Here is a 69,456-nt window from a genome sequence, read left to right on the forward strand (position 1 = left end):
CTGGGTCGTTGAGGGCTCTAGAAATTGGGCACAAAGGGAATAACTGACTTCCAGTGAGGAAAGGCAGCTTTCCTTTTGACTGCTACCCAATGCTACACCCCTGCTTCTACTGTCACTCCTCACCACGCACCTGGCTACCGAGCAGATTGCAAGGTGGAGGGCTTAGCGGAGAGGTGGATGTAATTCGGGTCAGGGAACGAGGCTCCTGGGAACCTGGAGGGGGAGAAGGGCTTTTTCTCATTTTCCTGAAAACAACACTTCCATCACAAAAAGCCACTTGGTTTGCTGCGAGTGGCAGAATTGATGCTCTTTGACATTTCTGTTTCCCCAGGACATTTCTCTTTTACATTCTGTATATTAAAATATATTTTAAATGATTGTTATGTCACGGGGAAATGGCATAGCTATTTTAGTAATTATCCATTTTATAGATTCATAAGCTTTAGGGCCAGAAGGGACTATTACAATCTGCAGAGCCACGGCCAGAGAAGCTCGCCCGACGATTCCTCCCTCAAGCCTGACGTTTCTGGCTGAGTGACAATCCGTCTTCACACAGAGAGAAACCCAGTCATAAGTAGAAAGCATCAAATGCAGGAGTATTCACATCACCTGCAGGTGCCCTGTACCTGCACGGGGTGCTTGGCAGTTCCCCTCCCCAGCCGTCCCAAAAGCAGCAGGGGGGCAGCCCACATCACCCCATTGAGACAGAGCTCTGTTTATAGCAGAAAAAAAAACACCTCATTGCTTCAACTCTTTCCTTCCAAATGTCTGGAGCAATTGCAGAGGGAGGACGAGCTCAGGCTGGGCTGGCAGCACCCATCCAGCCACTGCTGCCATCTGCGGTGGGAGCGTGCATGGGTCAGGGCCGTGCCAGCCCCAGAGAGCCCAGCCAGGTGCATGGCACAGGTACCCACCTCCTCACCCCGTCCATCTCCTCCCTTGTCTGCATGGGTGCCAGCGTCGGTAACATCCAGGGCAGCACAACCGGACATCACAGACTCTGCCAGAGCCCCCGAGCCTTGCCTTGATTGTTATAGAAGTATAGAATGGTTTGGGTTGGAAGGGACCTTAAAGATTATGGCATCCTATTATTATTATCCAGCTGGCTTGAATTGAATTGAATATGTAATTAACTAATTAACTAAGGTTGAGACCCTGCCTACAAAAGGCGGGCCATTTCCTCCTGGCTGTGGAAGATGTGATGGCATCCTTGGAGCTGCAGCCCAGGCTGGTGAGTAACAAAAGATGATCTAGTTCCAACTCCCCTGCCATGGGCAGGGACACCTTCCCCTGGATAAGGTTGCTCAAAGCCTCATCCAATGTCTTGAATGCCTCCAGGGATGGGGCATCCACAGCTTCTCTGGGCAAGCTGTTCCAGTGCCTCATCGCTCTTATTGTAAAAAATTTCTTCCTAATATCCAATCTAAATCTCCCCTCTTTCAGTTTAAAACCATTAGCCCTTGTCCTGTTGCTACATGCCCTTGTAAAATGTCCCTCTCCAGCTTGCTTGTAGCCCCTTTAGGTACTGGAAGGCTGCTAGAAGGTCTGCCTGAAGCCTTCTCTTCTCCAGGCTGAACAGCCCCAACTTTCTTAGCCTGTCTCCATAGGAGAAGTGCTCCAGCTCTCAGACCATCTTTGTAGCCCTCCTCTGGACCCACATTATCCTTTCCTTTCCTATGAGGAGCAATTCCTAGAGGTGGGACCTGGGGTCCACTGCAGAAGCAGCAGGTGCTCCAGCCCCTGGGATGTGATGACCAGTTAATTGCTCCCATGTGAATCATCAGTCTGTTATCTCCAATCCTCTCTTTTGGGGCTGTGCAGACTCTCATAAGTGCAGTGAGCAGAGACTGATTTGTTCCCCCCATCCCGGGGCTGCACAGGAGCCCCCAGCAACCACCACAAAGCGCTGCAGGTTGTTGTGGCACCATGAGCTGTTTCACCTGCACGCCATGGTGGGGGACTGGGAATTAAGTGGACTCTAATTTTATTGTCAGGATTCATTAGGTTAATTAAATACTGTGGACACACTCAGTTAATCAGCTTTGCAATGGAGAGTGGTTTCAGCAGGAGTTGAGGAGCTGCTCAGAAGATGCTCAACTAATGATGTTAAATCCAATTCTACGCAACAGTGCAGTGCTGGGGAGATGATTAATGACTTTCGTGTCTCCTCATCCACGGGGCTGTCCCCAGCTCCCCCTGGAACCAGAGGGAGCAGGTGCTGGGCGAGCCCGGAGGTGGCTGGTTGCTGGCTCATGGTGCGATACAGCCCGACAGAGCTCCTTGCTCCTTTAAACAATTTTGGGATCTGAGCAAGGGAGAGAAGAAGCTTTTCAGGGCTGATGTCACCAGCCTGATTCCAGGCAAGGCCAGCCCAGCTGCTCAGCTGGGCCCATCCGGGCACCCCGGCAGCGCCAGCGTCCCATACCCAACAAGGTTTCAGTCAGCAGGGAGATGCCAATTCAGAGCTGTCACAGCAGAGAGCACCCAGTGCTGTGCTGAGGCAGGGCAATGATTTCAGGGACTGACAACAAATTGACCGTACATATACATTGCTGGATTCAATGATCTAATGCCGTTTGAAAAGGATTTGCACTTTCATATGTCTGAGAGAAAGATTGAGACAGCTCCTTCAAAAAAGCGCTCATGGGCTATTCCCTCCTCACTCCTTGGTATGCAAGAAGTGACTTTGAAATATGAAGTGGTGTTGGCTGCAAATTAGTTGAAATAAAAGTACTCATTTTGTGATCCAAAGGTTTTCTTGGTGGAGAAAATTATCTCCTGAGTGAGGAGGGGGACAGGGCTGGTGGTGGCTCGAAGTCTAGACTCCACACAGAGCAGTGGCACGGGCATCCCTGTGCCAGGGGCTTCCCCAGGTTGCTGAGCACAAGCAGGAGAGGGGTGATCAGCAATAAGTGTATTTTCCCACATGGCATGAGAGGGAGGAGAGCAGAGGTGGGCATCAGCACAGGCTCCAGCTCGGCACGTTGACTGAAGGGCCATAAATGAGGTGGTGGAGGGCTGGGCTGGGCCAGTGCTGGGGGTAGCATCCCTCAGAACTTCACAGCAGCAGGTAATGGGCAAGTTTACTGGGATTCTGTGTTTTCAGAGTCAGCGATAGGAAGAAAATTCATCCCCATCCTTTGGCTTTTACAAGGACTCTGTGCTGATCAGGTAATTCTGATTTTGCCCTTTGAGATTATGACTTTGGCTGGTAAAGGTAACTGCACAGACATGAAATACTTGGGCTTTGCCAGCATTTGAGTCCCGACAGCACAACAGGTTGATTTTAAAAGTTCTTGGGAAAAGACATATTACGTGAATTAAAAATGTAGCTGACAAGCTCATTTTAAGAAGCCAGCATGAGCCAGAAGCCCTCGGCCAGTGGGCATGGCTGGGGTCTGGGGGGCCAGGGTTTGGCACCTCTGCCAGTAGCATCACTGCCAGCAGCGTTGGCTGCTTGGCTCGTCCTGGCACGGCAGTGAACACGGAGCTGAGCTTTCCAGCCTGTGCCAAATGCAGAGCGCAGGGGCGGAGGCTTTTCGGATGGCCCCACTTCACCGGGCTGAGCTCACGTAGCTCTCGGCTTCTCCTCGTACAGCCCGTGCTCCTGTCCCGGCCACCGCAGTGGCCTTGCTGGGCTCACTCCAGGATGTCACTGTCCTTGTACCGGGGAGTCCAAGGCAGCCCCAGCTCCACAGCTGCAAACAGGCATTTTTTTCCCCCATCACCACACAAGCTCAGGTGATGCTATTTTAAAGGCATAAATACATCTGTGTGCGATTTTCTTATGGACAGTAATTTCAGCCTCTGCTCAGGCTGCTGAAGCACCTTGTAGCACTGGAACCGTGTGCTCCGATATTTGTTAAAGGACAGGATTATTTTCTGTTGATTTCAGGCTAATCGCACAAAGAAAAGCAACATCTGCAGCATGAATGGGCTCCCAAGGAGAATTAACCACTCTCACACAGAAAAGAATGGGAAAGAGTTGAACCAGCAAGATTCTCTTTCTGAAGAAGAACATTTATTTTTAGCCCCTTGTGTGGCCCCATCCATCCCCCCCTCTTTTCTGCCAGCACCCATCGGAGGCAGGCAAATACTACTGGCATCAGCTTTTCTCCTTCCTCCCCACCATCTCCATTCCCACATTGTGACCCCCCCAGTGACTGAGCCACTCAGAAAAAAACACAGTTTCTAGCGCATCATCCATCTATGGTGCAAATGAGCTTATTTGCCAGCGAAACGAGTGCCACAGAGATTATTTGAATCCATGCCAAGGTCACCCATAAAGCACAATTCAGCTGCACAAAGGTGGAGCGGGGAGCCCCGGTAATAAGATGGAAGCAATATAGGAAACTATCCTAACAAGAGTGCGGTAATTAGAATTGGGCTGTTTGTTTCCCGTCGCATGAAGAGGCAAGCCATAAATCAGGAAGGCATCTGCCGTGCGGGATCCAAGGGCTCTCAAAGCGGTAGGAAAAAGCCATCCATCACTGTTAACAGAAGGAGGATTGGAGGTAAAATTACAGATTCTCAAATTGTGCATTTGCGATTGTTTGGAAACAAAGTCCTCTTTAATTTCTCCCTCGGCACTGGGAGGGGGCTGAGCCGGCTACAGCAGGGTTCAGCTGGTGTCTAATTAGTCCCCAAAAGGAGCAGAAAGAGAAAATCGAGGGGGGACCCAAGGGCTCCAGTGAGTAGCTGCTGCACTCCCACTGAGCACCTGCACCCACCACCTCACCCCCCTGTGTTTTCTGTACTTTGTGGGCATTTTCCCGCTTACAGCATGTTTCCAAAATAACCTGGTCCTTGAAACTGAGATACACTCCCCATCCCCGTCACGCAGCCGCAGCCCCATGTCCCCTTCTTGCCCATCTACTGTCACCCCGCTGGCACGCTCCATGCGTTGCCACGTCTCCAGTGGCCCTGTCCCCAGCACAGGGACACCAGCCCAGCCAGGGTGGCCTGTCTCATCCCTCTGGTGGCACTGGCCATCCTGAGAATCAGCCACGCTCTGGCCCCAGCAGGTGGGCGCAGGGGGCTCTGAGCATTCCCCAGCCCTCTCCCCAATACCCCAACCGAGGAGCCGGCTGGGGCTCAGGGCACGCTGCTCCCTGCATCTCCTTCCGTCTGTCTGTCCATACGTCCTGGCAGCAGCAAGATGCTGAGCACCCAGGCACCCACCTAAGCTGCTCGTCTGTCCTTCCACCAGCATCTGACCACGGTGAAATTGCATCAAATCCCTAACGATGGCAGCCAGGGCTATTAACTGTGCTGCTTTAATTCTTCCCCGGGCATTTGCAGTCGCTGGGATTTGGGGGCTGACATATATATTATTTTTTCATACGAATACATCTCCAGGCAAGAAAGTTGGCCAGATACGAGAGGTCCCTTAGGAGAATATATCAGAATTATGGCATTAGCACAGAAAATATGTGGGAGTGAGAGTGAAATATTGCCTTCGCAGGCTGTCGCCTATCGACAGGCTGTGGAGAGGGGCAGAGCTGGGGGAGAGAGGTTTTCCAGGTGTGGGTAGGGACCAGCAAGTATCTCCGAGGGTGTACTTGAGCGCCAAGGGAGACGTTTACTGTGGACCTTGCCTCAGCGGTGGCGTGTTTCTGGGAATGCTGCACCCCTCAGCAAGCACCGGCTTGCTAGCACAGGTTCTGCACAGGCATGGCTGTGGTTTGGGCACCATGGGATTTCCACGTCCCCTTGCACAGGGAAAGGGGTGCACACCCACAGGATTACGAAGGGTGAGGAGCAACCACTGGCACCTAGCAGGAGAGACACTGGCAGTGTCACTTGGATGGGGGTGTTCCAGCCCTCACCTCACCACCCTCTGAACTCACCGCATGTCGTTCCCCAGATAAACACAGGCTTGTGTCAGAATCAATCATTCTGGCGCTTTACAAGGCAATTAAAGGAAGGGGCCATGCGTCTGATTATACAGCAAATAAGCCTTGTCAAATTACAAACATCCCAAAGGTAGTTCCAATTAGCTGCAGTGATTCACGGGGCAGAGCACCCAGGATAACGGCTCCTCCTCAGATCAGTGTCTTGCACCCGGGAACAGAGCAGTAACACGTCTGAAGATCACAAGCTGCATTCCCAAAGGAAGAGTGCCAGGTATTGTATTTATTTATCAGCCACAGGTGATTGCTACAAGAAGCTTGACAGCTAGATGTGGCAATTAAAATATCATTTGAATACGGCTACTTGCTTGTCACACAAATGAAGAAGATGCTTTTCTTCCTTGCTCCTCAGTGTAGAAGCTGAAAAAAGCCTTATTCCTTCAGATTCTTTCTTGTCTCTGGTGCCAAATAAAAGTTATGGGCAAAATCATGCCCTCTGACCTGGGGGCACAGGGACAAGTCTAGCCTGGAATCCCAGGGCTCTTCCTGCAGAGAGAGGAGTTCTTATTGTATTGATTCCCCTACATCCAGACAAAATCACCCTCAGGACCTTTCCTCCTGCAGTCATTCTGTCTTGGGAACAGCATCATGATACACCCTGAATGAATTTCAGACGGGCAGCTTGCCGAGCCAGCACCCTGTGGGGTCACGCACCCGGAGCCATGGCTTGCTGCTACGGGATCACCAGCCCGGCTCCCTCTCACTTCAGGTCCTCACCCTCCTTCTTCCAGGCATCTGCCCTCAGCAGTTGCCCTCCCCATTGCTGTGAGCAGCCCAGGCCTCGTGTGAGCCAGGAAACCTGCCAGCCACCCCAGAACAAGCCCATTTGTTGGCTTCTTCCACTTTGGCATGACTTTTTTCCCCTCCGTGGTCCGGCGGGCAGCGTGGGGCAGCCTCTCACTCATGGGGAGGTGGTGATTTAAGGGGATGTGACTTGCCTTGCAGTGAGGTGGTTTGGTTGGATAGTGGTGGGGAAAGTTGTGTTTTCTGCAACTTGCTGCAGATGTTTTCCAGCTGTAGCCAGGTACAGCCTAAGTGTTCTGGGAGCTGGAGAAGGAGCTGAGTCCTGGGGCTGTATGCTGTGCTTGCTGTGGGGATGAGAAACACTCTACATTGAGGAGGTAAGTACTGATTCTTACAATAATTAGCTGTTAATACATTTATTAATAAGTTTACTGGCAACTATTACAGTCTGTCATGCTGAAGATAGTTAAGAATGATGTTAATGCAGTGTGTGTTTCTTATAATGCCATTTAGGCATGTTTATTGTTAATGGGCCAGTGAGATTAGAATAGGATGAATGTTGCATGGGATGGCTCCTGTGTGCTGTGAAGCATTCAGGGGATGTAAGCATTGCTTCAGGCTGCTGTGAGAGTGCTCCTGCTCCTGGGTAGCTCCCACGTGTGGAGTCCTGTGGGAGGCTCCCAGGGTTGGGTTTCTGCTGCCACCAGCCCTCTGCTGTGGCAATGGGTCCCTGGGTGCCCCAAACCTTCCAGGCTCTCATGGCTTACTTGCAGACCATGATAAGGCTGGCTGAGGCTGGCAGGGAGTAGTGTTAATTTTAGCCGGCACCTGCTCCACTCCAGGGAGTGTATTTATTTCAGAAGTGCCATGTGTTTGTCTTTCCGAAACAAAAATGTTTCGAGACTTGGGGTTTGTGGAGAGCTTCCAAAAACCTGGTATAATTGCAAATTGATATGAAATTGTGGTGCAAAGAATCAAAATGCTTATGAAGGCAGAATCTGGGTTTTCAGGTGGTTCCAATAACAACCTGTCCACACCCCAGCGGATATCAAAGATAAGCCTGTGTTTTTAAAAACAGCTCTGAAATTGTTCCCAGTCCCACCTCTAAAATAAATAAATACATACACATGTGTGTGCCTGATGAGAATGAGCTCTGCCAGCTCATCAGAATAAAATGTCAGCAAATGCCAGCAAGTTCCTGACCTTAATTCTAGCAGATTTGCCTTCCTCCCCTCTCTGAAGTTTTTTCTTCCTTTCCAGCCCTTGCTATTTAGATGCTAATCACCAGGTTTTATTAGGTAGAAAAGGCAACTACACACCTTGCTTAGTTCTTCCCCCGGGACTGTGCAGGTGACTGGAGGGACAAGGTGAGTCCCTGCCCAAGCCTACCATGGGTTCAGAGGCAGCGAGCTGTGGGGTGCTCTGTGCCACCTGGGCATTGATGTCACATAAGGTGTGTGCTCTAGTGCACTCTTCAATTGCAGGACAGCGACCCTAAAGCATATGCTGCTATAGGATTTCATGGAAGGACATTAAAGCGAACTAGAGCACCAGACTATGAGCTGGATCCTACCTTTCCCATCTGAGCGCCTGCCTAAGAGGCAATTTGTTTTACAATTTATTGCTTAGAGCTGCAAAATCTGCCATCTGCTCTTTTCCTCTCATAGCTGCACTCAGCGATGTTTCTCGTTCTCACCCACATCCAGCACAATAAAAAAAAAAAGTATTTGCATCCCTGGCCAAAAGCCCTTTTCGTATCACTCCCTGGAGGAGGAGCCTGCTGAGCACCAGTGCAGCGTATTTTCCCCAAACCCACTGTGCTGCACCATCGCTGTGGGAGCAATGTGTGCCACGACGGCTGTGGAGTAATCAGCCACGGGTACATGGAATCACTGGCTCTGAGAGTGCTGGCAGCAGGTGGAGGGGGATGCTGGCTGCCAGGGAGGTGGTGTGTCTTGCCATGGCCTATCCTCCCACAGCAGCACGACACAACAGGTGCAGGGAAAGTTGCAGCTCTGCCACGCTGGCACGAACTGTGTTTGATGTACACAGCACTCTGCAAACACTATGTTCCCCCATGTCTTCCCCAGTCTAGATAAAGGACCACAGGTGGTGGCTGTGGATGTTGCAGTTACAAACACATCTTTCCACTGGCGATACTGCAGTATTTTCATAGTAGGGTTGTTCCTGGTTTTCTTTTTTTTTTTTTTTAGGGGCAAGACTAGACAACGCATGCTGATGTTTGCAGGCCAGACTATATTTATAAAACATTTGCACAATATCAGCTCTCTTCTAGTCCTGAAAAAAGCTTTGTGATGCTTTGAAAACCGCTATGGGCAAACCTAAAACACTTCTGGCCCGCTCTTTCAGGTCCCTTGCTTTTGGGTCCGTTGCTCAATGCAAACCAAAGCAGAAGTGTGCTGCGGGCAGGGGTGATGGTCAGCTCTCCCCGCTGCGCCCCATGGCACCCAGCAGCCGCTGTCGGGGGACGGAGCGGAGCCGCGGGGCTCTGCTGCTGGCCCTGTCTGGGGGGGGTCTTCACATCAGGCACACAGCGATGTGATTTTTTTTGCATAAGCATTGCATTAACGTCTTCTCGACTTCACGGGTTGAAAAAAGAAGCCTGTGAACGGCAGGTGGGGCGTGGGACCGGTTTCCCTGGGGTGCTGAGGCAGGACCCCCCGAAAGGCCCGGACTGCGGGGCAGGGGAGCTGGGGCACGGCCGGGGAAGCCGATCGCTTCTCTGGTCCGCTCTGGGCGTTCTGTGCTGCACTTCAGGGCCTTCCCAGGAGATGGCAGCCCAGCTTTAGAAATCTGCAACACGCCGGTGGCAGCGAGCGGCTGCAACGCGTGCCGGGCAAGACCCCCGGGTACCCGGGGAGGAGCGGGACCGACCCACATCCCCCGGCACGGCCGCAGCCGGCGGGGCTGCACCGCTGCTCCCCTCCTTCGTACCCCTTGGGGGCTGCCCGAAACTCCCTCGTTAATGGAAGGGTCTTTCAAAATATTCTTGCGGTTTGCTCAGGATCTCACGGGCCATGTCTCCCTGGCTTTGGTGAGGTCCCCTCCTGCTCGGGTGGCACCTGGGACCTTTGTCCCAAGCCGTTGTGCAAACGTGGGCGAGCTGCCACGTCCTCGCGCAGGGCGGAAACGGACGGGGCTGCAAAACCAAGCAAACCGGTTACACAACTTCAACGTGCGATTCCAGAGCTTCTAATTATTGATTTTGAAAGGGAGGAAACAGGTTCTAGACTTGCAGGACAAACACGAATGTGGCAGTTTAATCCTCTCCCTATTCTTCAGGGATTTCCTGTATCTTCTGGTTGTGGTGGTGGACTAAGCTCGACGGTCTGGGATCAAAAACCTGGGAAGGCTCTCTCAAGAAGAGGTGGTGGTTTGTCTGGCATAGCACAAGGACAGAGAGACTTGTTAATCACCTCTTTCTTTTTTTAGATGGAATAATATGAAATACCATGGGCATCCTAAACTCCCCACAGAGCCTGTGTGACTTTGTCTGAAGTGCTGCCTGATGCTGCAGGTAGCACCCAAATCACACTCAGGGGCAACAGGTGGTTGGGGGTTTGGGACAGACCAGTTGCAGGAAGAGCTGCTGCCTCTCCAAGCTGATGTTTCCATGCTGCAGCAGTACTGAGTGATTCATGAGTCTCACGAGCTGAGAGTCCAGAAGAAACTGCGGAGTGAGGCTCATGCCCAGTATTTTAAGAGCAGTCTCCAGGTTTGCCCGAGGCACTGCAGCAGTCAGTGGGAACAGCTGCCACAACTGCGGAAGAGGCTGGAGGAGCAGGCTAGGGACTGCCCAGGGCATCCACCGCCTGCCGGGGTCTGCGAGCAGCCCCAGTGCTGTCAGGCAAACCCAGTGGGACTGCCTGCGGGGAGTTGGCTTGCTGGCCAGGCTCTGAAAGCTTTGTATCAAACACCCGTGTCTGTGCCTGGGGGAAAACCTCCCCGAAGGCTCCGTTCACTGAAGAGATGCTCCCAAGCCTTCCCACATGGGAATTCAGTTCTTCACCAAATCCACAGGGCTTTGCTAGCTGTGGAAAGCCAGCAGTTGGCAAGACTGCGTGTTTTTAATCAAGCTCAGCACAGGAACAGGGCTCCAGAAAAGCTGTGGGATATCTGTCCCTGGGGATACTTGCAACTTGCCAAGGTACAGCCCTGAGCTGCTGCTCTCATCTCAAAGCTTCCCCTGCTTGGAGCAGGTGATGGACTAGAGACCTCCAGGGGACTTCTCCAGTGGCTGTACCATTCCCAGCGCATGGGACTTCAGTGCTGTCAGCTAAACCTTTGCTAGAAGTAAACAGAAACCTTCAGCAAGAATCCAGAACATCAAACACCATGGAGCAGATCCAAGTTCGAGACTGTCCCGCCACCAGTTTCTGACTGTCCCAGACTTAAGTGAGCTCAAGTGCCTCATGGGTGTTCAGTTCTCAGCACCCTTTTTGCCCAGGGGATCTCTGCCAGTGCTGCCACAGCTGCAACACACAGCACTGATCCTCTGTCCCTTTCCAAAATGAGGAGTAAAGGTTTTCAAGAGCCCAGGGCTTGCTGGTATCTTGCCTTCAGTGGGAAATCATCTCTTGATCCATGTGTCCAAGTGCTGGCAGCTCTGCATGATCCCTCCCCAAGCCCTGTGCAGGGAAGCTGTCAGCACAGGAGTTGTTCCCATGTACCTCTTATGGGTATGACAGCGCAGGGATTTCTCAGCTTGTCATGTAATTGTGCCCAGCCCGTTACCTGAGCCTCTGCGGCTGGGAATGGTGGAAAGCTCACCCCACTTTGGAAGGGAAACAGCAATTTTTTGGATGCGTCTGGCTTTGAACTCAAAGGAAGTTTCACCACATTGATTCAGTCTGAAAAATCAATGGCCCTGAACCAATTATGCTAAGGGAGGGGTCAGCAGCCAGCGCTGCTGTTTGCATTGCGGTCACTGAGAAACCTGGAGCACACAAGGGAAACGTGCTTTGGCATGTAGGACCCTGCCAGCAGAGGAAGGCAAGGGCTTTGGGAATTGTGGGTGTCCTGTGGAATGGGGGAGACACGTCTGCCCTGGGAAAGGCTTGTCCCAGGTGGTGTCTCTGGCATGTGTGAAGGCCAGTGTAAGCTCTTAGCTGTGCTGTGGTGAAATGAGCTTTGCAGGTGTCATGCAGTATCTGGGAGTGTTAAAACACAGAGGGATGGACCCCTGCCTGGGATAAGGGGTGCAACACCTGAGCTTGCAGTCAGAGCTGTGTGAGTGGGTCCCTGTGCACCTGGAAAACAACTCTGGGGTGCTTCCAGTGGGTAGGGAGTGCATTCACAGCTTTCAGGGCTTTTATAAAGTAAGGCACAGTGGGGTCAGGTGTGGTCATGGCTGGCCTTTCGTTAAGCACAAGATGGAGATTTTTCACCTCCAGCTCACTTGATTTCAATCACGTCTGGTGTTGATATAAGGATTTGGATACAGCGTTCGTTGGTTTGAGTGTCTGCAGCAGCCGGGGCTCCCCCACTGAGCGGGGATGCGTTTCTCGGGTCCCGCTCCCAGCCCGGGGAGGCGGCACGGCGCTCCCCCGCGGCTCAGCGCACTCCTGGCCTGAGCTGGGACCCCACAGCATTACAGCTTTTTTACATTACACTTGCAAGGCTTTTTAAAATTTTATTTTAATTTTTTTTTTTTTTAAAACTTTGGCGGGGCTGGGGTGCAGACCCGGCACCGCGCACTAGATGTCAGCGGTGCTTTCCCCAGCGCCCCTTTCGGGTCCTCATTTTTTAACGCTTCTCTGCCCCTCCCTCCCCTCGGGAAGAGGGGGGGTTGCGCACCCCTCACAGACCACCCCCCCCCCGCCCGCCCGCCCTTCCTCCGCGCTCCGCGGCGGCGCGTCCCCGCCCCGGGGCCGGCCGGCGGCGAGGGGCGGAGGTTCCGCGGCGGCGGCGCCGGGCGCGCTGCAGGGGCAGCCCGGCCGCCGCGGGGCCGCCATGCCCGCCAAGTCCAAGTACAACCTGGTGGACGACCGGCACGACCTCCGCATCCCCCTGCACAACGAGGACGCCTTCCAGCACGGCATCTGCTTCGAGGCCAAGGTGGGCAGCGGGCGCGGAGGGGGTCTGCGGGGGTCCCTGCGCAGCGCTCGCATCCCGACCGACCCCGGCATTCCCTGGTTTCCAGCTCCCTTTTCGCATAGCCTTGGGTTTTCGAGCCTTCCCCGTTGCCTGCTGTCCCCCAAAGTCAGGTGCAAGGAGTTCGGGGAGGCTTCCAGCCGTCCCGTAAGGATGTCGAAGCGGTGGGATGGGTCAAGCTGGAGCGAAGTCACCTTCTGCTTCACCCCAGCGTCCCTCCCTGGCCCTGCATCTCTCCTTGGCTCTGCGTGGTGTTACCTGGGGATGTTGACCCCGGAGAACTGGGGCCTGTGTGCATCTTCCCAGGCAGGAGAGGAGGGTTTGGGCCATGTGCTGTGTGTCCAGTGCTGTGGGCAACGCTGGAGTACTGGTGTGATGGGGGACGGCTGGTGTCTGCGGGGTGCCTCGTGCCCAGTGCTCCTCTAATGGGATAAACTCATGGTGGGAGCAGGGGAAGGAGCTGCGTGCCGTTTGCGGTGCAGTGCAAGAGGTCAGGGCCACCCGCCCAAAATAAAAGCTTGCTATTTCTCCTTGCATACATAAACTATTCTTGCTAGTGCGTTTGGCAGGAATCACTCTTTTTTTCTTCTTTTTTTTTCTGTTGGGACCTCTCAGTCTTTTACTCCACTTAGGCTGCAGCTTCTCACAGGCTGAGGGCTTGCGATCTCGCAGCAGGCTGGGAAGAAGCCCAGCTACCCATCTGTGTTGCCCAGCCCGGAGCAGGTAGCGTTGGCTGGCAGCACGCCGGGAAGTAGCTGGCCATGGAATTCGAAAAGGAGAAACATAAATCGTGCCCCCTTTGCTCTTCCTGGGGATACAGTTATCACACTGACCAGATACTTGAGTGAGATTGCCTTGGAAAAAAACCCAGTGTAAAACAGTTTTGAGTGGCAGGGAGGCAGATGTCTGTCATACGCCGTTGTCCTTGGAGCACGTGTGCTGACAGGGGAAAAAAAATCACAGATTTGGCATCTAATCGTGTTAAGTGCCGAGCAGGCGAGGTCGCAGCCCCTTGGAGGGTGTCAAAGTGTTATTTTTCCCCTTTTCTCAGGACTGGGAGGGTTCCTCTGCAGAGGCCATCACCTGCCCGACAGCAGGCACCGTGCTGCAGAGAGCAAAATAGCAGAGGAGTTGTTTACGGAGCAAACTTAAAACCTGCTTTGCAACTGTTTCCTGGGAAAGACCGTTCAAATTCAGCTTTGCAACCTTTTGCTCCTGAATTATTGGAGCCCATTGCTGTTTCACAGCCAGCACCCGCTCACCCCACACCTACAGGGAGGCTGCAAACATCTCCCTTTCTAAATCCTCTGTGCCCAGGTGCAAGTGGGGCTGCCTCTTCCATGCTGGGTTTGGGTGGCCCAGCTTGAGGAGGGAGTAGTGGGATAGAGCTTTGGTTGCCCCTCGGTCTGCTCATGGCTCATCTCTTTTCCCTGCTGCTGGTCTGGCTGCATTAACGGGGTGGTGCATATTAGTCTTTGTTAGCTCCTCTTTCTCTTATTTGGTATCCTGTGGCACGCGTTAGTGCCAAGCACAATCCATACGAAACTCAGCTTCCGAATTTGTGGGTTTCTCCGGCAGCTCCTGATGCCAGATGCAGAATGCAGATGGCTTAGGCAATTACTCCATCCTTTTATTAGATTGCTGTAGATTAATTAAATGCTTACAATTCTCTAGTTCCTTTTATCCCTGAGAATCCTGAGTACTTAAACCTGCGCGACTCTTGTTTCACCCAGACACCCAGCACGAGTCACAAAAATGAGGAACTCTGATTTAAAGTGGAACTTTGGGGGAAGATTAAAGAAAAAAACACTCATCTGGGGCGCAGGGACTTGCGTGCCTGTCTCCTAAAAGCCTCCTGGGATTGCTGATAGTGCGGGCTGTGGGGATCCTGGTGTTACAGCCCTCAGCAGCCGGATCAGCGGTCTTCGCTCTGGCAGCCTGGGATTCCTGACGAGCTTGCTTGGGGCTCACGGCAGGGGGGTAGCATGGGCCTGAGTCGGTATGCACTGGATTGTCAGTTTAATTTTTATTTTTACACTCAGACCTACGCTGTCTGCTGCTGTCTTTAAATGGCACGTGTAGCGGATGTAACGCGTGTTTTGATTCATCGGTAGCTGCTGGCATCCGTGCTGTTGTCCCCTTGCCTCTCCCCAACGACCCCCAGGGTGAGTGGCCACGGGCAGTCAGGATTTGGAGGAAGCGGAGGAAGCGGTGCCGTCACATGCAATGCCACCAGGAGACGAGTCGCTCGTCCCCGCCGAAGCTACTTGCAGCCGTATGCTCTGGCACAGGGACACCAAGTCTGAGCAAAGTGTCCTCTAAGGATTATGTTAATCCATTTTCTGGAAATAAATCCAATAGTTGGAAAAATCCCACTCTGTCTTCTTAGGAATAGTAATACGTTTCACACTTTTGGATCTGTTTTCATTGGCCTCCGCTCTTGGCATCAAACCCATCTGTGTCCCTGAGGCTTCTCGGCCAGGCTGCTGGGAATTGGAGGAGCTAGCTCTGAGGGAAGGCAGGATGTTCACTTTTTTTCTGCTTCTTGTGGTCCAAATTGTTGAATAAAATCAAAAGCCAGGCCTCTTGAGTGAGCTGGAGTGTTCGGAGGAAGGAGCTGGGAGCTGCAGCGTGGCACAGGGGAGAGGGCATAAATTCCCACTTGTGCAATGGTTTCCTGGTTAAATAAGTGGGTACGTAGAAAGCAAAGATTCCTTCTGTCCTCCTCCACGTTTCCGCCAGCACAGCTCTTCCAGTTGGGGCGAGGCGGAGGGGGATGCAAGCTTACTCCTTATCTCCCCAAAGCCTTGGTGCTGTGGGACAGAACCCAAGGGCCGGCTTGTGCAACACCAGCAATTCTCTGCATTCAGAAATCGTGACTCAGGCTACTCCAACGCCTCCAGAGATCAGCGTGTAGAGGAAATTAAAAGGGTGGTGGAGCCTGTCGTTGGGCTGCTGGACCCCCTGTCCGTTCGAGTGCAGGGGTGCTGGGGGCTGCTGATCCGCACAGGGCAGCGCTTGCTGGCCCCTGTTGTTAGAACTGCTCTTGGGATCTTGCTGGGCTGGGCTCTCCCTGGAAGCAGCAAGAGATCCCACCTGACCTGGAGATCTTGTGGTTCAGAGCGATGTCCCACTTACCAAATACTCGTTATTTGGAAAAAGCTCTTAATTCTTCAGTCCTGAGACTGCCATAATGTATGTGGTTCCCAACGAAGGGGGGAGATGGGTGCAAGGACCCTCTCTGCTGCTCCCCAGTCTGCAGGCGAGGGGGGAAGGGGCTATCCAGGCAAGCTTTGGTCCTCGGGCAAACCCACTGCCCGCAGTCCAGGACTCGGGCTGGGACAGGACCTGTGCTGATACCCAGCTTTCCTGATCTCAGACCTGTTGGCAGATAAATGCAGGACTGGAGGTTTGGGAGGATTGCTGCTGTTCTGGGCATCAGGCAGGTTTTTTGGGTCCGGGTGGTGGGTTGTTGGGTTTCCCCCCGCCCATTAAGGAATCTTGGCAACCAGGCATTTTCTCTCATGTTTGTCAGTACTTTTCTCTGCTTTTGTGCGTGGGAAACTGAAGTTGAACGGAGCATCTGCTACCGTCTATGTTTGGAGATGGGACACGAAGGAGACTTTAGCCTGATCCAGTATGTTCCTTCCTCTGACCCCCTCCAGCTCACCTGCTGCTGTCTTCTGGAGGCTGCAAGCTCTGGCAGTGCCTGCCGGTTGCTGCAAAAATAATCGCTTTATCAGGAAAGGGATTATAGCCCCAGGTGAAAATGAAGCAACAAATGCATGTGTATTTCCACTCTTGTGTGTATTTTTGTGTATGTAGGGGCCATACATAAAAGCATTTGAAGTGAGTTGAGTTGCAGACAGCTCCGATCGGGGTCTCCAGTTCCTCTCCTCTACTTCAGGCACCCTTCCCAGCGAGGCTCCCTTTCCTGGAGGGCTAGGAAGCCAGAGACAGGTTGTGTGAAGCTCTGCACCTCTTTAGCTGCCTAGGAGAGACTTGGCAGCTTTATCTGGGGGCTGTTTGTGCTGGCAGCCCTGGAGCACCATGTGCTCTGTCAAGGCTGCTCAGCCCAGAGCAGAGCTGCAGTGTGATTTAGCTTGGGATTGCTTGCTCGAGGCTATAAATAACCTTCCAAGTGCCACAAAAGTTCTCGTCTGAAACAGTGGCATTTTTCTGCCATACTTGTTAAGTCAATTCACAGGTTGCTTAGTGAAGCTCTTAACAAAAAAAAAAAACCAACCACAAAACTCCACCAGGGTTTGGCAAAACTGCATGTGTCAAGACTGTGGGTGCCGGCCAGGCAGCATGTGGGCTTGGCAGATGCCAGAAGGTCCCGAGGAAGAAGCGATGGAGGTGGGATGCTCCTAGCCCTGCTTTCTGGCCACTGAAGTGCTCCGCTCTTGTGCATCCCGAACATGAGCGCCTGTTAAAGCTGTAGCTGGATGTAGGTGCAGGTGCTCAACCCCGGCGCAGGGGTGACTGTGGGTGACATGACTGGGTAGGGTATGGAAATGGGGGCGAGTGGACAGCCCTGGTTCATTGGCATGGAAAAACTTCAGCTCTCCTGCTGCACCCCCTCACTCTGTATCCTGATATCCCTGCTGCAGGGCCATGTCATGCTGCAAAGGTGTCTTCCCTAATTGCACCATCCCCGTTTTGGCCGGTGAGAGGGGAGGGTGGGTGAGATGCCCAAATCTGGTGGGCACTGGGGTCTTGTCTTGGGACTCCCAGAGCTCTATGTCTCTGGCACTGAAGCCCCTGCACAGCTCACAGACAGTGCACATGTTTCTGGGATCAGCAGGCACATAAACACTCAAAACCTTAGGGCACCAGCTTGACCAGTGCTGCCTGGAAGGAGGTGGTCCTACGTTGGTGCCCACTGTCTGCTCGTGTAGCTCTGGACAGGTCCAACATGCTATGATAAGCTACCTGGCTCCCAGGGCTGGATGCACCCCAGTGTCCCCAGGGTGTGGAGCCTGGTTGAGGGAGGTTCAGGCAGGGCTGGAGCCTCCCAGCTCAGCAGGGAGCCCACTGCACCCGCTTGCCGGGCTTGGGCTGGAAAGCCAAGGCCTTTTTCCACTGGTGTCAGCCAGCATCCCACCTTTTCCATCCCTTTTGGCCTCTGAGCCCGCCTCACCGCAGTCTGAGTAAACTTCCCCCCTTTCCTTCCTTCCGTGCCTACCCAGCCGCGGGGCTCCCCAGGGGGAGGCTGCGTGAGAGGGTGGGAGCAGTGGCACAGCACGAGTCCAGGGAGCTGGGTTTCTCCTTGCTTTCCCTGTCCATGGCAGCCCTGGGAGCAGCCCTTATCAGCCAGGCTGCGGAGAGGCTGGGTGTTTCCCCGGGCACTGGGGAAATAGAGATTTCAAATCTCCGAATGCCTGTCTGCGGACTGTTTCCTGGGCACTTTGGCCCTCTCTTCGTGGCACAGCCGTGTGTCACGGCACCAAGTCCCCATACGTGGCGTGGTCTTACGCTGCCCTGGACTCCTCAGAAATCTTGCGAGCCTCGTGCCCCATATCCGATGGCTCCCACCCCACTGCCGGTACCTCCGGTAACCCCTCCCCAGGCTGGGTGCAGGGTGCTCTGCTCGGACAAGGCTCTCCTGGCCCCATGGATGGCTGCCCAGCCCACGGGATGATGCCCCAGCAGCCTGGGGCTGGTTCCAGCGTGTCTCCTGTGCTCGCGCTGCCATGCTGCCTGCCTGCAGCTCTTCTGCAGAAGCAGTGGCTCTCCATCCATGGCAAGCTCTGACTCAGGGTGGCTTTGGAAGCTGAAAACTCGGCACCTGGCCCATCTAGCCTGCCCTGTAACTTGGGTATGATTCAGCCCTGACCTTTAGTGCCATGTCAGGCTGGCAAAGCAGCAGCGTGCTTCCCTCGGGAAGGCGGCAGCTCCTCTCTGGGAAGGCTTTCGCTGCCCACTACCCACGAGGGATCTCATCCACCCTCCTTGGGAGGTGTCCCCCTGTCAGGGATGCGATCAACCTTCAGTTTTCCAAAATAACAGCCACCTGCTGTCACAGAAAAAGCACCTTCTCAGGAAAATTTGTTTCTGCCAGAGCAGAAAGCGAGCAATATTCAACAACCACAAGGAAAAAGGAGAAACTAAGAGACTTGTGCAAACATTGCTTTGGCAAAATACTCTCCTTTGTTTTCTTGTTGGTTTTTTTTTCCTCTGGCCTGGGGAGCACTGGTATTTCCCTGAACTGGACAGGTCTTTTGTAAGTGATGGGTGGAGAGTGCACGGTGGGGGCTGTGGCTGAGGGTCCCTTCCAGCCATGTCTGGGACAGACAGGGGACCTTGTTTGCACAGGAGGGGGTCAGCAAGCTCCCCTCGGGTGCCAAGAAACCCCACGGGTGACGGCCACCAAGACTGTGCCATGGCAGGGAGAGGGACTGCCCTTTCCAGGTGCCCGGGAAGGACCGATGGAAGACCGGGTCCCACACACGGGGGTGAGGAGCAGCAGGGTGCACGGGGCACTGAAAGCACCCTGCAGAATAGGTGCTTTGTGCCTGCCCGCCTGTGCCGCTGGGCCACGCAGCCCCGAGCGGCTCTGGCCGTTTGCGGCGCGGGGGCTGCCTTTGTGGGGCTGCCAGGGAGCCTCGTTACAGGAGGGACCCCCTCCGCTGCCCATTCACTGCCGCTCCAAGCGGGTGGCCTTTCTTCTCCTAATTGGGCCGGGGAGGAGGGGGCTGCCTGGGAGTGCTGTCCCCATCGAGCCAGCTGTGCCCTCGGCCTCAGAGCGCGGGGATCGGTGACCCCCTAATCCCTCCGGGCTCTTGGGTGCAGGTCGTGGAGCTCCACCTCTGCCCCCCATCCACTAGCAGAGCAGTGGGGCTGCGGATCTGGAGGCGATTATTTGGGAAAGCTGTGTCCTGCGTATGTGCATATGGTTTCCTCCTCCTCCTCCTCGGTTCCCGGGGGCTTGGGGAGGGTGGGTTCTTTCATGGGTTTATTTTCTTTGTCAGCTCTCTTTCACACAGCTTTATTTTCCTTCCTTTTGTCTCAGGCGCCTTCCTTTCTGCTCCCCGGGCTCAGCCCCGGCCCCGCTGCCTCCCTTTCCCGCAGGGCTGACCTGCTGGCAGGGATGCTGGCACGGATGCTGATCCAAGCCCTGGGAGCCAGAACATCAACCCCTGGGGGGACGGGGACCACCACCGTGCCTGACACCTCGCTTGGGGCATGCAGATTTTAAAGGAACGCTAAAGCTCATGTTTGGGGTCCGGGAGCCCCTTCGCTCAGAGGTCCCTGGGGCTCCTCCTCTGGGAGGAGGTAGCTGGGTCTCAGCATTGGGGTGGGATGAGTGGGCAGTCCTGCACCCATGAGGCTTATGGTGCTTTGCTGATCCTCGCCTCTGCCTCGCCTGCTTTGTCCCCACACCTCTTCCCAAAATGGAAGTCGATCCTGTGAGTAGGAGGGCTGGAGGAGAGCGAAGCAGAGCAGGAGCAGCCCTCGGTGCACCTGTCACCTGCAAATCGCTAGTAAATATGGGTGGTTTCTCTGCCCATGCCCACTCCTTGCCTGGGAAACAGTATTTTAACTGAAAGGCCAATCTCCAAGTCCACATTTTTGGGAGGATGCTCATCACATTGTGAAGGATTACTCCTCTGCGGTGCAATTCCCATGTGCAATTTCTGCCCTGAAGGCAAAAATAATCTGGGGAGACTTTGTCCATCTGTTCAGTTTTGTGAAACGTGCAAAAAATACCTGCCGCCGGAGCGGAGGGAGAGGTGGGTGTTTTCGCAGCTGTGAGCAGAGTGATCGTGTGAAGTGAGCCCACGCTGGGGCTGGGGGTGCTGTGGGCTCTGGTGGAGCCATGCTCCTGGCTGTGGAATGCAGCAGGATGCTCCGGAACCCAGGTTTGGGAGCAAAGGTGAATCCTGCATGGTTTGTGACGTGAGCTGTTTGGTTCGCATGCTCACAAGCATGGGCTGGAGGGGAATAGATGGATAAAGGAGTGTATATAGGACAGCATCAAGACATTTCTTGCTGCTGGTGCTGTTTTCCAGGAGGACCATCCAAGGAGGTCCAAGGTGGTGTCTGGTTTCTGCTCCATCACTAGCTCATGGGGTGACCCAGCCCTGCCGGGCTCGTACGTGCAATGACAACATGACTGAGTACTGCTGCGGCCGAGGTTGTGGTTGTCAGCCAGGAGGCTGGCATTGCTCAAATTCATGTGGCTGTGGAGCCAGCGGTGGATGGGCCACGTCCTGCCTAGCTGATAGCTGTCACTGTCCTCGCACGTGGCTGTGCTCTGCACTCGCCCGCACCAGGGAAGCGATCGCTCCTCCAGCAGTGGTGAACTCGTGCCGTTGGGAAAAGCTGGAAGAAGATAGATATCTTCTGGCTGTCCCTTTTGCTGGCAAAAGTCTGTCCTTCTCGTAATTCAAGCTAAGAAATCTTCCTCACAGGCAAGTGGAAAGCAGTGCCAGGTCGTCCGTGGCAGACAAGTGACATGGGGAGGCTCAGAAGGAGAGCTGCTGTGCAGCTGAGACATTCTCCTGGCAGGGGAATACAGGCAAAGGTTTCTTCCTTACGTGCTGCACAGTGACCATGTGCCCAAGGCTCTGGCTGCCTCAGCCCTCCTCCTCTTCTTCGACTTCTTACTGATGGTTTCCAGACTTTACGTAAGAAAAGCGAATCGATTGATGTCAAAGACATCTCTCTTAATATGGCCTGAACCTTCGAAGGGGTGGGAAGGTTCCGTTTTGGGGATGCAACAGTGCAGGGTGAATGGCTGGACTCGATGATCTTGAAGGTCTCTTCCAACCAGATGATTCTATGATTCTAAGACTTGCGCTTTTGCAGTCGGGCATTGAGCGGTTGGGTCTGGGCAGTTAATGCCGCCTTTGCCAGCGCCGTGGGCTTTAATTCCCGGTTACGTAAAGCTGCCCTGCGCTGCGGCAGCCTGCTCAGCGTGTGACAGAGGCGCCAGCTGTTTGGGGTTTATTTTTATATCCTCTTTCTTTGTGTCCACTCGCAGCACTGACTGCCCGGTGTCAGTCGCTGGACACTCAACTCCGCCTGCACCCAGGGCAGGAGCTGCGTGGTTGGGGGTGGCCTCGCTGAGCCCCTGGGCTTGTTGAATTCGGGGTGCAGAGGGTTAGCAAGGAGGGCTCCCTGGGACAGCGTGCACACATGAAACTGAGGGCATTCACACAGCCCCCACGCTGTGCCCGCGATAGAGGTGGCAGCAGCGTCCCGGTGGAGAGGAGCCGGGAGCCCCGCAGCGATGCCAGGTGACCCCTGGCACATGTGTGGGCATTTAAGGGCCCGTCTCAGCACTGGCGCTTGAAACCAGTGACTTGAGTTTTCATGGTGTCAGCAAAGGTCCCAGCCATATTCACGGGAACGCAGAGCCTGCCAGGGTTAGTGCCTGCGCTGCGCTGCCGAGGGTTACGTCAGCGCTCGTGTCGAGATGAAGCGTGGGAGCACAGGGGGCTAGTAAATAGCCTCAAAACGCTTTTCTTTTAACTACATGTTTTTCACGCTCCACATTGACTCTTCGTCGCTTGTCTGTTTTCTGATCCTTCTTCTGAATCTGCCCTCTTCCATTTTGTTTTTAAAAAGGTTTTTGTTCGGCATCTCTCCGTGCTGGGTCGCTGCGGTGGTGCCTTTGGTCCCCTCTGAATAGCAAAGCGGCTCCTTTATTCTGCAGGCTTGGCCCGGAGGCTCTGCAACGCTGCAAAAACAGCCAAGGGCTTGGCAGGGCTGTAATTAAGCAGTGAAGGGCCTGTCACAGGACAGGTTGCCCCAGCTATTTTAGGGATATTCTGATATCCAGGTCTATAATAAATGACTCAGTGCTGCCAGGGGGACGTTGGCTTGTACCCACGTACTTTGGTCACACAGATGAACAAGTCCTGCTGGCCTGATTGCTGAAGCAGTTTTATTGTTAGAATAGGGGTTGTTGAACCCTCAAATCGCGGTGGGATGCACACAATGCTTCAAGCACAGCGGGCGAAACACCTCCTGTTCCCCAGAAATGACCCTGGGTTCCCTCCAGGGATGCCATCGAGGCCACGGTGGGACCGTGAGGTCTCCAGTGCTGCAGAAACTCAACTAATAGGCTCTTTCTTTCCCTCCAGTACATCGGGAGCCTGGATGTGCCAACGGCCAAACAGCCGGGTGGAGATCGTGACGGCCATGCGGCGGATCAGGGTGAGTGTGACGAGGATGCTCCTTCCCCTTTGGTGGTGGGGGCACGGCTCCTCCGTCTCTGCTGACAGCCTCGTCTCGCTTAAGTCCCATCCTCCAGGTTGTTCATAACTGTACTTTTCACCATTGCTCTCTCCGTGGAGGTCTCCATGCAAGTCTCCGTGCAATCCCGGCTCGGTGCCCAGAAACTTGTGACTGTGCCACACCGTCACGTTTGGCACGTCTCCAGTGCTGGCTGTCCCCCGTGGTACCCGGGCATCCTACGTGCTCCTCAGCAGCCGGGCAGTAGCTGGGCTGTCTCCATGCTCACGTCCCGTGCAGGAGCATGTGCTCGAGACACGGGCATGGAGTGATGGGTGGATGCGGGGTGTGGGGCTGCTGGTGCCAGACGGAAACTGTAGCACATCTGTGATTTGGCGGATTTCCTTGTGTGCTGGTCCCAATTCAAAGGCAACAGCAAACTACTTGTGGAAGAAGTCCATTTGCTTTTTACTGTTTGCAGAAGCACTTCAGCCGCATGAAGGTTTGAACCCTGCCTGGATATGCAGGCAGGTTAGTGCCCCATAAATGGCAACGTGCAAATTAAAGTGCTGAGTAACGAGCTCTGGGGCCGGCCAGCAGCGAGCTTGTTTAGCAGCAAGTAGGTCAGGGGATGTCAGCTGGCAATGAAGTCATCTGGCTTCCCAAAATACTTACCGGCAGGATACGGGGCGCTCTTGCCGTGTAATGTTTGGCTGATAGCCAGGAGAGGAGCTTTTCCTCTGCACCCTGACCCTCTGCGGCCGGACGGTGTTCAAGGGGGGCTGGGAGGTGAGCAGACCCCACACCCCATGAGCTCACTGCCCCCAGGCCCAAAATAACGGGAGCCCAACTGCTGTCCCACGCACAAGACAGCCCTTTGGGCCGTGGTTGGACCTCAGCCTGACGTTTGGTGGTGTGGGCGCAGGTAGTTTGGTCTGCTCCATGAGTCACAGCAAGGGGCCTGCCCTGTCTTCCAGGGATGGAAATAACACTCTGAGATGGAAGGAGCTGAGGATGCTCTCAGGGATGTTGAGTGATGGATGAGGTGTCTTTCTGGTGGACCCGTGGCGTCCTGCAAGCGCTGGACCTGCTCATGTGGCTGAGCAGTCCTGACAGGGCTCGACTGTCGCCCTGCTCCTGTCTCAGCCCCTCCTGCAGGCTCTTGCTGTAATCTCATTTTCTCTCTTCTCATTGCCAGAGAAGTATCATATCCCAAGGAGAGGAGTGTCATATCCCAAAGACACAAATTGTGAGGCTCTTCTGATTCAAACTTTCAGCGTGTGAATAGTTTGTGGGCTTTTCTCAGCGTCTTTCCCACCCGCTGCCCCGTCCTCTCGGTGGTGGTTAATGTCATGGCCAGTGCACAAGCTGGGAAGTTCTTTATGGCATTAGATTTGCCCTTGGTTCCAAACGAGGTGTGAGACAGAACAACTGTGATGCTGTCACGAGCTTTCATAAACAGCTCTTTCCTCTGCTGCCTTTCGAGATAAGACTTTTGAAAGATGGCAGCTCTGGCCCCGCAATCACACAACTCCACATCAGTATGGAAAGATTGACACAACTTTGAGGGCTTAAATAAACCCTAGGGAAGAAAAAAAAACCCCGAAACCAAAACAACACCAAAATATCCTTGTTGGCCAATATAAATAAACTTAAGAATAGTCTAGAAAATTCATAGATAAAGCTCTGAATGGCAGAGAAAGGACACAAACTGAAGTAAAATAATGATTTCTTATGGTGAATTATATGCTTGAAATGTGTGCTCAGGCTTCCTTGATCCAGTGTAGGACTGGAGAGATGCAAGTCATTTAAAGGCTGTGAGTTTGCAGGTGAGATCTGCCAGAGAGACTTTTGATGTCTGTTTATTTGTCGCGGGGTGCTGTTTGTGAGGAGAGCGCCAGGATGGTTGGTTTGTCGGGAGCTGATGCCTACAGCCCTTCCCTGGTTTCCCGCGGTTTGCGCTGGCCTTGCACCCAGCAGCGAGACGTTATCGTGGTGCTGCAAGGACATTCACTGGGCTCGGCTGGGCGCCGGAGCCTGCTTGGGATTTGGCTGGAGGTCCAGGAGCGCGTGTCCTTGTTAAAGCAGAAGGGTGGTTGTGTTCTTTGAGGAATAAAGTAATCCCAAAATACTGGCACAGGGCAAATGGAGGAAGAAGCCACTTATTTAGGGACACTTATTGGGCGCCTGCACTGGGCTGGGAGCAGAGAGGGATGGGGCCACAAGCAGCTCCTGCAGGGCTGCCTCTCCTCTCCTCCCTGGCTGTCGGGACAGGGAGGCAAGTGCTGCGGGCTTGGCTGATCCTGACTGATCCCGACTTCCTGTTTAGATGGAGACCTGACCCTTCAGGGGCAAAGAGGAGGACGAGGCATAGCCGGCATTGCTGGGATTCCTGCTTGAGCCAGGCTCTGCCGCCCGGGTACTGCTCTCCCGAGAGCGAAGCAGAGCTGTGGGCAGAACAGCTCCAGCAGAGCACGATGTATGTATTACGCCCAAATTCGATCCCTTTTGTGGATCTGGATTGAGAGGGACTTTGTACAGGGAGTGGGTGTTGCAGGGCAGGGATGCCATCCCCGTCCTCTGCCTGCTGACAGGCTGGCAGCAGCATGGCCGTCCTCACCGTGCTGGCCAGAGGGAGGGTTTCTGTCCAGAAGTAGGAGGATGTTGGAGAATTCCCAGGATTCCTGCAGCACGGGGGTGAGGAGGGAAGGGGAGGTGCTCCGCTGCCTGCCTCTGCCTTCCTGCTTTTCCTGCCTGCCCCAGCTGGGGTTGGGATTGCCGGGGATGCAGCCCTGGCTGGCCCTGCGTCTCAGTGCATATCCCTGGCCCTGAAAGGAGTTGGTGGAATGGGATGCCAGCTATGCCAAGGATGCACTTGGACAGCAATTTTGTGAGCATTTGCTGCAGCTTTCCTCCAGAGCCTACATCTTCTGGCTCTTCTGCGGGGCACTGATGGCCACGTCAGTGCTAATAAATACAAGAGGCTTGTGTTCGTATAACTGACCTCTTTTTCCTTCTCATCCCAAAACAAGGTGACCCTGTCTGTGTTGCTTCCTGCCCTAAACTGCTGGAGTAGATTTGCCTTCAGAGTGTTCCTGGCTCCCCTGGGTGCAAAGTGTGAGAAACCAGTCCGTAAGTCCAGATACGTACCCTTGGGCACCTGAATCTCAGAAGGTCCCAAGCTCAGTAATTAAACACTCATTAAAGCTGCAGCCAGCTTGTCCTGTTGGTGTGAACCATGGGACCTTCCTTGCCCAGGCTCTTCTGGGAAGCAGCAGCGCAGAGGTCACGGTGCTCTTCTGCTCTGTGCTGGTCACGAGCAAAGCTTGAGAAGTTCATATGGGAGCTCATGAGAGTGGCCTGGGATGGGCCATACATCCATCAGCTACCGAGGAGGGTGTTACGGCACTGGAGAGCAAGAGCTCAACTGATGCGTCTTCCTGACCGTAAGGATTATGAGTTGTTGAAGATTTCAGTTTAAAGTGCCTGAGCTAGCTGCAGATATCCTTTCTTTTCTTTTTTTTTTTTTTTCCAGAATGTCGGAGCACATGGGGCCCTAATTCACAACAATAACTGTGTGGGTTTTACATTTTCATGATGTAAATACATGCACATGCTTTCCTCTCTGTGCTGCTGGCATGTCTGCGGTGCAGCCAGTGCTACCTGGCCGTGGTTCGGTGCGGTCGTTCTAGGGAATTTGGAATCATCCTTTTTTTGTTACTTGGATTGCTGAGTGTGGCTTTAATACTTGGATTGCTGAGTGCGGCTTTAATCCAGATTTTTTTTTGGTGCCAGAAAGGATGAAATCATATATAGGCATTTCTCAAAAGCTGCTTCTGTGGAAGTCTTCTGCAAGCCTGTTTCTGAGAAGTGTCCAGCTGAGTTCTGGAGGCTCAAAACAAGGAGGCATTTCAAGCACTTTAAAATCTAGCTCCTCTACACCTCCTACTCTGACAGGTACATCTGATTTTGTGGGACTTCTGCTGCTTTGCATAGCCGAGCTCTCTTTTAGCAAATTGGCAAAATTGCTGAATTTCAACAAGCTTGTTCAAAGCAAGATTTTGCATCCTCTGCAAGCTGCACGCACAGTTGGACTGGTGTGAAAATGGATGCGTTTGGCTAGTTATTTGTGTGGAGCATGTGGTGTAATTTTGAGCTCATTTAATTAAAATATTTCTGCGATACCCCTGTTCCTGCCACGGCGAGTTTTTAAAAGCATTAGGTCATTCAGAATGATGGAGTCGTCTTTTTTCTTTCATCGTGTGAGAAGCAGCAGAGCTGTGACTGGCTGTGCCGTGGCACAGAGCGGGATTTGGAAGGTACCTGCGGGGCTGAGCACAGCAGCAACGGGCTGGCTGGGAGATGCTCAGCCTTTGGCTCCTCTTGGCAAAGTCACGGCGCTCGATGAATTGTCGGAGAGCTAATGACTTGACGCGATTATCTGAGATGAAGGAGATTGCACTGTATTAGGTCTGGGAGGAACCGAAGGGATATTTGTGATAATTTCAATTGCTCTTGCAAGGCTCTGACAATCACAGTGGAGAGGGTGAAGGTTTCCAGGCAAATTTATTGTATTTCTCCCGGCACCACCATTGCCACTTAACTTCATAATAAAATAATGGCTAGTCCGGCATCGCTGCTGACGTGCTATCTACTCGATTGCACGAAACAGGTCAGGATGTCATTCTTGGTTAGTATTTAATCAATAAACTGGTTTCGTACCCAGATTCTCCGGAGCAACCTTTCAAGCAAGACTGCCCAGAGGGGAGGAATAGTTTCCAGGAGAGCTGGCCGAAGCGTAGGCAGCCCAGGCTTTGCTGTGTTTTAATACCATGGCCAGGATGCAGCAAAGCTCTGGAGGTTACTGGCAGCATTGAGTAGTGTGAGTTGTACGTACACTCTGTTGTAACACACGTGCAGTAAAATTACAAGTATAAGGAGGTAAGTGACTCTATGTGGCAGACGGTGGCATCCGAACACATAAGAAGATGTGAAGTGTGAGCCTTTAATGCTGGAAAGAGAGACGTGAGCGCTGGAGGAAGCCAGGCAGGGATGTGGCTTTGAGCACTGCTCACCAGAGGGACCTTGGGAACGCGTTCCTGGGCAGACGTGAGGAAGTACTGCCTGTGCCGTGGTCTGCCAGGCTTGCTGGGTCACGCGGTGGCAGGAATGATGGGGCTCAGCCGGATGTGGAACCTGCCACATCCTGGGAAAATTAGGACTGGGAGTGCTCCTCTTCCCCTGGTAGCTGCCCTAATCAGTCAGTCCTGATGAGCGCATTGCCTGCTGCCTTCCAGCAGTGCCCTAGCTCAGCATTCTCCACCAGCCTTGGGGTGGGAGCATGTCCCTTGTGTCCAGGTTCCAAAGTGCTGTGAGGAGGAGAGCTTGGTGGCAGGGCATCCAGCCTGGGAAAGCGTGGGGGAGTTCCCAACAGGACAGAGAGCTTGGATGTGGAGCCAGTGAGGACAAAGGAGACTGTAAGGCAGGCAGGGAAGCACACTTTGGGAAAGCTGCCGAGCTGGGAGTTACGTGCTGGTGTGTGGTCTGTCTTCTCCGTACCTCCGGCCTCTCTGAGGAGTTCAGCACTTCTGCCGTGGGCAAATGTCCCATGGGTAGGTGGTGGTCAGGGCTCTGGCAGGAGCACATCAACTGAGGCTGGGCACACCAGCGTGAGCGGCAGTGCCCGTGGTGGGCGATGCTGTCCACAGCAAGGCGAATGCCTTTGAGAGGGCTGGCAGCCAGGTAGGCACTGAGCCCGGGGCAGCTGCCAGCAAAAAGCTGGGAGGCAGCGGTGCGCGTGTCCCCTGCGTCCCTGTCACACAGCCTTGCCCTGCGTTTGCTTGGGTTTGCCTTTCCTTGGTTGGGCTTCCTTCCTTCTCCAGGAGCCGACGGCATCTCCCCGTGACTCATGTCGCTCCCTGGCTGGGGGCTTTCCCCACTGGCGCTCGCAGTGAGTCACGTTACTGGCTTGCTGATGCCATCGTCTGAGCCATTGGCAAATATCTGCTGGGAGCTCGAGGGAGCAGACAGGGAATAACGTCTGCCAGGCTCCCTGAACGTGGGGGAGAGGGCAGACCTTCAGCATGGCTCCTTCCCAGCCAGGGGTGTTCTGTTGGCTCCCACCCCCTCTCTAAATCCACAGAGAACCCATCAAGCCATTTCATAGATGTCCGTCCCCTTTCGTGCCCTTGCGCTCCCTCCTCTTCCTCCTGCCTCACGCTTCCTCGTCCTCGGCGATGTTTCTTTGAGCAGGCTTTACGTGCTGCGCTGAGGAGTTGTGTTATCCCGTTATCCGCTGGGCTCAGCAGAGCACGTGCAAGGCTGTTGGTGCCGGCTGGAGAGGTGCCCCTGGCTTTCCACGGCTCCTTCCTTTGAGGCTCTCCACGTTGCACGTGCCTTTTTGGTAGCGCAGAGGGCCCAGTCCTGCACCAGGGCTCAGCCCCGTAGAAGGGAGGGAGCCTGGTGCTGTGGACCTCACTTTCCGCAGGAGTGCAGCGCAGCTGGAGCCCGCGTGCACGGAACGCCTGCGGCACCACAAACGCGGCGGGAGGTGCTGGTGGTGCCAGGATGGCTCTCCTGCTCTCCTCGTGCCCGCTTTGCCTTCTTCCCCTGTCTGGGAGGGAGGGATGTGTTGCATGCTCTGGCTCGTAGGCATGACTCCATTTAGCCTGGCTGTCAAGGGGGAGGTCTGCAGCTTGGTTGGGGAGATTTGGGGTCATGAGAGCACTGCTAATTGCTGTTTGGGAGGATTTGTACAGAAACTGTCACCCTTTGCTCCTTCTGCAAGGTGACAGAGCTGCCTTTGATTGCTTGACCCTCTAACTTGCATAAGCCTCTGCAGAAAGTACCGTTGTTGAGGGAAGGGGCTGCGTTCAGTGTCACCAGCCGTAACACACCTGGCTCGTGCTGTCCACCCTGTCACTGTCACAAAGGGATGACGGTCTTTCTGCTTCTAGAAATATGCCATTGAAGGTAACCATTTCCATTTACCTTTGCATTTTAGAGTAAATTCCCAATTGTGCATAAGGATAAGCTCGTGGAGCACCTGAGAGATTGTTGAGGGGAGGAACATGACAGAAAGCGGGTTTGAGAGGGGTACGGTGAGTGTGGCTGATTTTGGGGTCTGCCACTGGTCCTGACATCTCCCTGCGGTTTCCTGGTTAGCACGGTGGAGGGCGAGCTGGACTCGTCCCCCTTTTCCAATCCTCTTGAGTTTGTGTCTCCTCACACCCCTGCCACGGCTTTTATTTGGAGGTTTTTTTCTTCTGGTTTACTGCAACATGGAGTTTTCCTGCATTTTTTTAAATAAATGAGGGCTTTCATCAGTTTGCTGCCATTATGGCAGCTTTTTCCTCTTGGGGTGGAGTAGGGTCCCTCGTGCTGACCACTGAAGTGACGTTGCATGGACCTGAGGAGAAGAGTTGCAGGCAGCTGTATGGGCGGCTGCCTCTTCCAGCCAGGCATGAGAGTGTCCGGAGATGATACCCGGCGCTTACCCTGTGGTTAAGGGGAGAAATAGCTTAGGAAAAGGAGAGCTGAGAGTAAAAAAAAAAACACCTCACAAGCAGGGAGACAGAGATCAATCAACATTTACTGTCTGTTTTATGGATGAGAAACTGAGACACAGGGAGACTAAGTGACTTGTCGGACTCCTTTTTGAGGGACATATCCCTGTGCAGGGAAGCGGACCGGATTGAAATTGAACCAAGCTGAAGTCAAGGCTTTAAATGCTGCTCTTACCTATGATCCTTTCTGCTCTTGTGCCTTTCTGCTGGTCCTCGAAGGGCAAGGACCTCTTGGTTTAATTTGTTGAGGCATTCTCCTGTGCTGCATCACTTCAGAAGAGAGGCAAAGCACAGAGCTGCAGCCTTGCAAAAAGAAAAGCTGTGTGCCCCAGTTTCTTCACTGCTAAAATTAATTCTTGGTGGTTTTGGCTCGCTGCAGCAGGAAGACATTCCAGGGGATGCTGCACACCAAACAGCCAAGGGGCAAGAGCAGCATCAGAGCCCACCTCGCAGCCCGCAGCAAGGCGCGAAGGATTTGGGCACGGGGTTTTGTGGCCACGAGAGCTGTAAGGGTGGGTGCGCGTTACGGTGTGTTCCTGCGGTGCGGGAGCGGAGGAAAGGATCGCAACTGTTAAAGAGGAGAGGCTGCAAAACCTATTGTGTGAGCTGGTCTGTGGAATGGATCCCGTTTAATTAGGGAGCTGGAAGAAAGGATGCGGCTATTGTAGGGCAGCAGAACAACAACCATAGCTGAGAACAGGGTAAAGGAGCCGAGCACGCTCCCAGTCCCAGCCGAGAAGGGCTGTAGCCTGCAAAGCATGATGGAAGCCCGGGGGGTCCCCTGCCTCCACCTGCCCACATCTCCTCACCTCGCGGGCAGGCTGCCACAGCAGCGCAAGGGCTGCTGCATCTCAGCACGGCGCTGCGGCCACGGACGCAGTCCCTGGCTGCTCCAGTGTCCCTGGGGATGATAGTCGGTGGGTGATGTGCTTCAGCTGGGATTTTTGGAGGATTTGAACTTTCTTAGGCTGCAGTGAAGCCTGCCAGGGGCAAAGACTCTAGATGAAGAATGTAGCCAAATTTGGATGAATTTTCAGAGAACAAGATGTTTCCTTCCCAGGCCAGGCTTTCCCTGACGGAGAATGAGGATCCTAGGAAATATTAATCTGTCAATTGATCTTCATCAACACAATTTAACACAGTGGGAAAAAACTCCAATCAAACCAGTTTGTCTCGCCACATGTTTGCCTACGGAAACTGTTGATCCATTTTAGTGGAAACTGCAAAAATCGGCCTGAAGTGGGTAGCCACTGCAGGAAACTTCAACAGGATGGTTAAGTTTCAGCTGAACTTTTTAACTGAAAACAGCCCCACCTGTGATGTTTTACAGTGCTGTTCTTGGATTGAAATAGTGGTACGCATTGTTGGGAGCCATCTCTTTCTTCTTTTTGTTCTGAGCCTCCAGTTTTGTTTTGACATTTTGCTCTAATGACCTGTTTTCTTACTCCCTCTTAACGTGATGGATGGGTTCGGTCTGGATTCCTTCAGACACTCCCTAATCCCCAGGAATTTCGGGACTGTGCCTGTGTGTCTCCAGCACTGGAAGCTCGGGGCACGTCTCTGCTGACCTTTATGTACATGAGAAGAAATCCTCAATATTTAAACAAGAGAAATCCAGAGTAATCGACCCAAAGCTGGTGGTGAGCATGATTCGGGGTGTGGGTCCCACCGAGCTTTCTGTGGAAAAAGACAGGTCTTTCTGTGGTTTGAATGGATCCCACTTCAGCTCCCAGCTAGTCCATCTTCTGCATTTGCCTAAAGTCAAAGAGCCTTCAGGGTGAGGAAGCTCTCCCCGAGTCCCAGATGTCTGAGCTGCGGACAAGTCCCCTCCTAGCCTGCTCTTTGGATAAGCTAAATGGAAAGAGTTCGTTTTAACCTCTGGGACTTAAGGGTCTGGGAAACCTGCCTCATGTTCTTGTTGCTTTTTTCTAAATTCTTTTCTGTGGCTTCTTTAAAGTGTACAATAAAACAGAACATGTTATAGGATTTCAACAGTGCTATGTTTTGAGATAATGTCACCTTTCTATTTTGCTGCACGTTGCCCTGCTCATGTGCCCAGGACCACCCTCTCTCCATAGTGTCCTTTCCACTGGGTTGACACCTTTCGATGTTTCCAGGGGTTTTTTAGGATGCGTTTCTGCATCTTGTGGATGCAGCTTCTGTTCCTTTTTCCTTGGAAAAAGGCTTGGCCGATTCTGTATAAAATCAACGTGAAACGAGTGGATGCCGCGTTCCTGTACACTCGACCTGGATAGCAAATACTCTTTTTCTTCCAGACCTGCATAAAAACGAGCATTGCTGTGCTCTCCTGGCCGTGGGGTTTCCCAGAAGTGCAGCAGCATTCCATCATCTGTCTGTCTGCCTTCACTTCGTTTGGGACTACACTGGTGAGGTGGATTTCAGCCCCTTAATCTGGGCTGTGTGGCCACTTTGGGTGATGTTTTTGTCAAAATGCATGCAATGCTAGGAAACAGCAATGTATTCTCTAAGTTTCTTAGCCAGCCTGATAGCTTTGTGAGGTGCACTTTTAATTTCGTTGAGAATAGTTAAGGATCTCAACTCACATACAACTGGTGCTGTGCCGGGTTGTGCTGTGATCCTTTTGCTTGACATTAAGTCCTATATTGGCTGTTTTCTAACTCCGCTAACTAACAGAGCTTCTAACTCTGAAATCTTGGAACTTTTGTTAGCTTGGAATTTTTTCAAGGATCTGAGTCTGTAATTCTTTCTAAATCGCTCTAGAGGACATTATTTGGACTTGTTGACTTGAAAATGTAGAATTTAGTGAATGATTTTTAATACTTGCATTAGTTACTGCTGCAATAGGAACCATGAAACAAGTGTCATATGAATAATTACCTCTCTTCTCCAGTTGCAACCCAGAAAGGCTGTTGAGCACCGCTGGTACCTAATGAGCCCCACAGGGCTGGCCTGTGTCTGGTGTGCAAAGCGTTTAATGCTGCTGCTCATTCATTCTCTATTAATTGTCTGAATTTCATAATTGCTGATTTAGTTACAGTATTACCAGCTTGCCTGCCTTCAGTTTGTCACTGCTCTTCTGCTTGGCCATTCCCATCTGCCTTCTCACCTGCTCTTATTCAAGCTTTTTATGCAACTGTGGGAGAGCAGCTCTTTGGTGAGCAGTAAAAAAAAAGAATTACCAAAGTAAACCCTGTATTTCACAACTTGGGGTGTAAATCTTGCTGTGTTCTGACTCGGCTGGCTTTGCTGAGCTGACACCTTTCTGAAGCGCTGCGTGGTTCTGTTCATAGGGTGCCCCTTTCTTTGTCACCTGCCTTCGGGGTGGATTTGGGGTGACTCCATGCTCTTCTGCGGTGTCAGCCCTGTCCCCCGCCCCGTGCTTGGGGGTGGGGATGATCTCAGCTGCCTTGAGGCAGGGTCTGTCTTAGAAAGAAAGCTTCTGGGAAGAAAGCTAAGCCTGAACACAGAATTTTTGTTTTCCTGCTGGGGCGGAGGGAAGTGCCTGGCTTTGGCACTACCTGCACTGCTCAGCACCTGGGGTCTCCCAGGGCATCGAGTCTTGCCTGGGCCAGACAGAGGCAGGAGTTTAATTAGGGATTACCGTCAATGGGCATGACTCAACTGCTGCAAACGGCAATGCTTTTCTTTAAGTCAAGCTCCTCTAGCACATGGGTTCAAACCCACTGTATCCTGGATGGATAGAGGCCATTCCAACGCTCTTGTAGCTTCTTACCTCCTGCAAAGGGCCATTGGAAGGAGCCTTCACCAAACAGCTTGTGCACCCGCTGCCTGCCTAGGTCGAACCAATGCGTATCTAATTAAAAATACCACAGATTCCAGTCAGATGTGGAGTTTCCAAGGAATGTGCTTATTTTAGCAGCAGGTGGTAAATATTAAAGCGTATGCAGCTCATCTGTCCTATTGCCAGGGCTGCGGAAAGCAGTGCCAGAGCAGTGCCCGCGGATGCACGCAGAGCCCGCTCCCTGTTTTCGTTAACTGAAGGGAGCAGCTCAAAGCCTGGTGATTTTTGCAACCGGTTTGACCAGTATCCCATACACACCCACACACTGCGCCTGGTCATTGGTGATGGCAGCGCGCGAAGGCAGGCGGGCGCTTGCCATCTCCCACGCGGGTCCAGCCCTGCTGTTATCGTTCCCTCGCGTTTCCGGAAGGGGTTCGGAGATGTTTTCAAGGCTGGGGGCTAGCCTGCGGCACAGTCTCCACCGACCTTCGTGCCTGGCTGAGAAGCGCTACTTTTCCCAACCTGCGAGCTGATATGTCTCAGGTTTCCTTTGAATCTCTGATTTTAAGGTGTTTTTTTAAAAAAAGACCCACAATGCTGTAAGACTGGGACAGGGAGGTATGGAACCCCTAAGGATTTCTTCTAAGGGAGGTAAATCACCTTGTAAATGGAAGTCTGCAAAAGAGAGGGTGAGAATAAGCTGCTACCTCAAGGAACGTTCTCTGTTTAACGCTACGATTGATATTGATTTAGTTTTTACCAGTTCTGATTTCTCTGAGATTCCTGTGAAACTGCTTAGACCGAAGATGGCTTGTGGAGGTGTCCCAGTTTGCCACCTTGACTCATGAAACTTGGAGGTAGTGAGGGGAGGCTGGAGAGAGTGGGTTAAGGCAGCTATCTGGTAGGAAATAGCGAAGCTAGCAGAAGGAATTCATTGTGAAGTATTCAATGTTATCGGAAAACATATTTTGTGTGATACGCGAGTATGCTGTGACCTGAGGATTGTTTCAAAGCAGCAACCTTAACTCTGCTCTGCTGCTCTCACAACATGGGTATTTTTAGACTGATTCCCATTTATACCCATCAGTACTCGCGACCGTCGCAGACGGTTACCAAAATTAAACTTGAAGTTGGATGGGAAAATAGGCACTGACCTTGTCAGTACAAACCAAAATCATATCTTATTTCAGACGAACACATGCGCCTCAGAGCTGCTTTTTCCCATATGTGCAAATGCAAACTCTGAGGAATGGCAGAAGAGTTTTAAAAAGCGTCGTTAAGCCCAAGAACGAGCATCCAATACTTCATTATTCCTCCCTCTTCTTCCAAATTACCGTGCCCTTTCGTTAAAGTCTAGCTGCTGGCAACACCACCAGTGTTGGGGTGTGGACAGGATGGTGGAGGCAACTGAAGCCTGAGGAGCAGCTCAGAGCTGAGCCAGCAGGATGGCAGAGGTGTCTGGCATGTTTGCCCTTGCCATGCCGGCAGTTTGCCGATGGAGCTGGTGGGAACATTGGTCCTGCTCACAAATGTCTCTGTGACTCCGTGCCCTGTGATGGGAGCCATCCCTGCTGCAGGCTGGCTTTGTCCCAGGTTTTGAGGGGAGTGCAAGCAAAGTAACCACACCGAAGGGATCCCCAAATCTCCCTGCTGTCCTTGCTTCTTTGTCTCCCAGCCCTGGGAGGGAGCAGGAAGGTGCTGCTGGCACCTCATGGGTGAGCACCCTGCTGGGGCATGGGCATGGGCAGGAATATACTTTACAGCTGCATGCGGGAATTGGGGTGGTGACACGTCCTCACCAGAGCCGCGATGGTATTGTGTGCCCCTGCGAAGGGTCAGGGGAGTCCTCGACAGACACAGGCAGTGGCACAGCACTTTGCTAGGGCAGCTTGAGGCAGTCTTCTAAACGTGGAGTTTAGTTCTTGTATTGCTTGGCCTTCTAGTCTGTTCTGTGTGCTCCCCTCCTGCAGGCTGAGTTCCCTGTGGGCTGAAAGCACAGCTCAGAAAAGTGAACTGTCAGATATTTTGAAGCCTTCTTCAGAAATGCCTGTGGGATGAAGCTCGCTGCCCTCCTGGGAGGCATCCTGCTTTCCAGCCGCTTTATCCCCCGACACCTGCTGCCCCAGTAGAGCTGGAGCGATGCACGAGGGAGATGCGGGCTGGGGCAGGTACCTTTCTGCTCTCGGGGCAGCAACCCTCAGCAGCAGGGAGTGATGCTCCATGCCTGGGTACCCGCTGGCAGGAGCCCTGGCTCTCTGCTGCCCTGCCCGTCCGACAGCCGGGCTCTGGGGAGAGACAGCACTGCCTCGGCTCCCTGCCGCGGAGCAGACCGTGCCCAGCTGGCTGCTGAACACCATCCCCATGTTCCTAGAGCTGTGTGGCTTGGATGGACAGGGACTCTCTTCCAACCTGCGAGGCAGCTCCTGGCCAGGTTGTATGTGTTTACTACTGTGCTAAAGCTGTCTTTTAAATCATTCCCTTTTCCTCTCCAGTGTTGTTTTCTTTCTGCCGCTTTATTTAGAGATACTGGTCATGCTCTCTCGTTTGGCTGAAATGGTGAGGCTCCTCTTGGGTAGCCAGCGCTCCATGCCGGAGCTCGTCCGGGAGGCCTTTCTCTGTGCCTCTCCCTTGCCCACACAAGTGGGGCTTGTGCTGTGTCATTCTAAGGAGATCTCCAGCTCATCCTGCACCGCGGTGTTGCACCTTGCCCATCCTTACCAGCCATGGCTGCATTCGATGCATCCCGCACGTGTGCGGGCAGTCCCAGCACACAGCACCCCTGCACCTGGCAGGCTGGGTGCAGCGCATGCCTTACCTATGCCTGGGCTCTCCCAGCCTTTTGGGGAGAAAGGCTGGGAGAACCAAGAAACTGTTGGTTCACAGGACACACAGACACATCACGGTCCTGCGCTTACCGTGCTGCAGCCCCTCCGGTGCTGGGAGTCACGCTCCTCCTCCCGTTAACAAAGCACCAGAAGGAAATAAAGGAGAGAAGAGATGTTCCTGGCTGCGGTCTGTGCCCAGCACTCCCCCAGGACCCCGGCGCTGAGCTCCAGGTGTTGTTTACCCCACGAAGGGTTAGCAGGGACCAGGTGCTGCCTTCCTGCTCTTCATGCCTGTCCCTGGGGTGGCTCGGCAACCCCAGCCAGGAAAGAGCCGTGTTCCTCTCTGGTTCCCTTTCCCGCACAGCCTGTGGGCGGCCGTGAGTCATCCGAGGGCACTGGTGTCCGTGTAATTTCCTTGTGTGGTTCAGTAAGGTGAAATCCTGGTCCCCGCCACGGTGCCACTGTTTACCATTCCTCCCAATTACTGCCAGGCTTCCCTCCCGCGGGTTATATCTGATGTCTGGTACCTTTCTGAGATTTGCTTTCATTCCCTGTGTTTTCAGCAGCAGAAATTGCGAGGTATGTGGTTTCCCCCCTCCCAACCATTAATTCTTGGAGCCGTGGAGCCTGTGCCAGTGGGACTTAAGCTCAGCTGTCATTTGGCAATAAGTTAATTCTTCATCAAGAGAACAGTACCGCTCCTCCCCCCAAAGTGCTGGGAAAGTCTTCGCTGGCCTGCCACGTCTCCCCTCTTCCATTAGCCTGAGCTGGCCTGGGGTTAAACTCTAACCATGAAGGTATTTTATTAGCCGCTCTGCTGGCTGGCTGCAAGGAGCCGCCACCGAGGGAGGTGGGCACCGGCTGCCGGTGCCCCGTCCTGCTCCCTACTGGGGACTGTCCCTCTCTGCTGCCAGCTCCACGCTCGCGGGTTGGTTCCTGTGGTTAAGGGGCTGCGGGAGCCATGGGCAAGCGGAACGGGCGGCGTGGCTAGCAAGGTCGGAGCTCGGGCTGCTCCCATCGGCCAGCTCCCCACCTTAGGCGAAGGTGGCTCCGTGGGGTCTGGCTTTGCTCAGTTTCTTGTCCTTTCTGTATAAAAGCAAGTATATACAGTTTTCTAGCACAAAATACATCTCCTTCTATTCTTTTTCTCATAGCACAGATTTTTTTCCCCCTGCCTCCTGAGCTAGCAGAATAGTAGTGAGTTTTGCGGAAATTGCTTTTTCCCTATTAAATGAATTCTCAGACCACTGTTCTTTCCCCAGTACAAGCTTGTAAACTTTTTTTTCCCCATTTTTTTTGAGGAGGATAGAGGATGGAAGGAGACAAGGACAGCTTGATGCATTTAAGTGAACTTCCATTAAAAAATTTCCCTTTCATTTGTATTCTGCTAGCATAATCTGACCATATAGCGTTCCTGGTACCTTCCCTTACTGATGAAGAGTGCTAATGGGCAGACTTAAATCAGTACCCGTTGCAGTTTAGATGGGCTGGACGGAAATGGGGGCATTTTTATTCAGGTTATCTTTTTCAGATGCTTGTGAACGTGGGAGGATGATGAATCTATAAAGACATCCTCTCCTTGATCTGCCTAACTTAGCATGCGGTGCGTGGTTACAAGTTTTCTTACACTTTTACCATGTAGAAACAGTGTGACAGGGATGGATAACGTGTTTTCTAAGGATGCTGCTTTTTCCATGCTTTTCACACATACCCATCACTTTTGGATTCGTACATAATTTTACTGTAAGCTGACAGGGTTACATGAGCTCTCTATTAAGCAACATATGTTACTCCCTTCTCCAGAAAGGGCAATTTTAATACTCTGCCCGTAGGAATGTGTTGCACAATGCTGTGTACACCAGCTGGCATTATTTTCCATCTAAAGTTATTTAAATAGTGAACTCCACATAAGAGGCAGATATTGAAAATAGTCTCCCAGTACCCTGAGGTCAATGGTAAGGCTCTTGTGCTCTGACCAAAGACACGTTTCTTTTCTAATTGAGACCATGAACATTTTTTTTTTTCATTTTTAACTTTGGCATATCTCACACGTCCGTTTTCAGTCTTTGCTTAAGAAATTTAGTAGAAGCTTAGAGCTTCAGTCAGAGACTGAATGCAGAGCTGTGCGAGTCCTGGAACAGAAAGGGTTTCTCCTTGCTCTTTGTTTCCTGTGCGTTTCCCTGAAATTATTCTTTGCGATTATGTATCTTCTTGGATTGTAACATTGCTAAGATGGCCAAGATTTAATATAATTAACCCAAATTTGTTGTAGTATTACAGATATTTTAAAATCCAGAATTGTGCCCAAGATGGACAAACCACCTGGGCTGAAAGTCAAGAAAGCCATTCTGACCATTTAGTTATTTTTAAGTAATAGAGTGAAACGCTGCATGGTGTGAAACCAAAGAGGAAAGAGTCACCTAAAATCAGAACGCCATATCCAGAGAATGTGGGGTGAATTGCTGTCACCAAGCTCCCTGCACCTGGTCACTCCTGTCGCTCCTGTTGGGATGGGTAGCAGAGCTCCTCCTGAGCCTCCCGTCCCCTCCCAGCAGCAGAGCGGGTCCCACGCTGGTGGCTTTGAGAAACTCCCCCTTTTGCTTTGCCATACACATGATTTTGTATTGGCTCGGTGAGAAGCTCGTCAGCAGTGATGGTGGGATTTTTGGCACGACTTTGGGGATGGAGGGTGTGTTCCCAGCAAGGGCTGTACGGCGTCGGTCCAAAGTCCCTGGAAGCGGCTGGTTTTCTTCTCCTCTGGGTCAGCTGTTGCCTGCTGCTTTTGGATGTGGCTCTGCAGATGGTCTGAGAGTCCGTTCCATGGCATTTCCAACCCCACCGTCACCCCTGCTCTCCTCCCAGCAACACAGAAAGCTAAAACCCTAATGCTTTGCATCTCTCTTAATCTTTCTCTCTCCATTTCACAGCAGGAGGAGGGATGTTGACAAGTGTGGGCAGATCATGCAGGGTACCAGCCCAGCCCCGAGTACTGCACCTGAGCTGGGGCCTCTCCTGGTGCCCCGGGCTGACCGTGACCATCGGTTGCTGGGCGGTGTGAGGGCCCACGGTGAGACGTGCCTTTCTCCTGCCGCAGCCAGTGAGCAGCGTCCTGGCACGGCCAGGCTGCGAGCGGGGCTGGCAGCACGTGGCACTGCCAATTTGAGCTGCTGCACCACGAGCCAGGAGGTCTGAGCACAGATTCTGCTCTGTGCGGTTTTGGGTTCATCCTTCAGAGCCTCTGTGGCTCAAACCTCACTTAAATGTATGGCACAAACCTAATTCTTCCTTTGATCTTAGCCAGAGCTACTCCTCGGTGTGAAATCCCTCTGGTTTGCTAAATTAGCCTGGTGAACGAGGCAGAGCAAATTGCAGGCTGCGGCCGCGAGCCGGGGTGAAGCCGCGCACCGACGGTGTCAATGGCCCTGTCGGGCTCTGCAGAGCAGGGCACGCTCCCTTTGGTTCGATCCACCGCCCCTCTCTCCTGGGTGCTTTTCCTCCCTTCTTGCAACCTATTTACCCAAACTCGAGTTTGAAAGCCCCTAAAAATCAGCAGTGTGTTTCCTGGGCAGTGGGACCCAGCGTACCTGCCCCACGCAGCCTGGCCGTGTGAGAAGTGGCTCGGCTGAATTGCCATTTTATCGGATCCTCTTCCTCACTAATTGTTACTAAATTACGGTTGGTGTTTCGTTAGAGCCCTGGTGGGTATGAGCTCATTAGCGTTTTATGGGCTAGAGCTGCGCTCTGCTGCGTGGGAAGCGTATCCCAAAGAGTGCCCATGCTTATTGGAGTGATTGCGCTAACGAGCTCCGGTTGGGGCGGAGTGTGCAGTAGCTCTCCAAGCGCATGGCTCGCACTTGCAAAGGAGCTTGGCACTCACCTTGGTGTCGGGATAAAGGTCTGGATTTATGCACGGGCTTAAGAAATCCATCTGGTTGTCCCCTCTGAGAATTTGACTTCTTTGCTCCCGTCGGTTCTTGCTGCAGTTTTGCCGTGAGCCATCAGCACGAGGGGACTTCGGCTTCAGGGTGGCAGAGGCAAAACATTTTTCCCCATGGCGCTCCCCTCTGCCAGGCTCGGGGCGAGCCCAGGCAGAATCCCTCACACGCAGCCAGGGATTGCGGAAGCCTCTCTAAGGAGCTCTGTCTTGATTCTGTCCCTGAAACGCATGCCGAGGCTGGGTAGCATCTTTGTTGAAACACCCTGGCCTGTCTGCATTGCTGTCCTGGGGCTGTTACTCACCCAAAAAACAGACTAAAAATAGTCTCTCTAATCCTGAGATATTTTTCAGTGTTGCTGTCTCTTCCAAGCCCACGTTAATCAGCACTTGGGATGGCCTGAATAGAAACCCACAGCTCCAGCAGCTGAGAAATGCAACTTGATGTTTATGATCAATGATCGTTAGGACCAATAAATCAGGCTGCAGCTCCACAAGGTGCTGTGCAGTCCCTCTGGGTGCTGCGGAGGGCATCCAGCTCAGCCCACAACTCCTGGAAAAACAGCATGCAGAGCTTCAGAAGGTGCTGGGCTAATTACTCCAAGGTAGCTGGGCTGGAGCTCAGCTTTTCAGGGCGAAATCAAGACATTTCTTTAGTGCTGGGTACCAGACACACTGCTGTGATCTCCATACTGGTCTGGTGATTCAGAAAGGCACAGAGAGGGCTCTCGGATGCAATTTCATCTCTGCTTGTAATGACAGGGAAGGGGAATATGAGAGATGGGACTTGGAAACCCGATGGGCTCTTTGGTGGGGGACTCTGCTGAGACTCTTCTCCGTGAGGAATAAGCCCTGCAAGCAGCGTATGGGTATATGCTGGTGATTTTGAGGCTGATTATAGCCACGGTGGGAGCCCGAGCTCTGCTTTCTCCAGCCCATCACCATGGCTTTAGCGCCGGAGCGGGTGGGCTTGCACAGCTTGCCTGGAGTGTGCGCTGGGGAGGGCAGAGCTGCGTTCCCCCAGCTGTTTTCTGAGTTATCTGTATCTCCCATCCCCATCAGTGACTTTAAAATGGCTTTGAGGAATTGTATTTTCAGGTCTTCTATCATTCGATCTCAGGTCAGGGCCGGCAGCTTTTCCTGCCTGCTGGCTCTGGCTGCCAAGGTTAATACATCACGCAGTGCTGGAAATGTCACAGGGTGCCATGCTCCCTTTGCAGAGAGACTGGCAAATAATGAGAGGATTAATTAAATTCCTCTTCCTTGGGCGTGCAAGGGGCAGGATGCCAGGCTTTTCTCCCCAGGGTGGGTGCAGAGGGTCTGTCACCATGGCTATGCACAGCACCCTGCATGTGGGACGAGTGCACCGAGTACCTGATGTGGGTGCACCTGTGGTAGAACAGTTATGGGTCTCCCCAAAAGTCCCACAGCAGGAGGTTGCTTGTCTAGCCTATTCCTCTGCCAGCCCCCTCCCCGCTTGCAAGACTCCATAAATGCTCAAGTGGCTGGATTTTGGGAATCTCGTTCTCTCCCTGGGGCTGGGCCAGAGCTTTGTGTTTAGTCACTGATCTTTGGAAGTTCCTGTTGGGTTTTTTTCCTGTCCAGTGACTTCTAATCAAAGAGAGTAATTGCATTATCTCATCTCCCCTGGAGAGGTTCATGGAGTCCTCAGCAATCGTGTTCAGTTTTATACCGAGCCCCTAAAAAACCCCACTCAAAATGAGGTTTCTCTTACCAGAGCTCAGTGATGGCCACACATCAGTGGGGTGAACCCAGCTGGGCTGCGGAGCCCTGGGGGCTGGCAGGGCTGGGGAGGTGGTGATCCCTCTCTGGGAGATACGGCCCTTCAGAGGGGCAGAGCCAGGTGCCTTTGGAAAACACATTAACGTTCCCAGCAGCGTCCTGGGCTGAGCAAAGTGTTATCCCAATCCAAGGTCTGGATTGCTCCAGGATGCACTCCTCCCGATGCTGGGCACGGGGACACTGAAAGGCAAAAAGGCCCCTTGTCCTGTCCTAGCACGGATGCACAGGCTGATGTGGGCATGTGCTTGTGTTTGGGGAGGCTCGTGAGGTTGCGAAAATCTTTCCTTGCCTCTCTTGCCCCTTCCCATTGGAGCCTCTTCAGCCCTTCCTGGGGCTTTCCTGGCACAGGAAAGTTAATTCAGGTGTTTTCTTGTGTCGCCTGCAGTACGAGTTTAAAGCCAAGAACATCAAGAAGAAGAAAGTGAGTCTCATCGTGTCAGTGGATGGCGTGAAGGTCATTCTGAAGAAGAAGAAGAAGGTAGGCAGCCCCGGTCCTTGTGGCAGTGGGAGCCCTCTCTTCCTGATGCAGGGACCTGCAGGGTCCTTGAATTTCTGGGAGAATCTAGTGGTCCCCGCTAGAGGGAGGAATGGCCTGGGATCAGCCATGGATGAGCCATGTTCCGGCAGGATGGCAGAGCCAGCCCTGATGCGGGCGTAGAAGGGGCTGGGGGGACCTCACAGGAGGTGGCGTGGGACAACACCAGCCCCAGCAGGATCCGGCCCTCGGCAAAGGGTCGCGGGGAAGCCGCAGTGGAGCTGTGACAAGTGCTTCCTGGGTCTGCCCTGACCTGTCTCTGCCCTGTTCTTGATCTCAAGGGCAGCATCTGACGTACTCATTTTCAGCTTCTTTCGTTGCAGAAAAAAGAATGGGCATGGGACGAGAACAAAATGCTCGTCATGCACGATCCCATCTACAGGTAAGCCCGCCTGCCAAAGGGACGGAGGCTTGCATGGCTCTGCCATGCCGCTTACCCCACACCAGCACTGTGCTGGGGACTGACTGCAGAGAGCGACCGCTGTCTTCTCCGAGGGCAGCTCCCCTCGCTTGCTGTGCTCTCCAAAAGTCCCCAGATCTTTTCTTTTGTCTCGCTCCCAAAAGCTGAGAGCATGGGACACAGTACCTGTGTCCTGGGGAAGCTGAATGGGAGCGAGGAAGGGCCCTAGCCATGCCGGGGAGGGAACATCGTGGTGGCTGGGATGGGTGCCTGGGCAAGGAGGTCAGCTCACCGAACAGGCCAGGCAGAGGAGCGAGGTTTGCTCTTCTTGGTCCTTGGAGGGCTCCTGGGCCAACGACTCTGTCCTTGGGGCTGAGCAGAGCCAGCCCCGTGCTGCCTTCACACAGTGCTTGCTGCTGCTGAGTCAGCAGGCTGATTTTCCCAGCCAAGGCAAAACCACTGCCAAAAAAATTTCTGATGGGCTTTAGCAGGGACGTGCTGCAGAGGCTGGGCGTCTGCCCACGCCCCATGCCCTGGGAGGTGCTGGCTGTGGCCTTCGCAGTCTCCTGGGCATGTGGGCAGTATGTCTGTTGATATCCTCCCCTCCTTTCTGTCCTCGCAGGATATTCTACGTGTCACACGACTCCCAGGACCTAAAGATCTTCAGCTACATTGCCAGGGATGGGTCTAGCAACATCTTCAGGTGCAACGTCTTCAAATCCAAGAAGAGGTAAAGGTGCTGGGATGCTTATCCTGCTGTCAGGGGTCTCGGTGGGGTGGCTGGGGCAGGACGCGGTGGTGCTGCACTGCACTGAGCTCCAGTGCCTGTGGCGGCACAGAGACCCCTGAGAGCTGTGCCAGGCTGGGGAGGGCACCAGGCAGGAGCGGCTGAGGTTACTCTCCTCCTCTCCTCTCCTCTCCTTGCCTGCTGCAGAGCCAAGCCATGCGCATCGTCCGGACCGTGGGGCAGGCGTTCGAGGTCTGCCACAAGCTGAGCCTGCAGCACACCCAGCAGAATGCGGACGGGCAGGAGGACGGAGACAGCGAGAGGAACGGGGATGACCTGGATGTCCCAGGTACTCTGCGAGGGCAGAGGCAGGGGTGGCATGGGGGGGTCCTGGAGCCTGGCAGACGGTGCCTGCAGAGTTACTGTCTTCCCACACTGCTCCTTGCTGGCTGACACCTGCTGGGAACGGATTTGCACAGCAATCTGGCCTGTGGCGCCTCAGGCTCAAGCTGGGACCTTGCCCAGCAAGGAGCCTTCGCTAGGTGTTAGCCGTCATCCTCACAGACATGCCCCTTGCTGGGAGCCCATTAGCAGCACCTGGGACTCTGCTGGGAGCCTAAATGCTCTCCGTGCTCTGCTGCACATACCACAAACATGTCCTCACTGCTCCTGCAGAAGAGGCCCTGAGCACAGACCTTCCCCATGTCCCGAGGTGCTCCCGGCTCTCTGCCATGGACCCAGCTCATGGTCCATCGCCACCTCTGCAGCAACCTGTGGGTACAAAGCACACTCGGGATCTTACATCAAGCTGCCAGGGCTGCAGGCAGCCTGCAGACCCCTTCTCCCTTCTCAGCCCCAGGGACAGGGAGTGCAGAGGTGAACCCCTTCACCCCGGGCTCTGCGGGACCCCAGGGAGCTGCTGTGCTTCTCGGTGCCGGCCATGGTGCTGGAGGGGAGGCTGATGTTTTGCAAGAGGTTGGTCAAATGTGTTCAGTGCGCGTCGGGATGCTGGCAGGTCCTGCTGCCTGTCCGGATGTGGGCTGCCTGCCCTGCAGCCCACTCTGGGTGCTGGATCCCCCCAACCCAGCAGGAGCAGCCTGGGCTGTGCTGTGGTTTCCTGCCTCTGCAGCCAGTGCTGTCATGATGACCTAATCGTTGGACTGTCCTGGACCGGTCATTGTTTGTTTTTCCTTCACACGATGTCCCAGCTATGATATGCAGTTCCCTGGGATTTCTGAGCATCCAGTTTTTTTTTCCCCTGTAATCTCTTGTTTACCTTTAGCTTTCTGTGTTTTCTGCTCTCCATGGCCTGTTTCTCCCATATCAGGGGTTTTGGCTGCTGTTCCCCAGGTTTGGCGTGCTGGGGTTGGCTGTGTTTTCAGCCACAAGCCCCATCCTGGGCGGCAGCAGGAAGCGCGGCCGTATCGCTCTGTACCTGCTTCCCCCGGAGCTGGAGGGTGGGTGTCACGGGGATGGTGAGGACCGATGAGCATTGCTCGCCGTCCCGTGTCGTATCATAGCAAGCTCCCGCTCCAAGCGGCCCATGCTCCGCTCTGACACGGCTCCCGCAGCCTGCCGCCTCGCCGGTGCGGAGAGGGGCGGCCGCCTCGGCAGAGGAGACGGACATCGATGCCGTGGAGCTGCCGCTGCCTGGAGCCGACATCCTCGACTTCAGCCGCGGGTGACCGACCTCGACGCCGTGGGCAAGGAGGCGAGCGCCTACGCTGACACCAAGGTGCGTGGGTCCCTGCCCCTTCACTCTCGGGGCACAGCGCGGCCCCGGCCCTGCGGCTCCAATGTGCATCCCAGGGGCCCGGGATCAGGAGGGATTGTGCAGCATTCCCCAGCTCTCGGATGAAAGCCGTCTGCCGCCGCAGGGCTGCCCTTTGGCTCGGGGCCCAGGGCGCTCCCGGAGAGCACTGTGCCGAGGCTCAGCCATGTGCAGCTGCACGGAAAGAGTCTGGGACAGAGCTGATAGGGATTTTTTTCCACTGGGGAACAAAAAAACAACCACTGTTTTGATACAGTGGAACTTCCCATGGGAAGCATCAGCCTTTTGGGGAATTTTCTACAAAATGTGCATTCACTTTGAATGCAGCAGCTTCTTTCCTGGGTATTTTGGTGGGCTGCTCTGTGCTGCAGCACGTGTATGTGTGCCTGGCATCTCTCTGCGGTGAGGAGCACGAGATCTTACTTTCAACGCTGATTTTTTTTTACAGGGCTGCCTCCACCCTGAAGATATCCTGACGGCGTCACCCAAGATGCTGCTGCCCTCGTCTGCCCAGCTGCCTGATCTGGGAACACCCCTCTCTGCTCACCACCAAATGCAGCTTCTCCAGCAGCTCCTGCAGCAACAGCAGCAGCAGACACAAGTGGCCGTGGCACAGGTTCTCCCCTCCGCCCTTCCCCGGGGACAGCGGCAGGGCTGGGGTGGGCTACCCAGGGTACCCCCTGCCCAGAGGGTCTGGGGGGATAGGCTGCCTCCAGGCAGAGATGCTCAGGTGGTGGTTGTGGGGAGAAGCTGGGGCGCAGGGGCTGGGGAGGGACCATCTCCAGGACTGTGCAGCAAGGGCAGAGGGGTGACAGTTTGTTCTGGCCCCGTCACAAAAGATGAGACGCTTAGTTCTGCATGCCACCGTGTTTCTTGGTTGTTGGGCCAGTCTGCTGGCCCACAGCTGGCCTCAGCATTAGCCTCAGCTGACGGCTGCCTGGGCTGCACAGCTGGCAGCTCATTCTCCATGCAGGTATTTCTCATCTAAGCAGCTCTGGCCACTTTATCCCACTCATTACCTCAGATTTACTTGTTCCTTGACCCTTCCCAGAGCTCACTGCAATTGCTTGACTTTCTTCCCGGCCTGAGCGATCAGCTCTGGCAGCCTTTCTGTGCTTTCCCACGGCTTTCCTCTTCACGCATCAGAAATCAGCATCCATCCTTCTGGCTGTGCTGCTGCCCCGAGAGCCCATGTGCGTTCTGGGGTCACAGGCTTGGGAAGTCACTTTCCCCTCTGGAGGAGGGACCCGTATCGTCAAGGGATGCTTTATGTCTGCCCAAGTATAGCGTTGCTACAGACAAAGCTTGCCAGGCAGAGCCAGGTTCCTCTGCAGTGGGGACTGCTCACTTTCAGCAGTTCCCAGCTGTTCTGCGCCTGCAGAGCCTTGCAGTGGTGATTTTCTTTTTCTTCCTACTTCCAGATCAAAATCTGAAATAGTATAACGCCATTTCTTGGCTGTCTCATGGGATGGCAGCCAGTGGCCTCATCCCCCTCTCTTCTAGGGCTGATGCCTGCTCTGAACCTCTGCCCACCCCAGGGTGGTTCTTGCCCAAGGAGCTGTCACTTAGCAGCTCTCTAATCCCTTCAGCCTGTGCCGTCTTGGTTTTGTATCGTTGTAATTTATTAATGAAAAAGTTGTACCCTCTCATGTCAAATGCCTTTCAGATGACTGAATGCATTACATCAACACCTCTCTCAATGGCACTTGTTATCTCCTCTCAGTTGGTTTGTCAGTTTGTTTTACTGAGTCAGTCTGTCTCTAGGCACGTGGTGATGGGCACAGGCTGAATTCTTTACTGACAAAGCCAGGAGATCCACTGTGCCGCCCAGGGTCCGTGCTGGGTCTGTAGGCACTGGGACCATCTTGTAATTATCTTGGCCTATAATTACTTGGCTGAGAATGAAATGCCATTTAGTTCCTCCATTGACCAGAGAATTGCTTTTGCAAGGCGTTTCCAGATACCTGTGAAAGTTCTTTTTCTTGGATTAAGGCCAGGAGTCCTTCCTGGGAGTTGTGCCCAGGGGGCTGGTGGCATGAGCCACTGCCCTTCAGTAAGACGTCACCTCTGGGCTCTGCTCACATCTTCTCCTGGCATCATCTGAGCATCACCTGGGCCCAGCTGCAGGTGCCTGTGATGGACACAAGCTGTCCAGCTGGGAGGAAGGATGACTTCCAGGCTGACACTGTCAACACCGAGCTTTCACACCCGCTTAGCATTTAAATGCAATTCCACCACTGCAAGCTCCGCTCGGGATCTGTGCTTCACCCACCGGCACATGACAGAGGGCTCCTGTCCCATTGTGCCGCTGTGACCCACTGTCCCACCGCTGGCAGGAGAAGGAGGTGACTTCGGTTCCCGCAGCAGCGGTGTGGGGTGTCTCGCCAGGCTGGGGTCCCACAGGCCAACCAAACGGGCTCTGTGCTGCCCACACAGAGTGTGAAGTATTGCACCCGCTTGCCCTTGGTCTGGCTTCATGGGCAGCCGTGAGTCCCAGCCCCTCGCCTGGCGTCCTGCCACTCCCCGAGCTCCCCATGCTTCCACTCTGCTCTGCCAAGGGCCCTGCCCTGCTGCCTGCGGTCTGGCAGCGCAGGACGCAGACCTGACGCTGCCTTCTGGTACCCATCCAGGAGGACAGGTGGCCCCAGCTGTGCTGCTTCGGGGGCCTTGCACCCACAGCAGCAGCTCACAGCAGCTCCCTGGCAGGCTACAGGGAGCGCCCTCCCTATTCCCCAAGGTCACTTTCTAGGCCAAGGTAAAACTGCCTCTTTTTTGTTGTGATTTTTTTTTTTTCTCTCATGCGGCTGTTTTGGTTTGGGTTTTTTTGTGGGTTTTTTTTTTCATTAAATCCATGTTTTCCTGGTTCCCCAGGAGCCTGGCTGGCTCAGTCCTTGCTGGAGAGAGGAGTGCTTGTAGGAGGCCTGGGTGGGTGGCAGGAAGGGGTGCTGAGCTGATGTGACTCCAAGGTGGCTCTGCGCTGCTGTCCCCTTCTCTGGAGTACGCTCCTGGGGCTCTCCTTGCTTGAGCTCAGAGCAGAGAGCTGTCCTGCTGTCCCTGGGCACGGGCTCCTGACTGGTCTCGCCCAGCAGCATCCCACCCTCCCTGGGATGCGGTGCTGGGGATAGAGATGTTTGCATATGTAGATGTTTTGGCAGTTATGCCAAAATCAGTGGGATTCTCGCCCATGGACTCCCCACCAGCTAATGTCCAGGCATCACTTCCCAGGGCCAGAATGAGCAGCCAGCTCGTGTCTCCACTGCCACCGTGTCTTGGCAGCGCTCTGCCATCCGTGTTGCTCTAGGCATGTCATGCGTGGCGCAGCCCAAGCCGCCTGCCGCTCCAGGGTCGCTCTGATGCTCCAACCCCTGCTAGCGACAGACGCCGCTGGCAGGACCCTGTCTCTGGGAAACCTGCCGGAAAAGACAGCTCGGCCAGGGCCGGCTCACAGCGCACAGCTGCACCCTCATGCACCCACAGCTCCGTCCAGTCGGTCAAGCATGTCTTCTCTTCCACATCCACCTGGCTTCCCAGGCTGCCCTTTCCCCGTGTGTTTGCGGTACACATGGGTGACCGATGATTCGGTCAGTACCACCTCCCTTTGCCTCGGGTTTTTCCATCAGAGAGGCCAAGACCTTGCACTGGATTTGCTGAGTGTGCCTCGGTGTGGCACTGCTGCCTGCTCCCGCTGTCCCCATCGCATCTGGAGGAATCTGCAGGGAACGGCTGCTTCGTCGCGTCGTTCGGTGGGGTGCTGATGAGCCCTGGTAGAGGAGCAGGGATAGCTGGGGTCGGAGCTCTCAGCCCTAGAGCAGCGTCTCTCACATGCTCACCCGCTCTTTCCCATCACACAGGTCCACTTGCTGAAGGACCAGCTGGCCGCAGAGGCGGCAGCGCGGCTGGAGGCCCAGGCTCGCGTGCACCAGCTCCTGCTCCAGAACAAGGACTTGCTGCAGCACATCTCGCTCCTGGTCAAACAGGTGCAGGAGCTGGAGCTGAAGCTGGCAGGGAACACCACCAGTAAGCGCTCCTGCCGCTTCCCCTCCCTTGGCAGCTAGCTGGGTCTGTGGAGGACGTGCGTGCGGGTGTTTCTCTTGGGGGTTTTGTGCGTTTCCAGCCGTTTTGTGTAGGGGAGCATTAGCACCCTTCTGGTCTGGCTTGTGTGTGTGCAGCAGGGGGCTTGCATGGGGTGGGGGGCATCGGGAGGGCTGGATGGACAGGCAGTCACACGTGTCCGTCAGCTGTATGTCCGCTTTCCCCAGTGGCTGCATGGTCTAGGCCAGCTCCTTGCCTGCCCAAGAGCCTCTCCTTGACCTTCCTCTCCAGCAGAGATGGCCATCAGCGCCCTGCAGCAGCTGGGGTGGGAGACAGATAACTTTTTGTCCCCCAAAACTGGCTCTTTGTTGGCCAGCAGCAGCTCCTGGCACCGATGACACCAAATGAGCCCCTCTAAATGGCGGCAGTGGGGAGGCTGATACCCAAACGGCCCCAGACCGTCCTCCTCTGGCCAGTCTGCCACCAGCCGGGCTGGCCCTGCCTGCCTCTCAGCCGTGCCATTCTCTTGCAGCAGGCTCCCAGGACAGTCTACTGGAGATCACCTTCCGCTCCAATGTCCTCCCTGTCCTCTGCGACCCGACCACCCCGCAGCCCGAGGACACCCACCTGCCGCCGCTGGGCCCTGGCTCAGGCTTCCCCAGCGCCCTGGGCAGCCCCATAGGTAGGAATGACTGTCTGGTGAAGCTGGAGTGCTACCGCTTTCTGCCAGATTCGGGGCCAGCTGCCCCTGAGCCGGCGCTGGGCAGCCTGGAGCTCATCAAATTCCGCGAGTCGGGCATCGCCTCCGAGTACGAGTCCAACACGGACGAGAGTGAGGAGCGTGACTCCTGGTCCCAGGAGGAACCACCACGCCTGCTCCACGTCCAGCCCAGGCAGGACCTGGGCGACAGCCTGGAGGATGAGATCGCAGTGTAGGGGTCGGCAGGAGGTGGTGTGGAGCAGCCAGGACCCACCAGAGCTGGGACGAGCCCAGCTGGAGCCCCCCAGCCCTGGCAGGGACAGGACAGCCCAGAGGGAGAGGGGGTGGAGGAGGGGAGCGCGAGGCTTCCAGCACACAGCCAGGAGGTGTGCGGAGGACAGAACCGTGCCAACAGGGTGCACCGGGTGTGCGTGGGCTTGTGTGCTGAGCTGGAGCATCCCCACTTCGTGTTGGATGTGAGCTGACAGCTGCTTGTGCTACCCCCTGGTCCCTGTCACCCTGCAACCTGCATTGCAACGTCAGGCAGAAGCAAAGGTCTCGCTCCGGGTGCTGCTGGTGCTGCTGCAGGGGGGAGCAGTAAAGCACATGAAGGTGTTTGCTGGAGAGTAGGCACAGGGCGGTGAGTGGGGACAAGAGGGACCGAGGAGCTCTGTCCTCCGAGCGGGTACAGAGCTCCTGGCAGGGGGTCTGGTGCTCTGCGTGGTGGGAGGGTGGGAGATGATACCAGGGAGGTTGGCGTTGGCGACAGTACGCTGTCTGCGTGTGTGTGCAAGTGGGAGGTGGGCAGTGGGGACTAGCCTGGGAAGGAGCTGAAGGGGTGAGACGAGGTCGTGGCAGGTGGCCGGGCACAGGCAGCTCCTGGCAGGGTGATGGTGTTTGTGGCGCTTGCAGGACAGGGTTTATCCCTGCCTGGGGCAGGTGGAGGATGCGTGGGCTCTGCCCACTCCTCTCCTGGGCGATGGAGCGGAGAGGAAGGTACAGCTCAGCATGGAGCAGGGAGTCAGGGCACGCAGTGTGGGGATGTGTTGTGTCCTTCCTCTCATTGAGTCCTTGGGCTTCTTGGCACAGCTGCCAGGTTTCAAAGCCTTTCTGGTGCTCTCAAGTCATGTTTTCAAGCACTTCCCTGCACCTGCATCAGCACGAACTCCCTGCTTTGCTTTATAGACAAACCTTCAACAAGAAGGTTTGTCCAAGCAGTTGCTTGCCCCTGGGCCAGGGCTGGGGGTGCAGTGCTGGCATCAGCCATATGCAGGGATGGGCACACTTGCCACCCCTCGATGGGGAGAGAACTGTTGGTGTATCCCGGGGGCCTCCTTCACACCTCTGAGTTGCACCCTCCAGAAAAGTGAATCTGAGATCTCTGGATCCCCCACGAGACCCTGAGATGCCCATGGCTGAGCCATCTGTGGGGGCCTCCAAGGGATCCAGAGCTTGTCCCTTTTCTGCAAGCACATTTGTCAGCTGCCTGATGCTGCAGCCTCTAAGAGGCCACAGCTGAAGAGGGTACGAGCCAGAGTCCTGCTGTTCCTCCTTCTCCTTGTGGAAATGCCTGATGAGGTGGGGACTGGCACAGTTGTCTTTCTCCCCATCCACCCTCCTATCCTGCTTCTGCTTCGCTTTGTTGCTTCCCTCTGCTCTGTCTCTGCTAGATCTGCCTGCAACTGACCTCTGGCTGAGCATCTCCCAGATGTGAGCTCTTGCTCTCCTCCAGGGCTTACCCTGGCTGCTGAAGAAGGTCCATCTCTTCTTTCTGCCCTGTCCCCTTGGGTCTGAGGGCTGCTGAGGAGTGAGGTGGTGGGTGAGACCCCTGGGGTCGGTGTGATGCTGTGCTATGCAACCTCCACCCACAGGATGAGGCTGGAGTGCTGTGGGGAGGTAGAGAGTCCTAGTGGGAAGGAAGGTGAAGGCCATGTTCAGTGTCCCCAGTGGGGAGCTCCCAGACTGGCCACAAACAGGAGCAGGTGCTGGTTGCAGGATGTCTTGGGTGCTCCTGTCCTCTGACCACTGATACCTCCATATACCCTGTCCCGTGCCGCTGTGTGCCAGCCCCTCTGCTGGGCACCCCAACATCCCACTCGCCGGCCTTGCAGTGGTTGGACGTGAAAGTGTGGGGTGGGAGGCTGCTTCCACCAGGAGAGAGAGGTGGAGATGGCAGCACACGCAGGACGTGGTGCAGGCACAGTAGGGCTTGCTTGGGTGAGCTCACAGAGGGATTTCCTTGTGGGCAGATTTTCATGCACGAGAAGGGATGGCAGGAGCTCGGCTATAAGCACAGGGCAGACAAAGGGAGAGCCTGGGAAGCGTTGCACGAGCAGGAGGTCTCTTCCAGGCTGAGCTGCCTCAAAAAGGAGGCAGGGCTGAGCCATCTCCCTGAGCCTCCGCTCCTGCCTTTCCCCACTGCCCAGGTAGTACCTTGCAAGGAGCTGTCGGGACCAGCTGCGGGCTCAGGCTTCTGCCTGGCACTCTGCCCACAGGGAACAGTGGTGGGTGCCCCATGGGCTGAGGGGGTCCTGCTGGAGCCGGGTGGGACCCTGCCAGTGTCCTGCTGCACCATGGGTGCACGTGTGTAAATGATCCCCGTCCTAAATCAGCGCTGCCTCCAAGACGCCTCTCTAGCCTCTCTTTTGGTATAGACCTTGACCGGGGATTTATAGCTATATTTTTTGTTCTTTCTTTCCTACACTGTCGTGTTACTACTGTTTACTCAATCTATCTGGGAAACCAATCTGTCAATGTAAGTGCACTTAACCCTGGGTGTTGTCATTAGTCGACTGGCTTTTGCTAAATAAATCTTTCTATTTCTCAAAGCTTTCTGTTGTCTCTTCCTTCTCGCTGACTCTCTCTCCTTCTGCAGTTCTCTCCCCCTCCATGCTGGGAGCCAGCACTGGCATCCCTTGGCCTTGCCCATACCCCCTCCATCCTAAGCATCTTCCGCTGCGGGACCCTTGCTTGCAGCCGCGGGCAGCCCGTGAGAGTGAGGTGCCCCAAATGCTGCTGGGGGTAGAGGGGTTTCAGCCTTCCCCTTCAGCCACTGCCCAGCACAGGCTCGTCTCAGGGCTCACCCGACACCTGGAGGGTGCCAGGGTATTCCCGACCATGGAGATACAGAGACACTAAGCAGCACTTTCAAGGGCTTGGAAGGTTTTTGGTTGTTGGGGAAGGAAAAATCAGGAAGCGCCTCTCTCAAAGGCCGGTGAAGTGTTGTTGTGGAGGCGAGAGCTGCGGGCAGATGGGCCGGCTGCTCCTGGAGCCGTGTGTTCTGCTGCCGGCGGAGCGATGGAGCAGTGCCCTCCCGCGGCAGCCGCCCGGGGGGCTGCAGCCTCCTGCTCCCGCTGCTCCTGCTGCCCCAGGGCCTTGAGCCTGCGGTAGTACACCTTGCAGCTGTAGCCCTCCTGGGAGCTGTGCCGGATGTGGGTCTTGACCGACCACAGCGTGGGGAAGACGCGGCAGCACGACAGGCACTTGTAGCCGCGCTGGGGCATCGGCTGCCGCCGGGAGGCTGTGAGGATGTCCTCGACCGTGATGCTGGTTCTGCCGCTGGCCAGCCTGTCCCTCTTGGGGGGCTGGGGCTCATCCGAGGAGTCAGAGGAAGAGCAGACGATCTCCAAGAGGTCATCGGGCTCCTCAGGCTCCTGGGTGCTGGTGGACAGGATGGAGGAGAGGCTGCCCAGGTGCTGCTGGTGCCTCCTTCGGAGCACATGAAGTAGCTGTAGGGTGAGAACCAGGGCCGGAAGATGGTGCAGGCAGGGATCCCGCTGTCTGGTGGGGCTGCAGGGCCACAGGCTGTGGAGGAAAGGACCTGTGGTGAGTTGGGGGTCCCTGTAGGAGCCGTTTCCCCACGGGATTGCGAGCAGTGCTGGGAACCTTTCCTCTCTGTCTCCATGGGATGCAGAAGTGGCTGGCTCTGTCCTGGTGCATCCCCCCAGCATGGAGGGCACCATCCCTTCCCCCATGGGATGCAGGGACGCTGATGGGCACCAAGGCACCGGCAAGCACAAGGCTCACCTGGCTGGCTCTGTCCTGGTGCATCCCCCCAGCATGGAGGGCACCATCGCTTCCCTCACAGGATGCAGGGTCAGAGATGGGCACAGGACACTGATGGGCACCAAGGCACCAGCAAGCAAAAGGCTCACCTGACTGCCCACTGGAGTCATCCCATGGAGAGCTGCACTGGCACAGGGACAGTGACGGTAGGGCTGAGCTGGTGCTCTTGGGGACAGCACCCACAGCTTTGAGGATTCTTGCTGGGAAGATGTGGGGGAGAAATTAGTGTTGCTCAGAGGTGGGGTGTGACTGCAGGACGCCCCCAGTCTCCAGAAAGCACCTGCTGTCGCGGACCCACCCAGTCCCCTTTCCCCACTCATGCAGGAAGACATACCCAGCCAAACCCCTCCACAGCCCATCTGCCTGCAGGCCCTCGCTGTGCTGTGGAAGGCTGAGCAGTGCCATGGCCGTGCCCAGGGGGTGCAAGGAGGAGCCGTCCCCACAGGCAGTGCTGGCTGCCTGCACCCCTTGCCTGGCCATGGCTGGTGGGTGTCAGACTCACCGGGCAGGCTGGCAGGGCCCCAGGGGCACGAGGCTCTGGGCTTCTTGTCGTGGTGCCACAGGGCATGGCCTCAATGGAAACGGCAGGCAGGACAAAGCTCTCCATCACCCTTGCATAGCTGGTGTGTGGTTCCTGCGCCATGATACCCGTGCCATCGTCGGTTGATGTCACAAAGGGCTGATGTCCCATGTGTATGGTGTACAGCAGGATGCTCCTGGGCAGTGTGCTTGGGCCCAGGGTCTCTGGGGAGCTTGGTCAGCGCAAGAGGACAGCCAGCCTGGGCTAGAGAGGGAGCCTTGGTGGGGTGGGCAGTGCAGAGCCCAGGCTGTGGGTGCCCCCAGAGAACCCCTCACTGCTTCACAGGTGCCTGGTGGATAAGGGCTTCACGTGAGTCCCATCTCCGCAGGCAGTGTGGCAGATCCAGGCAGGGGGTCAGCAGCACACCTCACCTGGCAGCGCGGAAGGGACAGGCCCAGCTGTCCCCTTGCCATCCCTTCGGTAAATCCTCTCTCTTTCTCTTTTTCTTTCCACAATCTGCTTCCCAAGTTGCTCGGTGTCAGGTAAGAGATGCTCTCGGTGTGTTGGCAGTGCCAGAATGGAGCCCTGGACTCTCTGCTACCCTGTCTTGACCCCGTGCTGTCCCCAGTGCATGCACCGCCCTGTGCAACCCTGGCATGGCCCGGTTGCCCACAGCCTCTGTGGGTCTGCAGGAGCAGCCTCCCTGTCCCCCAAATTGTATTCTCATGCTGCTGGGTTGGTAGCTGGTGGGTACCTCTGGGATGTGCCGTCTCTGCCAGGGACCCCCTCCAGCCTGGCTCACACCCTCTCTCTGTTCCCTTTCCCTCTCCAGTGGACCAGAGCATGTTTGAGAACGCCAGCGCCAGCACGGCACTCACCCTGCGCCCGCAGCATGTCCCTGCCGCAGCGGGCACCCCACCGCAGCCCCTCCCGCCCCCGCTGGCAGCCAGCACCTCCGCAACCTGGGCAAGGCCGTGGGGGCCAAGGTGAACGACCTCCTGCGCCGCAAGGAGCCGGCTGGCCTCCCCAGCGTGGGGGTGATGGAGGTGAACGCCAGCGCTGGGGCCGTGCTGGGCACGGGACAGCTGTCTGCCGAGGACGGTGAGTGTCCCTCCGGTGCACGCCCTGCGGCAGGGCCGTCGGGGCAGGCTGGAGGGGCCTCAGCATGGGGCTGTATGTGACTTCTGTGCTTGCAGGGCTGTGAGGCTGGAAGCCTTCCCCCGGCTGGACCCTCCGCCCCCCATCACCAAGAAGCGGACGCCACGTGCCCTGAAGACCCCGCAGGACATGCTCATCGCGCCACAGCCGGCAGAGGCTAGCCCAAGGAGCAGCACGGAGGAGCCCACTGGACTGCTCACAGCCCACTCTGACCCTGCAGAGTTGCAGCTGGAGATGAGGGACCCATCCCCTCCAGAACACCCTGGAGTCTCCAGCATGATGAGCACCTCAGAGCCCAGTGGGGACCAGCCCACTGGTGCCCTCCCTGTGCCCGACCTCATCCATAAGGGCAGCCTGGAGAGTCAGTGGCAAGCGGTTGAGAGAGCCACCGAGACCTCACCCCGCACGGAGAAGCCCTCCCAGAGACCAGGGCTGGAGCATGAGCTGCCAGGGGGCATAGGGCGGCCGGAGCCACGTACCCCTGGCCTGGAGGTGGAGGGGCCCCATCCTGACCTACTGTCTTTTGAGTAGCAGCAGGGGCACCATGGGGGCTGGCTCTCCCAAACATCTCTCTCACTGGCACTTGCTGGTTTTGGGGTCATTATTTTGGAGAGGGGGGAGCCCTGGGGTGGCAGGATCCATTGCTGCCCCAGCATGAAGTGTGGGGAGCCACGACACCCCACTTCTCCCCAGATTCTTGGGAGGGGCACAGCCCTGTCCTGCCATGGCTTCTGCAGCTCCATCCTGGACCTGTTCACCCCGATCAGTGCAAAGCTCCCATCTTGCTGTAGTGCCACCATCCTGTCTGCAGCCAGGGGCCATGCTGAGCTGGGACCAAGGATGGGCTCGCACAGCAGCCCAGGTGCTCATGCATCTGCACTGGATGCTCTGGTCCAGAGGATTTCTCAGCCTATGCCACGTGCTTGCTGAGATACCCCATCTCGGAGTACCAGAGTGCTCCTCCAGCCCTAGTGCCCAGGATCTTCTCCATGTGATGGTCCTTTGGCATTAGCCCACCAGTGCCATCTCTTTGCAGCTGGCCCCAGCCACGTGGCTGCTGGCCAGTGGGCTCTGGCAGGGAGCTGAGCTCCCAGTGAGACCTCCTCCAGCTCCCGCTTGTTTCCTGCTCTTGCCCCAGCCACCACAGACCGGACTGACCTGCCCAGGCAGGCAGTCCTCTCTGTGTGGGCCAGCACCACCCCTCTCCTTTATTTCCTGGGGCGGTGATGTCTTTGCAAGACCGGGACACAAGTGACATAGTCCTCTGATGCTGCTTTGTGATTGTTTCCCCATGAGTTACAGGAGAGGTATCCAGCCTGTGGACCTCTGGGCTGGTGCAAGGAAGCAGCTGTGAGATGGCACTATTTACTTGGAGCTTTTATGTGCATCCTCACCGCAAAGGTGGTTTTGAGAGGAGAAGCTCCAAAGACAGATCTGGGCTGGGGGAGACTAGGGGCTCATGGATGGGGCACCTCTCAGCTCCTCCTGGATCACACAGGGCAGTTGGGCTGAGGAGATGTCTTCCACCGTGTTATGGTCCTGCTGCAGGAAAGAGGCTGTGAGCGTCACGGATCCTTTTTCCCTGGGAGATGATGCCGTGCCTCCTTACCCATTGGTACAGTGGGTGCCGTAGCCGGGCCAGGGCTCTGCAGCACTCAGCCCCTGGGGAGGTCCCGCTAGAGAGCAATGGCAACGCCAGAGCCTGCAGCCAGCTGGCAGGAGGTGCCAAGGTATCACACACGCTGTGTATAATGTAATTACACTGTGCATGGCTGATGCCACCCCACAGAAATCTGTATGTTTATGTATATGTGTATACTGCCTAGATGTACACTGCATTGTATATGTTGATGGAGACAAGGGCTCGTAGCCCCTTTTTGAGGAACCAGCATCTTCCAGCCCTGCCGATCACAAGGGAACCTCACTGCTGGTCCAGTCCCTCTATTTATGTTGCCTAGGGTGTGTGTGTAGTTTGGGACAAAAGATGCAGATTGCACAATAAATTTTTTTTTACCCACTGACATGTAGCAGTCTCTCGGTGGGAGGGAACCGCCTGCCGCAGCTCGGTACGGCCCCGAAGCCCCCGGCTGAGGCCGGGAGGAACCTGCCAGCTGCTCCTGCATGGGAGCTGCAGAGCAGAGGAAGGAGGCAGCAGCCTCAGCAGCCCCGTGGAGCGAGGGGTGCTGGGCAAAGCCGCCCTTCAGCACCAGCCTTGCTGGGGGGTCTGTCATGGTAAAGCCACGGGGTTCAGCGAAATAGCCCCAGAAAGCGCTGCTGGAAGCCTGACGTGCATAGGGCACCCCATCCGGAGCGGAGCCCAGCGGCACGGCCGCGGGCAGCTGGGGGACACCGGGGCAGGCTGGTAGCGCCCGGTCCGAGGCAACCGGACCCCTGCAGCTCCCGGGCTGCGGGCACGGCGGGCACGGCAGCCGCCCGCCCCGCCGCCGGCTCCGCCCCGCGCTGCGGGAGCCGAAGGTGGCCGCGGGCGGTGCCGCAGCCGCCCCGCCCCGTTTCCGGTGTCATGGCGGCCGGAGCGCGGCGGCGGCCGGCGTCGGGGCTGCGGCCGATCGCGCGGCGGCGGCGGGGCAGCGGCGGGACGGCGATGTGAGGCGGGACGGCGCCATGTCGGGGTGCGTGTGGGCGCGGCGCCGCTGCTGGAGGCGCTGGGCCGGCTGTGGGAGGTGCAGGCGCCGCTGGGCAGCGGCTCCTCGGCCTCCGTCTACCGGGTGCGCTGCTGCGGGGACCCGCGGGCCCCCCCCGGCGCCGTCAAGGAGTTCGTGCGCCCCCGCCGCGGCCCGGCCCGCGCGACGCCCCGGCGCCCGCCCGGCCGCCGCCGACTGCGCCGAGTACGGCTTCCGCAAGGAGCGCGCCGCGCTCGAGCACCTCCGCGGGCACCGCAACATCGGTAACGGCACCCCGGCACCCCCCTCCTCGTCCTCCACCCCCCGGTAACCCCTCCGCTTCTCGGGGAGCCCCGCAGGAGCCTCCTATCGCCAGGACACCTCCTCCCGTGCAGTGTCCCCCAGGGGAGTCTCCACACCAGCCCCCCCACCCCCAACCTGGGTGGGGAACCCCTCCAACCAGGAAAGGGTACTCCCGGCCAGGCAGGGGTATCCCCAGTTCCTTTGGGAATATGGGTTCCCTCGCCCCCAAACTGACCCACATGGGCAGGTCTGGACCAGCCGGATCCCCGGACCAGCGTGCCGTTTGGATTGGCACCCCGGGGTGGGCAGGTGTGAGGGCCTCCTGCCTGGCACCCCAAAGCAGCATCCCTCTGACGGGTTCTTCCCTTGGGGCAGGTAGGACTGGGTACCCCACCCCTTCCCTGGGCTGGGGACCTGCGGGTCACCTCCCCAGAGTGGGCAGGAGCAGGCGGGGGGTGGGTGTCACCCTTTTGGTAGGCAGAGCAGGTCACCCCGGGCAGGGCAACTCGAAGTCCTCTGTTGGGCAGGGCTGCCAGAGCCACCCCGGCAAGAGCCATGGGCGGTGTCTGCCTGCCAGCCTGCCTGGCTCTGCCAGGAGCCCCTGGGCTGCCTTCGTGGGTGGGAGTGGGCTTGGGAAGTGATCAAGCCTGCATGTCAGAGGCGGCTGCTGGAAGCCCCCAGGTTCTCCCCACTCTTATTATTTTTTTTTGTCTGTGTGACACTTTTCAGTGCTGTAATGTACCTAGACACACACTGAAAGAGATTGGCAGATGTCCCAAAGAGAGCAGTATTACCTCTGTTTTATCCACCGGGACCTGCATATCCACATCCCGGAGATTGTTCAGGAACACCTGGCCCCATTGCTTTAACAAAACCTGGCAGGGTGTTGTGAGACCAGCCCGTCCTCCAAAGCCCGTAGGGCTGCCACGGCTGGTTTCCCTCTGCTGCTTCCCTCTGAAGTTTGGTTCTCCAGGTCTCTGAACGTCACGCTTTTGTAAAACAGATGAGCTGCCTCCTGCAGCTTTGTGGTGGCGTGGGCAGTGGAGGAGAGCGGTGGAGCTCTGTGTAATTGCTCGTTACCAGTGCCTTTCGATGTGTTTTGCTGTAGTGACGCTGTACGGCGTGTTCACCAACCACTACTCTGCGAATGGCCCGTCTCGTTGTCTGCTGCTGGAGCTGCTGGACATCAGCGTGTCCGAGCTGCTGCTGCACTCCAGCAACCAGGCTGCTCCATGTGGATGATCCAGCACTGCGCCCGAGATGTTCTCGAAGCCCTGGCATTCCTGCACCACAAAGGCTACGTGCATGCAGACCTCAAGCCACGCAATATCCTGTGGAGCGCGGAGGAGGAGTGCTTTAAGCTCATTGACTTTGGACTTAGCTTCAAAGAGGGGAATCAGGTTTGGAACATATTTCTCTCGAAGCAGTTGGCTCTGTGTTGAGTTGTGTGGGTCTGTGATGCTTTCAGTTCATGAGTGTAGGAGTCAACGTGACCTGATCAGAGTAGTAGCTGAGCTGGTGCTGAGGCTTTCCTGGAAAAGGCTAAAATGTTGTCTGGTCCCAGGAACAGAAGCCCGCTTTCCCATTCTCCTTGCATGTATCTGGTTTCTGTTGATGTCTTGGCCTTTATGCTACACATGACCACGAATTCCAAAGTTAATAACGCACTGAAAAAAGTGGTGTCTCAGCTTCCTGGAAAGTTTGCTAGTTTTTATGTGGTCAGACAAGTGAGATCACACAGATCTGTGGAATTTCCTTTTATCATCCTTATCATATGTAGTTGTAATCCAGGCTTCACCATCAGCATCCCCAGTCAATTGCATTATCTCTGACAGTGTCCTTGTGCTTGTCTTGCTTTCATCCTATCTTCAGCAGCTTCCCATTTTCAGTAAGTCTGGATGTTTCTTTCACATGTCATTGTGTTGACAAAGCCAATGGTTGTGTGTAGGCAGCGTCCATTCTGTACTGACACAGACAGATCTCTGCCTGTTCTGCTCTGCTTTCATGTTTGCTGGGCTTGCACCCCCTCTTCGTGCTGTCACTTTTTTGTTTTGGTGATACTGGCTTTTGCAAGTTTGTCCTTACTCTTCCATGGCTCTGATGAAAGCAGAGAGCCTCAGGAGGTTCTGCTGTTGACTTGATAGAGCTTCCTTTCACCCCTCCCTCTCTCAGAAATGGCCTGTGATGGACATCAGAATCACAGAATGGTTTGGGTCAGAAGGGGCCTCAAAGATGATTTAGTTCCAACCCCCCTGCCATGGGCAGGGGCACACCTTCCACTAGACCAGGTTGCTCAAAGCCTTATCCAACCTGGCCTCGAACACTTTCAGGGATGGGGCATCTACAACTGCTCTGGGTAACCCGTTCCAGTGCCTCACCACCCTCAAAATAAAAGTTTCTTCCTTAGATCTCATCTAAATCTCCCCTCTTTCAATTTAACACCGTTAGCCCTTGTCTTATCACTACACGGCCTTGTCAAAAGCCACTCTTCAACTTTCTTGTAGCCCCTTTAGGTACTGGAAGGCTGCTAGAAGGTCTCCCCAGAGCCTTATCTTCTCCAGGCGAACAACCCCAACTCTTTCAGCCTGTCTTCATAGGAGAAGTGCTCCAGCCCTCAGATCATCTTTGTGGCCCTCCTCTGGACTCACTCCAGCAGTTCCATGTCCTTCTTGTGTTGGCTTAATTTTGGCTCTAGACAGGGCTGTAACTTGGCTCATGGTCCTAGCTCGCTCGTTGGTTCTAGAGCAGGTTCTAGATCGCTTGTTGGTTCTAGATCGGCTTCTGGGACAGCAGTTTGTTCCAGAGGAGAGGGTGGGTTTTTCTCTCTTTTTTTCTTCTTTTGAGAGGAAGGCTCATAGAATGGTGATCCTGTCATCCTCCCATAACTCTCCTAACTTTGTGGACATTCTGTTTTCATCAAGTATCCTCGTAGCAAATTTGCCTTTCGTTACTAACCAATGATCATTTTTTTCTGTGCATACATTTTTCTTCTGCCTTGTCCCTACTCCGTGCACTCTACTCATTTAGAGGTTTTAAATTCATATACTTTTTTTCTGGTTTACCTGATATTCATGCTACAGCCCACTCATCTGTGAGTGTCGGAGGACTCTGTGTATGACCTGTCTCTGAATTCCTTGGTGCAGGAGATGGTTTTAATGCTTGTACTACTTAACAATTCCTCCATCTTGTTCTTCACTTCTCCCACTTTCTTGGCTCAATGCTGCTTTCTGCTGCTAATATGTTGCTGTCTATCAGCAAAAACATTCTCCTGGTGTCCTGTGTCAAATGCAGAGATTTTTTTTTTTTTATTCAGGTCTGTGTTTTCCTGCTTACTCTCTGAGTTGTGTCATAATACTTGGTCAAGTGGTTTATTTGCTTCTATAGTTCCTTCCAAGCTGCTTTCTTTGGCCTCAGTTTCTTCTGCCTGTTCTGCAGAAATATGCTGCCTGTACAGGTGAAACTTTTGACCCTGCTTTGAATATGCCTTGGCTGTCAGCGTCCCCTCACTGCTCCTGCCTCGGCAGCTGCATACGTGCCTGACCTTCCTTATCTGAGTCAAGACAGTACTACTTCTCTGTGTGACAACTCTGCCCAGCTTATCCTTGCATAACTTTTCCTGCTGTTACTCTTTAACAGAGAATGGCTGTACACAGAGCAAGGTCTCAGCCACTTACGTCTCTTAAAAGGCTTTAGATGGTACGAGTGAAATTTCATCTTGCAATTTTTGCTGGTGGCATTGACCACGGTGCTTTCTCTGTCTCTAAATGTTGTTTGGTGGGGGTTTAATGTTATTCAACTGCTGCTTTTGCCATGCTAGAGGTTCTGCTCTTTGCTGATGGGAGGAGGGGCGCTGATGAGTAATGTGTGTATCTTTTTTTTTTTTTTAAGTTCATAAACCACTTTTGAGCTCTGTTGCCTGAAAATGTCTTTTGTAAACTTTACTTTCAATCAGAGAACCAGATAATTTTGGTTTCAATATATTCCCCTGGTGACATTTCCCAATCCTGTGCCTTATCCAGGAAGTAGGCTTGTATATTCTTCTGTCATTCTTTGAGTGTTTTAGACACACATCAGTGTGTCTAAAACGAGCCCTCCCCTGTTAAGAAGACGCAGTATGCAGTTTGCCTTTGGACACTTGCAACACTTGGCCAGAGAAAGCCACAGCTGACGCTTGGGCACTGGCAGGAGCAGGAGGCTGGAGACATTCAGAGCAGCCCCTTCAGACAGCACTTGTGTGATTCTACAATTTGCTGTTTTCTTTTAAGCAGGCAGCACATGGGCACTTTATTTTACTCCGCCAGCCCCAGCAGCTGGGCAGGTATTGGTTGCTGCAGTGCTTCTGGCTGCAAGGGGGAGATGGAAGGAGGTGCGTGGGAAGCGCCTTTGATAATTTCCTTGTCTGAGTATGAGGTGCCTGCTTCGTTCTTTTAAACATTTTGTTCCAGAGAACATCAGTACTTGAATAATGGCAGCTGTTACCAATCCTCACTGTTCAGACCAGGCTGGTTTTGCTCTCGTGGCCCATGTGGGAGCATGTTGTGGGTATTCAATCCTTATCCTGAAACTTCTAGCGTCTTCTGTGCTTATGAGTGGTTAATGGGCCACTCTACAGTGACATCCAACCTCTTTGTCCCAGCGGTGCTGTCTTTCAGAGTGATCAGATGTTAGTGGGATGCCTGATATTTTACTGGGAAATGCTTTCTCTTCCAGACAGTCTTGGTCTTTTCCTCGTCAACGCAGCAGTATAGTGAGTTGAACTGCCTGCCTAACATGACTCGCTGTCAATTTAGCAGTAGTGTTTTGGTGACCCATTTGGAAGGACCTCTGTGCACTGATTTAAGGATAGAGTGGAAAACACGAACCTGAAAATTAACTTTTTCTGTGTGTTTTATCTTCCGTAGGATGTGAAATATATTCAAACAGACGGGTATCGGGCTCCAGAGGCAGAACTGCAGAACTGCCTGGCGCAGGCAGGGCTCCCGAGTGAGACTGAGTGTACTTCTGCTGTGGATCTGTGGAGTCTGGGAATCGTTTTACTGGAAATGTTCTCAGGAATGAAACTGAAACATACAGTCCAATCTCAGGAATGGAAGGTGAGCGAGAGCTGCTGCGGGCATTCTTCCTTGCACTAAACGAGTCTTCCCACTCCTTGTTTGTAACCTGGATTTGTGAGGTAGCAGCTGACAACTAGAGTGTGTTTCCAGGATGTTTCTTTCATCCTATTGCCTTGAGAATTAAGCTTCCATAGCCTTAAAAGACCCACCTGCCCTGTGGCACTGGTATGTCTGACTGCTGCCTGTGTTCACATTACTCAAAGCTGAGGGCTGCAGGAGTCTGTGTTTGGGGCCTGTGTCTTGCCAAGATTTGGGAGGTGAGTCGCACTGGCCATAGTGTGGCACAGAAAGAAGTGCAAAATGGATGACTGATAGCCAGCAGCTAGTTCAGCAGCACAACAACAGAAGAATTATTTGCTGGTTTTAGTCTAACGTTAACTCTAATTTGGAGATCTTATCATAAATGTATATCCTGAGAAAACAAGAGGAATGCTCTGTGTTGTGAGCCTGGAGCCTGACTCGGTCCTCTGTTCTGTATGAAATAATTTTGGTTTGTGTTCCCCTTCCCAGTAAGAGTATCCTTTCAGCATCATAATGTCCACAGTAACAGCAAATTTGCCTGTGTGTGGAAATTTCCAGCTTTCGCACAGGAAAATGGGAAAAACTGCATCTGACATGGGTCTGCTGGTTTAACATGTGGAGTATTGAGGATCTCTCACAAAATGCCACAGTACCAGAGCCCTCTGCATCCAGTCTAGAAAACGATGGGTTATTGCAAGCTTTGCACTAGTTTTTTCTTTCCTCCCTAAGCACTGTTTCTTTTTCTTTCCAGACAAACAGTTCTGCCATCATTGATCGCATATTTGCCAGTGAAGGGGTGGTTAATTCAGCCATTCCAGCTTATCACCTCAGAGACCTTATCAAAAGGTATCTTATCATATTTACTAGTTGTTGCTTGAAGATACGCTCGGTAAGGTCTCATGCCTTGCTCTTGGTAGGAGCCCACACCTAACGCTTTTTTTTCTTTTTTGAAAATTCTCCCTGCCACTATGCTAGTAACAAGTGCAGACACTAGCAGAGATGCTTCAGCTCCTCTGATTTTGACACGGTTTGGAGTAAGCACATAAAGGATATCAGTCATTATCGATGACGATATTCATCGTTTGCTTTTTCAGTGCTTTGCGCTTCCTTCCAGTGAGGTTATATTTGGAGAAAACTGGAGACTTCACTGCTTTAAGGGAGTGTTGTCAGAAACAAGGGAGGGCGGCAGACAGTGCTGCTTCTCCACTGCTGTCAAGATTCAGATGCACTTGTGCAGCTCTCTACTGAGAGGTCTGCCAAGGGAATTGGCTTTGCTGTCCTGTAACTCTGCTGTGAGGCTACAGAGAGAATGAGGACACAACTTGGCAGAAATAGCATCAGGAACCACTGGTAAAGCCGAGTAGGGGATGTTCTCAGGCAAGCCCTGAGGTATTAGCTGCTTTGAATCCCATTTGTGGTAAGATGTGGGAGCTCCTCGGAGTGTGATCACTTTCACAAGACAGCATGTGTGTCTGAGATGTGGGCTGAATGGCCTGGGGAGGTGGAGCTGGAACATGCCATGTGCTTTGTGAACTTGTAAGTGAGCAACTTTCATCATTTGGTGCTGAGAGACATCGAGAAGGAAAGCCTACTGAACCATGTACCCAATGGTTCTGGTGTGCTTCAGCTGTGAACTGGAAGACGTGCTTCTCATTCTGCTTTTGGCACCATAAGCACCCCAAAGATGGAGTATTCCTTTGTACTGGCTTCCAGCCTGAGTTGAATTTGTTGATGTAGAAATGTCACATGCAAGAGCATAAGGATGTCTTCTCTTCTAGCATGCTTCATTGTGACCAAGGAAAGCGAGCCTCCGCTGAGAAGGCTTTATGCAGCCCGTTCTTCAGCATTCCCTTTGGTAAGCTGTGCACGTCGCTGCTGCGCGCAGCTTTCTCAGCAGGTACTGGAAGCAGCATGTTTAACACTGGAAGAGTGCAGTTAAATTGTGTTGTAGCTGGTTCTGGCCTCGTTGCTGCTCCTTTGCTCATTGCAGTGCTCGCCAGCCCTCTGCGGTACTGCAGCAGGCAGGCCGGAGCAATGCCTGTGCTCTCGGTGTGCCCTGGTCCCTGGTTGGATTCCCGGTAAATTCTGCCCAGATCAAGCTGACCAAGAGTGTATTGGCAGCAGCATTCAGCTGAGGGGACAGAAATAACCAAGGTACTTACCTAATATTGTGAACATTAAGGTGCTTTTGAAGGGTTCAGTGCTGTTTATGGTGAGTAGATGGTTTTCTTACATCGAGAGTAGCATCTGCTGTTGCCTCCTCTGCACAGATGAAGTAGTCCCAGTGTGGTGTTGTGGTGTGAACCTATTTTTGCAGTGACTGGCCTGCTTCTGGTGCGTGTGTGGCAGGTCACAGACAGATGTCACTCTCGCTTTGATCTCGCACTTTCTCTTCAATTTAGTAAAATGCTGGTGTTTCCCCCGGGACCCACCATGTGGGTGCAGACTGTCAGCAAAAGATAGACTGAGACCGCCCTGTTTAGGCTTGTATCGCTCCGTGTTTTCTGTTCCAAAAGCAGCACGGTAGCGTTCTCCAGAGCTTGTCTGCTTTGGGAACACCAGTGAAGAGCTTTGCGTCCAGCTTTTCTGCAGCATAAATTAATGCTTCAGGCATCCAGCTTCTGGCTAGGCTAGTGTTTTCCCCTTGAATCTCAGCCCTGCTTTTCTTAAGCTGCTTGATTTACCTTGCAGTGAAGGTTAAGTATTGCCTCTTGAGGTCACATCAAGATACTGGTGTTCCTGTGTATTAGGCAAAGGTAACAAACTCGTTCCTGTTTTCAAACTTCTCTTGCATCTCAGAAACTGGGACTGTTGTAATCAAAGCCACCTTCCGTGGAAGGAGCTGAACCTTGCAGTCAGTATTGCTTTAGAGCAGAGGGAATAGTATATTGGCAGTGCTTTCTGGTCTACTTTTAAACACACAGACCTCTAACTGTGTTTAAAGGTGCTTCTGTGGTTAGTGCTACAAGTTTATACAACAGCTTCAATTTTTCTTAGTTGGTGCTTCTCTTCTTTGCCAAACTTGTACGTAAGCTTGTCTGCATAAAGAAGCATTTACTGTTGCTTTCTCGGGAAGTGAAAAAATGACCTGTCATTGCTTTTCGTTTCGACACGGTTGTTCTGTTTAGAGCAAAGACAGCTGAGAATGGCTTTCCTTGTCATTTACAGCCGAGTCTTGACTTTCCAGTTCATCGCTGCTTTACTGAGCTGCTTGCAGGCTGCAGCCCTCTGTTGTCAGTGTGTTTGGTATCATCTGGCACTTCGAAGAGGAGCAGAGGGGCTGGGCAGAAGCTACCTCCTAGGGCAGAAGAATATTGCAAGAAATGCATTTGTCACTTGGTGTACAGGACAACCAGATGGCTCCGAGTCCTAGGGGTGGTTTGTGTCTCTCTCTGAAAAAAGACATATGAAATGAAGGACAGACTTACTCGAATAAAAGGGGCAGCATATAAGACCGAGGCAACACTTAAATGTTCTTTCAGTCCCTGGTTCATCTGATGTTGTCTCGTGGTTGGCAATGGTCCCAGAGGTTCACTTGGAGCTGGAACATGCCTGATCTATCTGAATGCAGCACGTCTCTTCGAAGGGCTGTCCGTGAGTGTTCTCTGGGCATCGTCTAGACTGATAAGGCCTTTCTTCCTCTGAGCTTTTCATAAGGACGCTTCCGTGTCAGACAGGAGGGGATTTATAGCGTGTGTGCTTGCCTGTCATCTCCTCTTGCACTGTGAAATCAACATCTCCTGTCTCTGTCTGACAGAGATGTCAGCTCTCTTATACGTATTGTGTGCTTAGCTTGGAAAAGTATTTCCAAGGACATAATAGCCTGCTGTCTCTGACAACGTAGTTAGAAGGCTCAGACTGGAGAACTGGAACCATTTCTTCCTTTTTCTCTGCTCTCTCTCTCATTGTCAAATGTGAGAACTGTGAGGTATTGTTATTGTGTTCGGCTGCTGTAGCTGCCAATACAAATAAAAACATTGACACTCTTCAAGTACTGCAAGTTGGGCTCCCAAATCTTAAATTCCTGACTGGCCTGCCAGTCCCTTTGAGGATCATGAAATTAAGCTTTTGTCCCTGGAGATGTGACACTGTCCCTGCTGCCTTGAGTTTCTAGAGGAGTGGATGTCCTCTCAGATGCAAGTCTCATAGTTTTGTGTTAGTCTGTCCACCTTGACTGTTTCCTTCTTCCACAGTAGTATCCATGCTACACTGTTCCAGGCCATCCTGGAACTGCCTGTTTTTTGAGCCAAGCGCCTCATGGCAGCCAGCTTTATTTCTTCTCCTGTAAGTTGTTCACAGATCACTGCTTACCTACCTTGTGGCCACCCTCTTGAGGCCATGTCTTTTTCTATTGCACTGCAGTGTTGGAATAAGTAATAGTTTTCCCCATTTCTCTGCAAGATTGCATGGTGATCTTCAAAACAGTGCATTACGGTTGGACTTTGAAGGGGTGAAGGTCTACATGGTGTTTAGGGAAGAACTGAAAGATATCCTAGAGAGAGCTGAGGCTCGTGCCTTAGTATAGCTTAAGAATTGGAGTTACAGAAGCTGGCCTGCCCTGTTTTCATCTTGTCTAGCAGTAACAGGAGAGGCAGGTTGCAGAGTAGTTCTTTCATCCATATATGGGGCGGTTTGCTCACCTAGCACAGCTCTTGAGATCACATCAATTTCTGAAGCTGAGCT

The 69,456-nt window shown here is 54.2% G+C and overlaps 2 protein-coding genes across 2 annotated transcripts in view; both read left to right on the forward strand.

The window, feature by feature from the left end:
• The first annotated feature begins 12,629 nt into the window (after window positions 1–12,629).
• Window positions 12,630–57,245, forward strand: NOS1AP (nitric oxide synthase 1 adaptor protein). The gene is given in 16 exon segments (XM_086617691.1): window positions 12,630–12,734; window positions 22,865–22,888; window positions 22,890–22,937; window positions 43,192–43,284; window positions 43,650–43,723; window positions 44,364–44,477; window positions 44,678–44,817; window positions 46,040–46,065; window positions 46,067–46,148; window positions 46,151–46,179; window positions 46,688–46,855; window positions 50,091–50,256; window positions 50,804–50,953; window positions 56,389–56,486; window positions 56,489–56,661; window positions 56,753–57,245. Coding segments are annotated over 16 exon segments (1,983 nt in total).
• A 2,091-nt stretch (window positions 57,246–59,336) lies between these two features.
• Window positions 59,337–69,456, forward strand: part of UHMK1 (U2AF homology motif kinase 1) — a 15,729-nt gene continuing 5,609 nt past the window's right edge. The window contains 8 exon segments of the mRNA XM_086617395.1: window positions 59,337–59,352; window positions 59,355–59,511; window positions 59,513–59,619; window positions 60,747–60,857; window positions 60,860–61,038; window positions 64,540–64,731; window positions 65,525–65,619; window positions 66,552–66,628. Of these exon segments, the coding sequence (XP_086473521.1) occupies window positions 59,337–59,352; window positions 59,355–59,511; window positions 59,513–59,619; window positions 60,747–60,857; window positions 60,860–61,038; window positions 64,540–64,731; window positions 65,525–65,619; window positions 66,552–66,628 (934 nt within the window).

This window comes from Tauraco erythrolophus, chromosome 10 (assembly GCF_009769465.1).
Source record: "Tauraco erythrolophus isolate bTauEry1 chromosome 10, bTauEry1.pri, whole genome shotgun sequence".
Taxonomy (NCBI): domain Eukaryota; kingdom Metazoa; phylum Chordata; class Aves; order Musophagiformes; family Musophagidae; genus Tauraco; species Tauraco erythrolophus.